General features: G+C 44.3%; 3 protein-coding genes across 10 annotated transcripts in view; 1 reads left to right on the forward strand and 2 right to left on the reverse strand.

Annotated features, from left to right (window-relative positions):
* The first annotated feature begins 15,950 nt into the window (after positions 1 to 15,950).
* On the forward strand, positions 15,951 to 33,711 carry LOC120060100 (enhancer of rudimentary homolog). Of its 7 annotated transcripts, none has more exons than XM_039009176.1 (5): positions 15,959 to 16,046; positions 19,743 to 19,833; positions 21,294 to 21,414; positions 30,517 to 30,579; positions 33,065 to 33,174. In XM_039009176.1, exons 1-4 carry the CDS (start codon positions 16,044 to 16,046, stop codon positions 30,554 to 30,556), a joined length of 255 nt encoding a protein of 84 aa, XP_038865104.1. In that variant the 5' UTR covers positions 15,959 to 16,043; the 3' UTR covers positions 30,557 to 30,579; positions 33,065 to 33,174. The 7 variants fall into 7 exon arrangements, with proteins under 7 accessions (XP_038865101.1, XP_038865104.1, XP_038865105.1 ...); XM_039009177.1 differs by lacking the exon at positions 33,065 to 33,174 and adding an exon at positions 32,608 to 32,650; XM_039009178.1 differs by lacking the exon at positions 33,065 to 33,174 and adding an exon at positions 32,478 to 32,497.
* A 4,566-nt stretch (positions 33,712 to 38,277) lies between these two features.
* On the reverse strand, positions 38,278 to 56,764 carry LOC120060101 (exonuclease 3'-5' domain-containing protein 2-like). The gene is made up of 11 exons (XM_039009179.1): positions 56,651 to 56,764; positions 52,117 to 52,631; positions 51,781 to 51,909; positions 51,523 to 51,650; positions 48,975 to 49,101; positions 46,632 to 46,936; positions 46,237 to 46,343; positions 43,082 to 43,217; positions 42,557 to 42,719; positions 40,257 to 40,453; positions 38,278 to 40,051 (listed from the first exon to the last, which is right to left on the reverse strand). The coding sequence occupies exons 2-11, from the start codon at positions 52,489 to 52,491 to the stop codon at positions 39,835 to 39,837; spliced, it is 1,884 nt and encodes a 627-aa protein (XP_038865107.1). The 5' UTR covers positions 52,492 to 52,631; positions 56,651 to 56,764; the 3' UTR covers positions 38,278 to 39,834.
* A 4,727-nt stretch (positions 56,765 to 61,491) lies between these two features.
* Positions 61,492 to 72,089, reverse strand: part of LOC120060102 (protein numb homolog) — a 103,149-nt gene continuing 92,551 nt past the window's right edge. Inside the window, exons 5-9 of one of the 2 annotated variants that reach the window (XM_039009181.1) lie at positions 69,154 to 69,355; positions 68,769 to 69,062; positions 67,418 to 67,576; positions 64,135 to 64,236; positions 61,492 to 63,616 (exon numbers count right to left, since the gene is read on the reverse strand). In XM_039009181.1, the coding sequence (XP_038865109.1) occupies positions 62,097 to 63,616; positions 64,135 to 64,236; positions 67,418 to 67,576; positions 68,769 to 69,062; positions 69,154 to 69,355 (2,277 nt within the window). In that variant the 3' untranslated portion in view covers positions 61,492 to 62,096. Of the gene's footprint in view, positions 63,617 to 64,134; positions 64,237 to 67,417; positions 67,577 to 68,768; positions 69,066 to 69,153; positions 69,356 to 72,089 lie in introns of both variants that reach the window. The other variant, XM_039009180.1, reaches the window with a different exon arrangement.

Genomic DNA, 72,089 nt, shown 5'->3' on the forward strand with positions numbered 1-72,089 from the left:
GAGGAGTGACCGGCCTTACGCAGCACTCTCCCATTGACTCCAGCCTGAGGAGTGACCGGCCTTACGCAGCACTCTCCCATTGACACCAGCCTGAGGAGTGACCGGCCTTACGCAGCACTCTCCCATTGACACCAGCCTGAGGAGTGACCGGCCTTACGCAGCACTCTCCCATTGACTCCAGCCTGAGGAGTGACCGGCCTTACGCAGCACTCTCCCATTGACACCAGCCTGAGGAGTGACCGGCCTTACGCAGCACTCTCCCATTGACACCAGCCTGAGGAGTGACCGGCCTTACGCAGCACTCTCCCATTGACTCCAGCCTGAGGAGTGACCGGCCTTACGCAGCACTCTCCCATTGACTCCAGCCTGAGGAGTGACCGGCCTTACGCAGCACTCTCCCATTGACACCAGCCTGAGGAGTGACCGGCCTTACGCAGCACTCTCCCATTGACAGACAACAATGCAGGACAACAATGCAGTACAAGCAACTGCTGTTATTACATGTTGGAGTGAGTGTTTTCATGTGGTTTAAGGGTCAGGAGAGATACAGCCTAGAAGGACTTTGCCTCCAGCCACACCCTTAAAGTCTTCAGGAGCAAAACTAATGACGTCATGAAAGAGTATATGAAATATATTCCCATAACATATGACTAATGATTTACTTTTTATTGCAAATGTCACCACCATGAATGTGACTTTACTATAGGTTACAATCTGCAAGTGACAAAAAACACATACAAGCATTATTTCCTTCTCATACTTCTGCTGTGATTTAGAAGTAACTCACCATGTTGTCCTCGATATCCTCCACATTGTTGGCCATGGTTGACAGAACAGCCTCGCCCTCACATACAAGCCAAGTCGTTCAGTTTTGCCTGATATAAGAACAGAATCACGGTTAATACACGGGATATAATAACAGAACCATACAATAACAGAACCATACAATAACAGAACCATACAATAACAGAACCATACAATAACAGAACCATACAATAACAGAACCATACAATAACAGAACCATATAATAAACAGAATCACAGCATATAATAACAGAACCATATAATAAACAGAACCATACAATAACAGAACCATATAATAAACAGAACCACAGCATATAATAACAGAACCATATAATAAACAGAACCATATAATAACAGAACCATATAATAACAGAACCATACAATAACAGAACCACAGCATATAATAACAGAACCATACAATAACAGAACCACAGCATATAATAACAGAACCATACAATAACAGAACCACAGCATATAATAACAGAACCATATAATAACAGAACCATACAATAAACAGAACCACAGCATATAATAACAGAACCACAGCATATAATAACAGAACCATATAATAACAGAACCACAGCATATAATAACAGAACCATATAATAACAGAACCACAGCATATAATAACAGAACCATATAATAACAGAACCATATAATAAACAGAACCACAGCATATAATAACAGAACCATATAATAAACAGAACCATATAATAACAGAACCATATAATAACAGAACCATACAATAACAGAACCACAGCATATAATAACAGAACCATATAATAACAGAACCATATAATAACAGAACCATACAATAACAGAACCACAGCATATAATAACAGAACCATACAATAACAGAACCACAGCATATAATAACAGAACCATACAATAACAGAACCACAGCATATAATAACAGAACCATATAATAACAGAACCATACAATAAACAGAACCACAGCATATAATAACAGAACCACAGCATATAATAACAGAACCATATAATAACAGAACCACAGCATATAATAACAGAACCATATAATAACAGAACCACAGCATATAATAACAGAACCATATAATAACAGAACCACAGCATATAATAACAGAACCATATAATAAACAGAACCATATAATAACAGAACCATATAATAACAGAACCATACAATAACAGAACCACAGCATATAATAACAGAACCATATAATAACAGAACCATACAATAAACAGAACCACAGCATATAATAACAGAACCACAGCATATAATAAACAGAACCACAGCATATAATAACAGAACCATATAATAACAGAACCATATAATAACAGAACCATATAATAAACAGAACCACAGCATATAATAACAGAACCACAGCATATAATAAACAGAACCACAGCATATAATAACAGAACCATATAATAACAGAACCACAGCATATAATAACAGAACCATACAATAAACAGAACCACAGCATATAATAACAGAACCATATAATAACAGAACCATATAATAACAGAACCACAGCATATAATAACAGAACCATACAATAAACAGAACCACAGCATATAATAACAGAACCACAGCATATAATAACAGAACCACAGCATATAATAACAGAACCATACAATAAACAGAACCACAGCATATAATAACAGAATCATATAATAACAGAATCATATAATGGTGGTTTTGGGGCGGCAGGTAGCCTAGTGGTTAGAGCGTTGGGCCAGTAACCGAAAGGTTGCTGGATCGAATCCCAGAGCTGGCGGTGGGACACTGTCGCATGGCGGTGGGACACTGCGTACAACCTCTTTCATTGTAGATAAAGGACTTAAAGGGATACTTCAGGATTTTGGCAATTAAGGTTTAGGGTAGGGATCTCCCAAACATACCGGATAGCTTCCGGAGAGGAAGAACGGCGCCGACCGGAGAGGAAGAACGGCGCCGACCGGAGAGGAAGCACGGCGCCGACAGGAGAGGAAGCACGGCGCCGACCGGAGAGGAAGCACGGCGCCGACCGGCGAGGAAGAACGGCGCCGACCGGAGAGGAAGAACGGCGCCGACCGGAGAGGAAGCACGGCGCCGACCGGAGAGGAAGCACGGCGCCGACCGGAGAGGAAGCACGGCGCCGACCGGAGAGGAAGCACGGCGCCGACCGGAGAGGAAGCACGGCGCCGACCGGAGAGGAAGAACGGCGCCGACCGGAGAGGAAGCACGGCGCCGACCGGAGAGAAAGAACGGCAGGGCGTCAAATAAAAAAGGCACTCGTTCGATTTAAAAAAGTTGTTTTTGACTAAAATTAAAAACGTGTCAATTTGTCAATTTCACGAGTTTGTAGTAATAACATGTTCAACTATTTAAGACATTGGCTCCAATCTAGGTTGAACCTGTAGATTGAGAAAAGTAACAACTAACATGCTGACTAGATCGGGCACGAGCATGATGATTTTGTCCATCCACACTAGGCGCGATCAGGACACGCAGGTGTAAATATCAAAACGAATTCTGAACCAACTATATTATTTTGGGGACCGGTCGAAACGCATGAAACATTTATGGCCATTTAGCTCGTTAGCTTGCTGTTGCTAGCTAATTTGTCCTGCGATAAACATTGGGTTGTTATTTTACCTGAAATAACCAAGCTCCTCTACTCCGTCAATTAATCCACAGATAAATGGGCAAACCGAGTTTGTTTCTAGTCATCTCTCCTCCTTCAGGCTTCTTCTTCGTTGGACTTTATATGGCGGTTGACAACCAACTTTAAGGTGTATTACCACCACCAACTGGACGGGAGTACGGACCTCAGTTCATCTTTCAATCACCCACGTGGGTATATGCTCCTAAAAACCAATGAGGAGATGGGAGAGGCGGGACTTGCAGGGCATCAAGCGTCACAAACAGAACTAGGGATGCACGATATATCAGAATCGGACGATATTAGTTAAAAATGCCAACATCGGCATCGGCCTGATGTCTCGTTTAACGCCGATGTGCAAAACTGATGTCAAAGCTGACGAGCATACCTATATAACGTAAGTAGATGACGTAATGACGCCACGGAAAATACAGCGCTACACAGAACAGAAAAATACTAAGCGCACACTTCCAACAACTAAACAAGTTCAGCCGTCATTTGAAAGAGTTAGAACATTTTTGGCGACAACGCAAAGGCGAAATCCATTAACTCCAAGATAATGGAATTCATTGCCCTTGACAATCAACCGTTCTCTGTCGTGGATGATGTTGGCTTTCGCCGACTGGACGAGCACCTCAAGCCCCCGTTACACACTACCAAGTAGACGCTATTTTTCAGATGTTACCCTACTGGAGTTACAAGGTATTGTTGAAACGCACATCCATGAGCTACTGGTATTAGCTTCACGACTGACATTTGGACCAGCGATGTCAGCCCAATGAGCATGCCGAGTCTGACAGCACAGTGGGTCGATGAGGATTTCCTACTGACGAAAGCCGTATTGCATGCCCTAGAATGTGCTGGTTCTCATACCGCTGCTGCCGTTTCAATGGCATTTGAGAACATGTTTGAAACTTGGACACACTCCTAGAGCCATTCGAACAACTGACTCGAGAAATAAGCTCATCAACTGTGTCTGTAGCAGACGTGATACCCCTCTGTCACGGCATTGAAACGCCTGCCCAACAAAACTCCACGGTCTGTTTCAGCAGTTAACTTGGAAAAGTACTCTACAAGAGGCTGTGAACAAGTGATTCTGTGGCATTCTCTCTGAGCCTCTTTACTGTGTCGCCACCATGCTTGATGCTAGGTACAAGGGCCGCTACTTCGATACAGACAATAAACAGGGTTTACATGAAATGTTACAAACAGCTGGACAAGATGGGAACGGACACAGTGACAGTGTGCACCGAGGAAGAGAGGCCACGAACAGACAGAGCTGAAACTTCACTGCTTGACATGTATGATGAAATCCTGGTTAAGAATGAACAACAGCACAGCGAGTAAGTGAAAGAAATAGGTTTTGATTATGTTTTACTGGTAACGAGGACATACTTAAATGCCAACAAAATAACGTTTTGGTCAGTGTGATGTGTTTCAACTATTTAACTGTACTAGAATGCTTAAAAGGCCGCTAAAATTGTAAATATCGGTTATAGTTTTTTTTGGGGGGGGGGGCAGGGAAAATATCGGATATCGGTATCAGCCAAAGATGTCATGTCGGTGCATCCCACCTGGCTACGCAGACGCTCGCGGCGCGAGCGGTGTTGTCAGCATGTAAGGAAGAATTTCTCTTCTCAAAAAACGCCAAACTCCGGTCTAGTCAATTTGGTCTGTTTTGCAAGTTGTTCCCAGAAGTCTCGTAATTATGCGCCTCTGGGTTTAGAAACTGTGCTGAAGGTGTCCACACGATTCCCATCCGACACAGTTTGGAATAGTTGATGCATATATCATGGACGACACTTTGGTTCGTTTTGGTCTTCGGCGGGGGTTCTTCCGGCTGTTCGTGCAGACGACATTTTGGAGCCGAAGTCTACGCCCGGTCATTGATCAACAGTAGGGATTTTTCAATTAGTGTTTGTTGTCATTCAACAATAGACCACTCGTTTTCGTGCACATTTTTTTGTTTCATTTGAGAAATACTGCACCAAACTTAATTAGATGTAGCATTGTGTGACTAAGCTCTCCTTGGCAAAAAAAACAAAAATTAAAGACAGATTACTTGAGTAATTTTAGATTATTTCTGACTATTTTGAGGAAGTGTATACTGGCTACGGCGTCTCAAGATGGACAAACAGAGCCATTGCCGCTTTCTCCTGTTTTTCAAGCGAAGGTATTTTCATGGCAGTATGTGCGCACACTCATTAGGTTCGCCTAGCCGAGTTAATGGCTGGCATCTACGGGGACCCAATGGTACAACCCAGAAATCTGTAGCTCTAAGTTTAAAGGGGTTAGAGGTAGGGCTGTGGCGGTCATGAAAATTTGTTAGCCAGTTATTGTCATGCAAAAGACAGCCGGTCTCACTGTAATTGACCATTAATTAACACATTTAGCATCTCCAGGTATCCACGCATCTTCATTTATTTTTATTTTTTATAAATCAATTGAATAGACACCATCACAATAAATCCATGATTTATTTTAGACAGATCTAAAGAAGCATGATATGAACAAAATGTATTTCAGAAGAACAGAGTAAGAGTTGGCCTCCTATGTTATCTGGCTATGCTTCATGCTATAGGCTTGTTCATTTAGCAGACAAGATATGCTTATAAGTCCCGTGCCATTATTTTATATTATATGATTTTATAGTAAAAAAATATATATAAAATCGAGCGTCGCTGAATAAAATAGAAATTATATTTTTCCCTTTCCGGAGCGAAATGGCTTATGTTGAGCATAAAAGTGATTCTTTGAAACAGGTCCTATATGCTAGATTTAGAGTTATTTGTCAACTTTAGTTGTCAATGATAAAAACCTTAGAAATGAAAACATATATGGGCTTCATGATGTGACTATAGGCTATTTGTGATGAGAAAGTTGGAAAACAGCTTGTTCCTTGCCTCAGGCAGCAAACACTCTCATCAAGTGATCATATTTTCACCCATCAGACTATTCTGAATGTTATCTTGTCTTTACTAATATATCAAATTCGTTTCAATTTAGAAATGGTCCATTATAAAAATGGGCAGGAACTGGGGCATGGGGGGGGATACGTAATCCGTATGCACTGGAATTTCATTTTTCACTCATGCGGGTAAGCTCCTCCGGTTATTTCACTCCACACCACAACTACTGTTTGAGAAGCATGCAGCCTCTTGCTGCTGCGTGACAGCTGATATTCCACACAAACTCTGTATGCCACGGGCTCTACGCCAACCCTGTTTCCTGCAGCTACCCACTGCTTAATTTGGGAAGCCAAGTTAAATCTGTTTCAGGAAACATCAATAGTAACATGTTCACAACAAAACATATATTTCATTAAACTGTTGACAGCCTGCGTGCTTGAGAAAGGAATGAAGAAGAGAGGTGACGAGATGGAAACGCTATTCTGTAGCTAGAGGTAACGTTGTAAGCCTATTAGGGAATGTTTCATATTTTCATAACTATTACGGGGAGCGGCAGGGTAGCCTAGTGGTTAGAGCGTTGGACTAGTAACCGAAAGGTTGCAAGTTCAAATCCCCGAGCTGACAAGGTACAAATCTGTCGTTCTGCCCCTGAACAGGCAGTTAACCCACTGTTCCTAGGCCGTCATTGAAAAATAAGAATTTGTTCTTTAACTGACTTGCCTAGTTAAATATTTTTTTAAAAAAAGGTACATTTGTAAGTCGCTCTGGATAAGAGCGTCTGCTAAATGACTTAAATGTAAATTACGAGGCTACTCAAAATCCAATACCAATTCACTAATAAATTGTAGGCCAACTGAATTTGTTTAATTTTGGAGTATAGACTAGAGCATCTGTACCATCTGACAGCCGGCCAGGGCGGCATCTTGCCAGGAACGAAACAGGGCACCCGCACAATTTTTTTTAAATAATCAGAGCGGTGACATTTTGCGCGATCGGATTTCTATCGCTCATTTGCACGTCACGTCAATGATATCATGTCACCGTGTGGGACTGTGGGTCAATTAACCTTGTCGGAGTGGGCGCCCTGATTCTAGTTTGTGAGCTAGGCAGGCTACTGCCTGGGAAGTGCTCCCACTCAGAAGTACGAGATGGGGAGGGGGCGGGGGTAGGTTGACCTCAGGTCTCCCCACTGGAAGCCCGGGGTAGGGGGAGCGGGGAAATCTCTCAAATAGCACACCTCTAACTTTGTACAGTACTAATGCAATTAGTAAAATCAATCACACTACGAAATGCTACCAAATAAACCACAATTCATTCATAATACTGTGAATATATAGTTTCACAGACTATTGTTGGATTTTTTTCTGGTTTGTGTGAAATGGTTAAGAATAATATAAAACCAGTCTGCACACCACCAAGGTGAACTGGTTTAGTCTCGACTCTTGGTTGACAGTGTTGGGGGATGGGTAATGTATTGATGCTCGAGTGCCAAATCAACACAAATTTGATTATATGTGTTACTTCTTTTGATATTATTATGAGTCTTGTTTTTGTATATATTTATATAGTTGTAAATGTTATGATTATATATTTGTGTTGTTCCAAATGTCTGAATAGAAATGACAGTTAGTGCAGAACCGAAGGCGGGGTTCGCCCAGGGAGGCATACAAGCTAGAACCGCCACTGGGATGGGGTGATGGGTTTTGGGGGGATAGTGTATAAGTGCAGGGTTAAATGGTACTGCCCCCCCCCCCCCCCCTTTATTTTGTTGTTTTGTCACAAGGTGGAATGCACATTCCGAACTGAGAAAGGCAGCAATACCCCAAAAAGCGTCTAGTCGGAAATTCACAAGTCGTCCCTCCTCCTGTCTAGCTAGCCAGCTAGTACTAGGCGTTAGCGAATTAGCTAGTAACTAGCATAATGCATGGTACAACGTACACTAGCTATATTAGCCCCAAAGCTAGATATGGGACAGTTAATACTAAAATCAGCATTGAATTCAAGAATTTCCTTTCCATAACAAACGCGTGGTCAGTAGCTAACGTTACTGTTAGCTAGATAAATCACTTTTCCTTTTCATCGCTATTTTAGCTTAGCTTGACTAACATCCGATCTGCTTTGTTTAGAGAAGGTCGAGTTTGCTGACAAGCACAATTTGCTGCTGTTTCTTACCTACTATCACAAGGCGGTACTTCCTTGCTTCAATGATTTAATTTCAAAGAAAAAGGTTGAATGTGTTGAAATTCTGCGTTGAAACCCGGCAATTGTCTTCCTTGTCGTTCCTTTCTATGTTCAAGACACCATTAGGCTGCTGTACTTTCCTCTATGGTCAGTGCTATCTGGGATGTTTGAGAAGTTCATATACAAAACCCGAACCCTTAATAAAGGGATACTTCGGGAATCGGGATTTTGGCAATTAAGCTTTTTTGTCCACTTCCCCAGAGTCAGACTCGTAGATACATTTGTTATGTCTCTGTGTGTAGTTTTAAGGAAGTTTCTAACTAGAGGAAATAACTTATCCCAGCCATGAAAGCTGCCAGAGCGCATGGGCACATTGCTTACATCCGCTATGACAGGCTCATTGTCCACCCTCCCTCCCAGAAGCCTGGATGGGATGAGAGAGCCAAGCCTGTGGGTTCGTAGCTTCAACCCCACAGCACAACACACACACACACACACACACACACACACACACACACACACACACACACACACACACACACACACACACACACACACCAACTGATTAATGGACTGCTGAATGTATATATTTGTTCTCTTGCTTTGTTTGCTCTTCTCCATATTATGTATCTGATCAGCTACCCAGGAAAGGGCTGAAAACATCCCATATTAATATATGGAGCCTTAGAAATAAGGTTCATGAATCAATAACTTGCTGACACCAGATAACATTAATATATTATCCATTTCTGAGAATCACTTAGATCATTAACATGATGATACATCAGTAGCAATACAAGGATATAACATCTATAGAGGAGACAGAAATGCTTATGGGGGAGGTGTTACTGTATATATTCAGAGCCATATCCCTGTAATGCTTATGGGGGAGGTGTTGCTGTATATATTCAGAGCCATATCCCTGTAATGCTTATGGGGGAGGTGTTACTGTATATATTCAGAGCCATATCCCTGTAATGTTTATGGGGGAGGTGTTGCTGTATATATTCAGAGCCATATCCCTGTAATGCTTATGGGGGAGGTGTTACTGTATATATTCAGAGCCATATCCCTGTAATGTTTATGGGGTAGGTATTACTGTATATATTCAGAGCCATATCCCTGTAATGTTTATGGGGTAGGTATTACTGTATATATTCAGAGCCATATCCCTGTAATGTTTATGGGGGAGGTATTACTGTATATATTCAGAGCCATATCCCTGTAATGCTTATGGGGGAGGTGTTACTGTATATATTCAGAGCCATATCCCTGTAATGCTTATGGGGGAGGTGTTGCTGTATATATTCAGAGCCATATCCCTGTAATGCTTATGGGGGAGGTGTTACTGTATATATTCAGAGCCATATCCCTGTAATGCTTATGGGGGAGGTGTTGCTGTATATATTCAGAGCCATATCCCTGTAATGCTGATGGGGAAGGTGTTGCTGTATATTTTAAGAGCCATATCCCTGTAATGCTTATGGGGGAGGTGTTACTGTATATATTCAGAGCCATATCCCTGTAATGCTTATGGGGGAGGTGTTGCTGTATATATTCAGAGCCATATCCCTGTAATGCTTATGGGGGAGGTGTTACTGTATATATTCAGAGCCATATCCCTGTAATGCTTATGGGGGAGGTGTTGCTGTATATATTCAGAGCCATTTCCCTGTAATGCTTATGGGGGAGGTGTTGCTGTATATATTCAGAGCCACATCCCTGTAATGCTTAGAGAAGATCTCATGTCAAGTGTTATTGAAGTGTTGTGGTCGCAGGTTCACTTGGCACATCTAAAGCCTTTTCTTTTGGAGTGTTGCTATAGGCCACCAAGTGCTAACAGTCAGTATCTAAATAATATGGGTGAAATGCTTGAAAGTGTATGTGTCACACCCTGATCAGTTTCACCTGTCCTTGTGATTGTCTCCACCCCCTCCAGGTGTCGCTTATTATCCCTGGTGTATATATCCCTGTGTTTCCTGACTCTCTGTGCCAGTTTGTCTTTTATGTTTTTCAAGTCAACCAGGGTTTTCCCCTTACTCCTGCTTCTATTCTCTTTTACTAGTCCTTCCGGTTTTTACCCTTGCCTGTTTTCTGGACTCTGTGCCTGCCTGCCTGATCATTCTGCCTGTAGCTCCTGGACTCTGAACTGGTTTTGACCTTTTGCCTGTCCACAACCATCCCTTTTGGATTGTTTAATAAATATCAAGACTCAAACCATCTGCCTCCCATGTCTGGGTCTCCCTTATAGTATGTGCTAGAAACAGAGAGGTCTTACTTATTGAGGACCTGAATATCAGTGGTGTAAAGTACTTAAGTAAAAATACTTTAAAGTACTACTTAAGTTGTTTTTTGAGGGTATCTGTTATTTACTTTACTATTTATGTTTTTGCCAACTTTTGCTTTTAGTTCACTACATTACCTAAATAAAAGTATGTATTTTTTACTCCATACATTTTCCTTGACACCCAAAAGTACTTTTTACATTTTGACAAAATGGTCCAATTCACACACTTATCAAGAGAACATCCCTGGTCATCCCCACTGCCTCTGATCTGGAGGACTCACTAAACAGAGAACATCCCTGGTCATCCCTACTGCCTCTGATCTGGAGGACTCACTAAACAGAGAACATCCCTGGTCATCCCTACTGCCTCTGATCTGGAGGACTCACTAAACAGAGAACATCCCTGGTCGTCCCTACTGCCTCTGATCTGGAGGACTCACTAAACACATGCTTCGTTTGTAAATGATGTCTGAGTGTTGGAGTGTGCCCCTGGCTCTCTGTAATGATGTCTGGGTGTTGGAGTGTGCCCCTGGCTCTCTGTAATGATGTCTGAGTGTTGGAGTGTGCCCCTGGCTCTCTGTAATGATGTCTGAGTGTTGGAGTGTGCCCCTGGCTCTCTGTAATGATGTCTGGGTGTTGGAGTGTGCCCCTGGCTCTCTGTAATGATGTCTGAGTGTTGGAGTGTGCCCCTGGCTCTCTGTAATGATGTCTGAGTGTTGGAGTGTGCCCCTGGCTCTCTGTAATGATGTCTGAGTGTTGGAGTGTGCCCCTGGCTCTCTGTAATGATGTCTGAGTGTTGGAGTGTGCCCCTGGCTCTCTGTAATGATGTCTGAGTGTTGGAGTGTGCCCCTGGCTCTCTGTAATGATGTCTGAGTGTTGGAGTGTGCCCCTGGCTCTCTGTAATGATGTCTGAGTGTTGGAGTGTGCCCCTGGCTCTCTGTAATGATGTCTGAGTGTTGGAGTGTGCCCCTGGCTCTCTGTAATGATGTCTGAGTGTTGGAGTGTGCCCCTGGCTCTCTGTAATGATGTCTGAGTGTTGGAGTGTGCCCCTGGCTCTCTGTAATGATGTCTGAGTGTTGGAGTGTGCCCCTGGCTCTCTGTAATGATGTCTGAGTGTTGGAGTGTGTCCCTGGCTCTCTGTAATGATGTCTGAGTGTTGGAGTGTGCCCCTGGCTATCTGTCAATACAAATAAAAACAAAATTGTGCCGTCTGGTTTGCTTAATTTAAGGAATTTGAAACGATTTATACGTTTACCTTTAATACTTAAGCATATTTTAAGCATACTTTTGATACAGGGTGTTTACAAACACTACAGGACCAAGATCATCCACATGTATTGATCACATCTTTACTAATACTGTAGAACACAGGTGTCAAACTCATTCCACGGGGGGCCGAGTGTCTGCGGGTTTTCGCTCCTCCCTTGTACTTGATTGATGAATTAACATCACTAATTAGTTAGGAACTCCCCACACCTGGTTGTCTAGGGCTTTATTGAAAGGAAAAACCAAAAACCTGCAGACACTAGGCCCTCCGTGGAATGAGTTTGACACCCCTGCTGTAGAACATTGTTCTCTAGCTGTATCCGTACCCACTGGATGCAGTGATCACAATAGTGGCTATTTCCAGGAGAGCCAAAGTTCCAAAAGCTGGGCCTAAAATAGTATATAAGAGATCACACAGAAGATTTTGCTGTGACTCTTATCTGGATGATGTTAAAAATATTTGTTGGTCTGATGTGATTAATGAGGAGCATCCAGACTCTGCACTTCATTCATTTATGAAATTGCTTCTTCCAATTATTGATAAACATGCACCTGTTAAGAAACTGACTGTTAGAACTGTTGAGGCTCCATGGATTGATGAGGAATTGAAAAACTGTATGGTTGAAAGAGATGGGGATAAAGGAGTGGCTAATAAGTCTGGCTGCACATCTGACAGGATGACTTACTGCAAATTGAGAAATTGTGTGTCTAAACTGAACAAAAAGAAGAAACTGTATTATGAAGCCAAGATCAATGACATAAAGAATGATGGGAAAAATGTTGGTGTACTTTAAATGCAGTGGCGATTTTAGCATGTAAATCTTGGTGGGGGGAAAGAAAAAGTAGAAAGCATGCCAGCAAAGCCACTACACAACACAACACTAAACAATACATGAATTGCACTGTAACGGTGACAAACGAGGCCGACGAACTGTTAGGGCCTACATAAAGCTGTCCCAACAGCAGAGTCCCAAAACCATACCACTGCTACACCTGGCTATCAGCAGGGCCTTGTCTGGCAGTGAAACAGTTCATTCAGCCTCATTTACTGCCTTTAAAAAAAACATAGCTGATATGGCTGACTTGCTTAAACAAATGTCGTTTCTACTTACAATTGAGATGTATAAACTATGGCATAAGGGGACGACAAGCGAATAAGAGGCAATCTGTAATTTTGATTAAGACATTAATGAGCGAGCATCAACGGACGTAGTCAATATAACTATTGGTTCAGCACTTTTGATATGTACAGCAACAGAATTCAGAACATGGGCCTTTCTTACAGTGTACTCCCTGTACAACAAGTCAGAACCGTAGGATAAATAAAGGGGGCATATAAACAGACAATGAAAGCTCTTACAATATTCGATGATTACATTTCTCTAAAACAGGTTATAGGCTGTATATGCACCACCAAGTTAGAACAGTAGGCTACAATAAGAGGTGAAAATAGACCAAATTATTAGGGTGAGGCACATTGAACGCCGTTTGGGTCTTTGCGTGTCAGAAAATATACACGTCATATAACACTATTTGACACGTTAAATAAGATGTTGACATGATTAGTCCAATCAAAGCTACTGTACATATAACGTGATTTGATGTCATTTTATCTGTGATCTTGAGCCTTCTTGGAAGGGCACTTGTAATGTAACTCTATTTCAGGACTCAACGTGCTGACATTTTGGATGTCTACCCTTACTAAGCATTTCAACTTGGCAATGACGTACTGTCCCCATGAGTTGTTTATTTAACCTTTATTTAACTAGGCAAGTCAGTTAAGAACAAATTCTTATTTAGAATGACGGCCTACCGGGGAACAGTGGGTTAACTGCCTTGTTCAGGGGCAGAACGACAGATTTGTACCTTGTCAGCTCGGGAATTTGAACTTGCAACCTTTCGCTCTAACCACTAGGCTACGCTGCCGCCGAGTGACAGAACACTGAGCCAATCACGGCGCAACGCTCCGTATTTTCTGCTGTCTCAACCCACCACCACATAAAGCACTGAGCTGGGCTGAAACACCTGCATGTTGGAGCTGCTTTACTCAAGAAAACAAAAGAGACCATGTTTGTATGCGGCTTTATTAACTCAATGGTATTATTATTATTATTTTTTTTTTTTTTTTACATTGTTTGCAAACTGATATGTGACATGTATTAATGCCAAAATAACATGTAAACAGGCAAGCCCCGCCAAAAAATATGAATATATATGAATATATATATATAATTAAAAAATTTTGTTGCTAAAAATGTGGGTCTCAAAACAGGTGGGGCTCAAATTCAACTCCATCTTTTATCGAATCAGATGGCTTATTCATCACAAAACTATTTGATGTTGGCAATTATTGTAATGATTACTTCATTGGCAAAGTGGGCAAACTTAGGCAGGAAATGCCAAAAACGAACAATGAGCCATCGTACTCAGACAAATTAATAATGAAAAAAGTTAGAATTTCGTGAAGTTTGTGTGGGAGAGGTGGAGAAATTGTTAACGATCAATAATGGCAAACCTCCTGGCATTGACAACTTAGATGGAAAGCTACTGAGGATGGTAGCTGACTCTATAGCCACTCCTATCTGTCATATCTTTAATCTGAGTCTAGAGGAAAGTATTTGTCCTCAGGCCTGGAGGGAAGCCAAAGTCATTCCACTACCCAAGAGTGGTAAAGCGGACTTTACTGGTTCTAACAGCAGACCTATACGCTTGCTGCCAGCTCTTAGCAAACTGTTGGAAGGATAGGGACGTCTTCCACAAACCCCTGGGGTGCCTTATTGCTATTATAAACTGGTTACCAACGTAATTAGAACAGTAAATAAGGTATGTTTTGTCATACCCGTGGTATATGGTCTGTTATAAACTGGGTGGTTCGAACCCTGAATGCTGATTGGCTGACAGCCGTAGTATATCAGACCGTATAACACGGGTGGGACAAAACATCTATTTTTACTGCTCTAATTACATTAGAGGGGATATATGGCCAATATACCACGGCTAAGGGCTGTATCCAGGCACTCCGCGTTGCGTCGAGTTTAAGAACAGACCTTAGCTGTGGTATATTGGCCATATATCACACCCCCCCTCGGGCCTTAATTCTTAAAATATACCACGGCTTTCAGCCAATCAGCATTCAAGGCTCGAACCAGGTTTATAATTGTAAATAAATCCCCTTTGCATATGTGCATAACTACAAATCTGACAGAAGAGTTTGAGTGATGAAAGTAGGTCAGTGGATCTCAATCTCTGAGCAAGAAACACTTGGACGAACACTTGGCAATTGTGCTGTTATTATGTGCCAGAAGACTAACAGCCGTTATAAATGGCCCATTTGCGAGATTGACTTGTAATTTTAATAGGCATAGGCTACAAACAAAAATCTGAGTTTATGATTGTCATTCAATTTTGCCATGGTTTGCTTAGATAAAAGCTAGGTAGCCTATTGCCCCTGATAGGTCTACATCTCATTTCAGATAGTCTACAGTAGACTTGACAAGATGTAGGCAAGATGTAAACTGAACGATATAGCAGATTTCTTAGTTAAAATGTAACAGACTAATTTATTCAACATGAATAGCGAGGCGATTTCGAGGTAAGAAGTGCTTGTGTTTTCCCAATGTCCTGCTGGAATAGGTTACTGAGGAACAACGTGCCTCTGCCTGATAGTCAGCAGCAGGTCACAGTGAAATATATATATTTTAAGAGAAATCCCATTGCGGCCGCGGTGCAAGTTAGAAATAGCCCAAATACATTTTCACCCGCGACATCGTTTTCAAAGCAACCAATTTAGCTAGAAAACCGGAAACATGGCAACACCATGTTAGGAACGTCCCAAGGATCGAGAATAGCACTAACCCTTCTCGCGTTCCTAAAGTAATTCTTCCGGTATCAAAAGTCATTTCCTCTCTCGTTGTGCCATCAAATCGTGTAGCGCAAGAAATCTTACTTACTTCAAGATCACGATTAAGGAAATATGGTTAGTTTAAAAAAAAATAACATCTATAGATTTGCATTCGAGTAGTTTACCTGGGAAAATATTGAGTAGATTGCTAGCTAGCCTTGTTTTAAAATTGTGCACGCATGTCGATGAACGTTAGCTAGCTAGTTTGCTAATGAAGTGAGTCGTTTTTAAACATATGACTGTCGTATACCAGCTTCTTATATTACAACGTGTTATAATAATGTTCAGCTATATATTTCAGTCTGCGTGTTAATTGACCAGCAATTGTCATCCTGTGTTGTATTCCGAGTTACGCTAGCTGTAGCCCTGTTGTCATCACTCTGATCCACATTACATTAGTCATTGGACAAAGGCGTCTCATGTAGGGGGGAGTTTAGTTAAAAGTCCCGAAACTCAATCTGAACATTAAAACGCGTCGCTTGCGGTACGGGGTTAGAGGCATAAGGACCTTCTCTTTCATATCAGCGAGAAATAATGAAAAGGTTAAATAGATACTCACCTTGGTTAGTGTTCCCACACGGCCATATATCCATGTTACAGCGCATGTTTATGGAAGACGGAGGCGGCCACCTGTGTAATGTAGCATGCGCTGAACACAAGCGTAATTCGGGAGAAATTGTGGTTCCTCAACTGGAGGCAGCTTGTGGATCTGTGTGAAACTGCTACAGTATATGTTGTATTTGAAGGATTGCTGATGAAAGATAAAAGGTCAAAGGTTTCCACAGCCAAATCGCAAACGATGATTATTGACGTTTCGGGAACCTTCAAACACCGTGTCTACGGTCTAAACTGGACGAGGAGGAAATGAGATGGGTCCTGGTATAGCCTACCGTCTAGACTGGACGAGGAGGAAATGAGATGGGTCCTGGTGTAGCCTACGGTCTAAACTGGACGAGGAGGAAATGAGATGGGTCCTGGTATAGCCTACCGTCTAGACTGGACGAGGAGGAAATGAGATGGGTCCTGGTGTAGCCTACGGTCTAAACTGGACGAGGAGGAAATGAGATGGGTCCTGGTATAGCCTACCGACTGGACGAGGAGGAAATGAGATGGGTCCTGGTGTGACCTACCGTCTAGACTGGACGAGGAGGAAATGAGATGGGTCCTGGTATAGCCTACCGTCTAGACTGGACGAGGAGGAAATGAGATGGGTCCTGGTATAGCCTACCGACTGGACGAGGAGGAAATGAGATGGGTCCTGGTGTGACCTACCGTCTAGACTGGACGAGGAGGAAATGAGATGGGTCCTGGTATAGCCTACCGTCTAGACTGGACGAGGAGGAAATGAGATGGGTCCTGGTATAGCCTACCGTCTAGACTGGACGAGGAGGAAATGAGATGGGTCCTGGTATAGCCTACCGACTGGACGAGGAGGAAGTGAGATGGGTCCTGGTGTGACCTACCGTCTAGACTGGACGAGGAGGAAATTAGATGGGTCCTGGTATAGCCTACCGTCTAGACTGGACGAGGAGGAAATGAGATGGGTCCTGGTATAGCCTACCGTCTAGACTGGACGAGGAGGAAATGAGATGGGTCCTGGTATAGCCTACCGTCTAGACTGGACGAGGAGAAAATGAGATGGGTCCTGGTATAGCCTACCGACTGGACGAGGAGGAAGTGAGATGGGTCCTGGTGTGACCTACCGTCTAGACTGGACGAGGAGGAAATTAGATGGGTCCTGGTATAGCCTACCGTCTAGACTGGACGAGGAGGAAATGAGATGGGTCCTGGTATAGCCTACCGTCTAGACTGGACGAGGAGCAAATGAGATGGGTCCTGGTATAGCCTACCGACTGGACGAGGAGGAGTTGAGATGGGTCCTGGTGTGACCTACCGTCTAGACTGGACGAGGAGGAAATTAGATGGGTCCTGGTGTAGCCTACCGTCTAGACTGGACGAGGAGGAAATTAGATGGGTCCTGGTAGTATCTACCGTCTAGACTGGACGAGGAGGAAATGAGATGGGTCCTGGTATAGCCTACCGTCTAGACTGGACGAGGAGCAAATGAGATGGGTCCTGGTGTAACCTACCGTCTAGACTGGACGAGGAGGAAATGAGATGGGTCCTGGTGTAACCTACCGACTAGACGAGGAGCAAATGAGATGGGTCCTGATGTAACCTACCGACTACACGAGGAGCAAATGAGATGGGTCCAGGTGTAGTCTACCGACTAGACTGGACGAGGAGGAAATGAGATGGGTCCTGGTGTAGCCTACCGACTAGACGAGGAGGAAATGAGATGGGTCCTGGTGTAGCCTACCGACTGGACGAGGAGGAAATGAGATGGGTCCTGGTGTAACCTACCGTCTAGACTGGACGAGGAGGAAATGAGATGGGTCCTGGTATAGCCTACTAATGGGAATACAATACGTTTTAAATCATTCAGACTTATGTGTTTATTCCGCGATTTAACTTTGACATATTGCATTACGCCTAGGGCTATTTTTCATACTTCTCACTGATAGCAGCAACTTGACAATCAGCTATTTAATATTTACCATATGCACAAATGGTATGTGCTTCTGATTTTACCATATGACTACAATATTATCCAATTAGATTCCAGGAACCTCCTACTGCATTTTCAACCCCTTCTGATTAGTCTGACAATACAGCCAATGAAATCAAGTTAATTTATTTTGTTTTTATTTTTCAGTATATTTTTAGCCAGTGTGATTGGCTGGCCCTGCGTTGGCTTCACCTCTGCTAGCATGATAATGCGGTACCTGTTTTAGCAGCACTTGTCCCGTGTTGGACGGTGTCTGTAATCGGTAGACGGTTCTGATGCAAACTTAGTTGTTTGCATCTCTGAGCAATGCCCCAAAAGTACAAAATCCAATTGTTTGATGCTACCACCCCCTCTAAATCAAAACCAAACATGGATTCAAAGTTGTCTCGCTTATTGTGCACCTGTTTGTCACCTGTTTGTCACCTGTTTGTCTAGCTAATCAGCCTTGCAATTAGGCAACATGCTGCTGCAGATGGGAAGTAGAATGTAGCGTGTACCTGCAAAGATTGACATCCATGCTCTCGCAAGGTGGCAGTGTGTTGTACTGCTTGACGGGGCTGTGTGTTGTACTGCTTGACGGGGCTGTGTGTTGTACTGCTTGACGGGGCTGTGTGTTGTACTGCTTGACGGGGCTGTGTGTTGTACTGCTTGACGGGGCTGTGTTGTACTGCTTGACGGGGCAGTGTGTTGTACTGCTTGACGGGGCGGTGTGTTGTACTGCTTGACGGGGCGGTGTGTTGTACTGCTTGACGGGGCGGTGTGTTGTACTGCTTGACGGGGCGGTGTGTTGTACTGCTTGACGGGGCGGTGTGTTGTACTGCTTGACGGGGCGGTGTGTTGTACTGCTTGACGGGGCGGTGTGTTGTACTGCTTGACGGGGCTGTGTGTTGTGCTGCTTGACGGGGCTGTGTGTTGTGCTGCTTGACGGGGCTGTGTTGTGCTGCTTGACGGGGCTGTGTGTTGTACTGCTTGACGGGGCTGTGTGTTGTGCTGCTTGACGGGGCTGTGTGTTGTACTGCTTGACGGGGCTGTGTGTTGTACTGCTTGACGGGGCTGTGTGTTGTACTGCTTGACGGGGCTGTGTGTTATACTGCTTGACGGTGATGCTGTAAAATACCACTAACCTGGTAGTTGATTTAATCTTACTGAAACTGAGAAGTTGATTTGAGAACTGACATGTCTACTTTGTTCTGTTATTGTTGCAGTCTCATACGATCCTGTTGGTCCAGCCCACCAAGAGGCCAGAGGGACGGACATATGCTGACTATGAATCAGTCAACGAGTGCATGGAAGGTAAATTGACAGCCCCCCCCCCCCCCCCAGGGCTCTACAACCCCTCCCCCCCCAGGGCTCTACAACCCCTCCCCCCCCCAGGGCTCTACAACCTTGTTCATTCCAACCCCTGTTGTAACAACCTATAGGGTGGTAGCTCTCTGGGAACAGGGTTGGAGTGAACCTATAGGGTGGTAGCTCTCTGGGAACAGGGTTGGAGTGAACCTATAGGGCGGTAGCTCTCTGGGAACAGGGTTGGAGTGAACCTATAGGGCGGTAGCTCTCTGGGAACAGGGTTGGAGTGAACCTATAGGGCGGTAGCTCTCTGGGAACAGGGTTGGAGTGAACCTATAGGGCGGTAGCTCTCTGGGAACAGGGTTGGAGTGAACCTATAGGGCGGTAGCTCTCTGGGAACAGGGTTGGAGTGAACCTATAGGGCGGTAGCTCTCCGGGAACAGGGTTGGAGTGAACCTATAGGACGAGAGCTCTCCGGGAACAGGGTTGGAGTGAACCTATAGGGCGGTAGCTCTCCGGGAACAGGGTTGGAGTGAACCTATAGGGCGGTAGCTCTCTGGGAACAGGGTTGGAGTGAACCTATAGGGCGGTAGCTCTCTGGGAACAGGGTTGGAGTGAACCTATAGGGCGGTAGCTCTCTGGGAACAGGGTTGGAGTGAACCTATAGGGCGGTAGCTCTCTGGGAACAGGGTTGGAGTGAACCTATAGGGCGGTAGCTCTCTGGGAACAGGGTTGGAGTGAACCTATAGGGCGGTAGCTCTCTGGGAACAGGGTTGGAGTGAACCTATAGGGCGGTAGCTCTCCGGGAACAGGGTTGGAGTGAACCTATAGGACGAGAGCTCTCCGGGAACAGGGTTGGAGTGAACCTATAGGGCGGTAGCTCTCTGGGAACAGGGTTGGAGTGAACCTATAGGGCGGTAGCTCTCTGGGAACAGGGTTGGAGTGAACCTATAGGACGAGAGCTCTCCGGGAACAGGGTTGGAGTGAACCTATAGGGCGGTAGCTCTCCGGGAACAGGGTTGGAGTGAACCTATAGGGCGGTAGCTCTCTGGGAACAGGGTTGGAGTGAACCTATAGGGCGGTAGCTCTCTGGGAACAGGGTTGGAGTGAACCTATAGGGCGGTAGCTCTCTGGGAACAGGGTTGGAGTGAACCTATAGGGCGGTAGCTCTCTGGGAACAGGGTTGAGAGCTCCGCCCCATAGGCTAAATACCCAGTCCTTGTCCCAATTGAATGCTTAGGGGGGGTTTCATCTTAAAGAAGCGGTTTACTATTTCAGCTGTAATAGACTTCCTTATTGTGCACCGTGGGGTAACCAAAAGGCTACCAATCCTCTTTTTAATGGCTCTGCATGCACGCTGTGCAATTCATAAAAGGACCTAATCATTTTCTCAATTATGCCTAGGCCTGTTTTGATGCCTGTGACAGATTGCAGCGAGTGACCTTAATGTATGACTCTCCTTCCAGGTGTGTGTAAGATGTACGAGGAACACCTGAAGAGAATGAACCCAAACACACCATCCATCACCTATGACATCAGTCAACTGTTTGACTTCATCCATGACCTGGCTGACCTCAGCTGCTTGGTGTAAGTCGAACCGCAGTACGTTTTTCACACGGATTTCGCCGTGTCTGGCTTTAACAACCTTTACCCTGAAGGAGACAATCCCTGTCAAAGATTTTAAAGCGTAAATTGGTGCACAGTGACATCAAGCTGTTGACTCTACAAACTTGTTGGATGCATTTGCAGTTTGTTTTGGTTGTTTCAGATTATTTTTACGCCCAATAGAAAGGGAAGGTAAATAATTTCATTTTTATTGGAAAGAGAAACACATCCACTACTATAACCAGTCACTACCACTACTATAACTATAACCAGTCACTACCACTACTATAACCAGTCACTACCACTACTATAACTATAACCAGTCACTACCACTACTATAACCAGTCACTACCACTACTATAACTATAACCAGTCACTACCACTACTATAACCAGTCACTACCACTACTATAACTATAACCAGTCACTACCACTACTATAACCAGTCACTACCACTACTATAACTATAACCAGCCACTACCACTACTATAACCAGTCACTACCACTACTATAACCAGTCACTACCACTACTATAACCAGTCACTACCACTACTATAACTATAACCAGTCACTACCACTACTATAACCAGTCACCACCACTACTATAACCAGTCACTACCACTACTATAACTATAACCAGTCACTACCACTACTATAACCAGTCACTACCACTACTATAACTATAACCAGTCACTACCACTACTATAACCAGTCACTACCACTACTATAACTATAACCAGTCACTACCACTACTATAACCAGTCACTACCACTACTATAACCAGTCACTACCACTACTATAACCAGTCACTACCACTACTATAACTATAACCAGTCACTACCACTACTATAACCAGTCACTACCACTACTATAACTATAACCAGCCACTACCACTACTATAACCAGTCACTACCACTACTATAACCAGTCACTACCACTACTATAACCAGTCACTACCACTACTATAACTATAACCAGTCACTACCACTACTATAACCAGTCACCACCACTACTATAACCAGTCACTACCACTACTATAACTATAACCAGTCACTACCACTACTATAACCAGTCACTACCACCACTATTATAACCAGTCACCACCACTACTATAACCAGTCACTACCACTACTATAACCAGTCACTACCACCACTATTATAACCAGTCACCACCACTACTATAACCAGTCACTACCACTACTATAACTATAACCAGTCACTACCACTACTATAACCAGTCACTACCACTATTACAACCAGTCACTACCACCACTATAACCAGTCACCACCACTATTATAACCAGTCACTACCACTACTATAACTATAACCAGTCACTACCACTACTATAACCAGTCACTACCACTACTATAACCAGTCACTACCACTACTATAACCAGTCACTACCACTACTATAACCAGTCACTACCACTACTATAACTATAACCAGTCACTACCACTACCACTACTATAACCAGTCACTACCACTACTATAACCAGTCACTACCACCACTACTATAACCAGTCACTACCACTACTATAACCAGTCACTACCACCACTATAACCAGTCACTACCACCACTATAACCAGTCACTACTACCACTACTATAACCAGTCACTACCACCACTACTATAACCAGTCACTACCACTACTATAACCAGTCACTACCACTACTATAACCAGTCACTACCACCACTATAACCAGTCACTACCACTACTATAACCAGTCACTACCACTACTATAACCAGTCACTACCGCCACTACTATAACCAGTCACTACCGCCACTACTATAACCAGTCACTACCGCCACTACTATAACCAGTCACTACCGCCACTACTATAACCAGTCACTACCGCCATTACTATAACCAGTCACTACCGCCACTACTATAACCAGTCACTACCGCCACTACTATAACCAGTCACTACCGCCACTACTATAACCAGTCACTACCGCCACTACTATAACCAGTCACTACCACTACTATAACCAGTCACTACCACTACTATAACTATAACCAGTCACTACCACTACTATAACTATAACCAGTCACTACCACTACTATAACTATAACCAGTCACTACCACTACTATAACTATAACCAGTCACTACCACTACTATAACCAGTCACTACCACTACTATAACCAGTCACTACCACTACTATAACCAGTCACTACCACTACTATAACCAGTCACTACCACTACTATAACCAGTCACTACCACTACTATAACCAGTCACTACCACTACTATAACCAGTCACTACCACTACTATAACCAGTCACTACCACTACTATAACCAGTCACTACCACTACTATAACCAGTCACTACCACTACTATAACCAGTCACTGCCACTACTATAACCAGTCACTGCCACTACTATAACCAGTCACTGCCACTACTATAACCAGTCACTGCCACTACTATAACCAGTCACTGCCACTACTATAACCAGTCACTACCACTACTATAACCAGTCACTACCACTACTATAACCAGTCACTACCACTACTATAACCAGTCACTACCACTACTATAACCAGTCACTACCACTACTATAACCAGTCACTACCACTACTATAACCAGTCACTACCACTACTATAACCAGTCACTACCACTACTATAACCAGTCACTGCCACTACTATAACCAGTCACTACCACTACCACTACTATAACCAGTCACTGCCACTACTATAACCAGTCACTACCACTACTATAACCAGTCACTACCACTACTATAACCAGTCACTACCACCACTATAACCAGTCACTACCACTACTATAACCAGTCACTACCACTACTATAACCAGTCACTACAACTATTATAACCAGTCACTACAACTATTATAACCAGTCACTACCACCACTATAACCAGTCACCACCACTACTATAACCAGTCACTACCACTACTATAACCAGTCACTACCACTACTATAACCAGTCACTACCACCACTACTATAACCAGTCACCACCACTACTATAACCAGTCACTATCACTACTATAACCAGTTACTACCACTACTATAACTATAACCAGTCACTACCACTACTATAACTATAACCAGTCACTACCACTACTATAACTATAACCAGTCACTACCACTACTATAACCAGTCACTACCACTACTATAACTATAACCAGTCACTACCACTACTATAACTATAACCAGTCACTACCACTACTATAACCAGTCACTACCACTACTATAACCAGTCACTACCACTACTATAACCAGTTACTACCACTACTATAACCAGTCACTACCACCACTATAACCAGTCACTACCACCACTACTATAACCAGTCACTACCACTACTATAACCAGTCACTACCACCACTATAACCAGTCACTACCACCACTATAACCAGTCACTACTACCACTACTATAACCAGTCACTACCACCACTACTATAACCAGTCACTACCACTACTATAACCAGTCACTACCACCACTATAACCAGTCACTACCACTACTATAACCAGTCACTACCACTACTATAACCAGTCACTACCGCCACTACTATAACCAGTCACTACCGCCACTACTATAACCAGTCACTACCGCCACTACTATAACCAGTCACTACCGCCACTACTATAACCAGTCACTACCGCCATTACTATAACCAGTCACTACCGCCACTACTATAACCAGTCACTACCGCCACTACTATAACCAGTCACTACCACTACTATAACCAGTCACTACCACTACTATAACCAGTCACTACCGCCAGTACTATAACCAGTCACTACCACTACTATAACTATAACCAGTCACTACCACTACTATAACTATAACCAGTCACTACCACTACTATAACTATAACCAGTCACTACCACTAATATAACCAGTCACTACCACTAATATAACCAGTCACTACCACTACTATAACCAGTCACTACCACTACTATAACCAGTCACTACCACTACTATAACCAGTCACTACCACTACTATAACCAGTCACTACCACTACTATAACCAGTCACTACCACTACTATAACCAGTCACTACCACTACTATAACCAGTCACTACCACTACTATAACCAGTCACTACCACTACTATAACCAGTCACTGCCACTACTATAACCAGTCACTGCCACTACTATAACCAGTCACTGCCACTACTATAACCAGTCACTGCCACTACTATAACCAGTCACTGCCACTACTATAACCAGTCACTGCCACTACTATAACCAGTCACTACCACTACTATAACCAGTCACTACCACTACTATAACCAGTCACTACCACTACTATAACCAGTCACTACCACTACTATAACCAGTCACTACCACTACTATAACCAGTCACTACCACTACTATAACCAGTCACTACCACTACTATAACCAGTCACTGCCACTACTATAACCAGTCACTGCCACTACTATAACCAGTCACTACCACTACCACTACTATAACCAGTCACTACCACTACTATAACCAGTCACTACCACTACTATAACCAGTCACTACCACTACTATAACCAGTCACTACCACCACTATAACCAGTCACTACCACTACTATAACCAGTCACTACCACTACTATAACCAGTCACTACAACTATTATAACCAGTCACTACAACTATTATAACCAGTCACTACCACCACTATAACCAGTCACCACCACTACTATAACCAGTCACTACCACTACTATAACCAGTCACTACCACTACTATAACCAGTCACTACCACCACTACTATAACCAGTCACCACCACTACTATAACCAGTCACTATCACTACTATAACCAGTTACTACCACTACTATAACTATAACCAGTCACTACCACTACTATAACTATAACCAGTCACTACCACTACTATAACTATAACCAGTTACTACCACTATTATAACCAGTCACTACCACTACTATAACCAGTCACTACCACTACTATAACCAGTCACTACCACTACTATAACCAGTCACTACCACTACTATAACCAGTCACTGCCACTACTATAACCAGTCACTGCCACTACTATAACCAGTCACTGCCACTACTATAACCAGTCACTGCCACTACTATAACCAGTCACTGCCACTACTATAACCAGTCACTGCCACTACTATAACCAGTCACTACCACTACTATAACCAGTCACTACCACTACTATAACCAGTCACTACCACTACTATAACCAGTCACTACCACTACTATAACCAGTCACTACCACTACTATAACCAGTCACCACCACTACTATAACCAGTTACTACCACTACTATAACTATAACCAGTTACTACCACTACTATAACTATAACCAGTCACTACCACTACTATAACTATAACCAGTCACTACCACTATTATAACCAGTCACTACCACTACTATAACTATAACCAGTCACTACCACTACTATAACTATAACCAGTCACTACCACTATTATAACCAGTCACTACCACTATTATAACCAGTCACTACCACTACTATAACTATAACCAGTCACTACCACTACTATAACCAGTCACTACCACTACTATAACCAGTCACTACCACTACTATAACCAGTCACTACCACTACTATAACCAGTCACTACCGCCAGTACTATAACCAGTCACTACCACTACTATAACTATAACCAGTCACTACCACTACTATAACCAGTCACTACCACTACAACCAGTCACTACCACTAATATAACCAGTCACTACCACTACTATAACCAGTCACTACCACTACTATAACCAGTCACTACCACTACTATAACCAGTCACTACCACTACTATAACCAGTCACTACCACTACTATAACCAGTCACTACCACTACTATAACCAGTCACTACCACTACTATAACCAGTCACTACCACTACTATAACCAGTCACTGCCACTACTATAACCAGTCACTACCACTACCACTACTATAACCAGTCACTGCCACTACTATAACCAGTCACTACCACTACTATAACCAGTCACTACCACTACTATAACCAGTCACTACCACCACTATAACCAGTCACTACCACTACTATAACCAGTCACTACCACTACTATAACCAGTCACTACAACTATTATAACCAGTCACTACAACTATTATAACCAGTCACTACCACCACTATAACCAGTCACCACCACTACTATAACCAGTCACTACCACTACTATAACCAGTCACTACCACTACTATAACCAGTCACTACCACCACTACTATAACCAGTCACTACCACCACTACTATAACCAGTCACCACCACTACTATAACCAGTCACCACCACTACTATAACCAGTCACCACCACTACTATAACCAGTCACCATCACTACTATAACCAGTTACTATCACTACTATAACTATAACCAGTCACTACCACTACTATAACTATAACCAGTCACTACCACTACTATAACTATAACCAGTCACTACCACTACTATAACTATAACCAGTCACTACCACTATTATAACCAGTCACTACCACTACTATAACTATAACCAGTCACTACCACTACTTTAACTATAACCAGTCACTACCACTACTATAACCAGTCACTACCACTACTATAACCAGTCACCACCACTACTATAACCAGTTACTACCACTACTATAACTATAACCAGTTACTACCACTACTATAACTATAACCAGTCACTACCACTACTATAACTATAACCAGTCACTACCACTACTATAACTATAACCAGTCACTACCACTATTATAACCAGTCACTACCACTACTACAACTATAACCAGTCACTACCACTACTATAACTATAACCAGTCACTACCACTATTATAACCAGTCACTACCACTATTATAACCAGTCACTACCACTACTATAACTATAACCAGTCACTACCACTACTATAACCAGTCACTACCACTACTATAACCAGTCACTACCACTACTATAACCAGTCACTACCACTACTATAACCAGTCACTACCACTACTATAACCAGTCACTACCACTACTATAACCAGTCACTACCACTACTATAACCAGTCACTACCACTACTATCACTACTATAACCAGTCACTACCACTACTATAACCAGTCACTACCACTACTATAACTATAACCAGTCACTACCACTACTATAACCAGTCACTACCGCTACTATAACCAGTCACTACCGCTACTATAACCAGTCACTACCGCTACTATAACCAGTCACTACCGCTACTATAACCAGTCACTACCGCTACTATAACCAGTCACTACCGCTACTATAACCAGTCACTACCGCTACTATAACCAGTCACTACCGCTACTATAACCAGTCACTACCGCTACTATAACCAGTCACTACCGCTACTATAACCAGTCACTACCGCTACTATAACCAGTCACTACCGCTACTATAACCAGTCACTACCGCTACTATAACCAGTCACTACCGCTACTATAACCAGTCACTACCGCTACTATAACCAGTCACTACCGCTACTATAACCAGTCACTACCGCTACTATAACCAGTCACTACCACTACTATAACCAGTCACTACCACTACTATCACTACCACTACTATCACTACTATAACCAGTCACTACCACTACTATAACCAGTCACTACCACTACTATAACCAGTCACTACCACTACTATAACCAGTCACTACCACTACTATAACCAGTCACTACCACTACTATAACCAGTCACTACCACTACTATAACCAGTCACTACCACTACTATAACCAGTCACTACCACTACTATAACCAGTCACTACCACTACTATAACCAGTCACTACCACTACTATAACCAGTCACTACCACTACTATCACTACTATAACCAGTCACTACCACTACTATCACTACTATAACCAGTCACTACCACTACTATAACCAGTCACTACCACTACTATCACTACTATAACCAGTCACTACCACTACTATAACCAGTCACTACCACTACTATAACCAGTCACTACCACTACTATAACCAGACACTACCACTACTATAACCAGACACTACCACTACTATAACTATAACCAGTCACTACCACTATTATAACCAGTCACTGCCACTACTATAACCAGTCACTACCACCACTACTATAACCAGTCACTACCACCACTACTATAACCAGTCACTACCACCACTATTATAACCAGTCACTACCACTATTATAACCAGTCACTACCACTATTATAACCAGTCACTACCACTACTATAACCAGTCACTACCACTACTATAACTATAACCAGTCACTACCACTATTATAACCAGTCACTACCACTATTATAACCAGTCACTACCACTATTATAACCAGTCACTACCACTACTATAACCAGTCACTACCACTACTATAGACACTACCACTACTATAACCAGTCACTACCACTACTATAACCAGTCACTACTAGAGCTGTTACGTGACCGCAATCCCGCCACACCAGCGGTCACAAATCATGATGGCAGTCAAATTCTACTATTTAAGCTAAACGTTCTCATCTGTTGCGTCAGGCTCATTGGTTAAAGCAGGGTTTTTGATGCTAGTGGTTGTATTATTTTGGGGATCTATCACATCCCACAACTGTCCCAGACTATGTTTGGAATATTTATTTCTCGCACAGAATAGATCAACTTTTGTACTATGGGGGATAGTAGATTGACATAGGCTAGTGCTTTCTCCTCTAGGTACCGTGCGGACACACAGACGTACCAGCCCATGTTTTAATATATCTTTCCGTCTGTCTCCTCCTAGGTACTGTGCGGACTCCCAGACGTACCAGCCCATGTTTTAATATATATTTCCGTCTGTCTCCTCTAGGTACCGTGCGGACTCACAGACGTACCAGCCCATGTTTTAATATATCTTTCCGTCTGTCTCCTCCTAGGTACCGTGCGGACTCACAGACGTACCAGCCCATGTTTTAATATATCTTTCCGTCTGTCTCCTCTAGGTACCGTGCGGACACACAGACGTACCAGCCCATGTTTTAATATATCTTTCCGTCGGTCTCCTCTAGGTACCGTGCGGACTCCCAGACGTACCAGCCCATGTTTTAATATATCTTTCCGTCTGTCTCCTCCTAGGTACCGTGCAGACTCCCAGACGTACCAGCCCATGTTTTAATATATCTTTCCGTCTGTCTCCTCTAGGTACCGTGCGGACTCACAGACGTACCAGCCCATGTTTTAACCTCTTATGGCTGCAAGCCCGAGGTCGGTACACCTATGACAACATCCCCCACCCCCCCCACACTGATTAGCATCGCTAGCATAGCGTCACAATTAAATAGTAGCATCTAAATATCATTAAATCACAAGTCCAAGACACCAAATGAAAGATACAGATCTTGTGAATAAAGCCACCATTTCAGATTTTTAAAATGTTTTACAGGGAAGACAAAATATGTAAATCTATTAGCTAACCACGTTAGCAAAAGACAACATTTTTCTTTGTCCACCATTTTTTCTCTCCACCAGTAGCTATCACCAATTCGGCCAAATAAAGATATTGATAGCCACTAACCAAGAAAAAACCTCATCAGATGACAGTCTGATAACATATTTATTGTATAGGATAGGTTTTGTTAGAAAAATGTGCATATTTCAGGTATAAATCATAGTTTACAATTGCACCCACCATCACAACTCGACTAGAATAAATACACAGAGCAACGTGTATTACCTAATTACTAATCATAAAACATTTCTTAAAAATACACAGCTCACAGCAATGGAAAGACACAGATCTTGTGAATTCAGACAATATTTCAGATGTTCTAAGTGTTTTACAGCGAAAACACAATAAATCGTTATATTAGCATACCACATGTGCAAACGTTACCAGAGCATTGATTCTAGCCAAAGAGAGCGATAACGTAATCATCGCCAAAATATATTAATTTTTTCACTAACCTTCTCAGAATTCTTCCGATGACACTCCTGTAACATCATATTACAACATACATATAGAGTTTGTTCGAAAATGTGCATATTTAGCCACAAAAAAACGTGGTTATACAATGACAAAACTAGCAAAACTAGCCTGAAAATGTCGGGCGCCATATTTGACAGTGATCTTGTCTCATGATTAACTATTCATAAACTTGACTAAAAAAATATGTTGGACAGCTATCGAAAGACAAATTAGTTCTTAATGCAATCGCTGAATTACATTTCTAAAATTATCCTTACTGTGCAATACAGGGTTCGCCAAGCGAAGCTATACCAAAGAAAATGGCGGAATATGCGTTTAAAATTTTTCGACAGAACAACGATTTATCATCTTAAATATTTCTTACTATGAGGTGATCTTCCATCAGAATCTTGGGCAATGTATCCTTTCTTGGGTCTAATCTTCTTTTGGTCGAAAGATGTCCTCTTGTCCGTCGAAATGCCCACTAACGTTCGACCGGTACTGGAAACGTGCCCAAAGCTTCAAAGTGCATCACTAAGAATTGCCTCAAAATCGCACTAAACGGATATAAATTGCTATAAAACGGTTTAAATTAACTACCTTATGATGTCTTTAACACCTATAACGAGTAAAAACATGACCGGCGAAATATTACTGGCTAAACCCAAGCTTGGAAAGAGAGCAGGTCCAACGTCCATCGTGCGTCAGGCGCAGCAGGAAAAGAACGGTACATCCGGTCTTTGGCGTTTTATACAGGCCCTGATTGCGCAATCGACTCCATTCAAATTGTCACCTCTTACTGACATCTAGAGGAAGGCGTGGGCAGTGTTTGTATCCTCATAGGATTTACAGGGACTTTAAAACTGACCTGGGACCAGAGGCCAACATTTCTGAAATCTCACTCCATATCAGGAAAAGTGCTGTAGAATGAGTTCTGTTCCACTCAGAGACATAATTCAAACGGCTATAGAAACTAGAGAGTGTTTTCTATCCAATAATAACAATAATATGCATATTGTACGAGCAAGAATTGAGTACGAGGCCGTTTGAAATGGGCACCTTAAACAGAGCTACTCAATACTGCCCCTGCAGCCATAAAAAGTTAATATATCTTTCCGTCTGTCTCCTCTAGGTACCGTGCGGACACACAGACGTACCAGCCCATGTTTTAATATATCTTTCCGTCTGTCTCCTCTAGGTACCGTGCGGACTCAGACGTACCAGCCCATGTTTTAATATATCTTTTCATCTGTCTCCTCTAGGTACCGTGCGGACACACAGACGTACCAGCCCATGTTTTAATATATCTTTCCGTCGGTCTCCTCTAGGTACCGTGCGGACTCACAGACGTACCAGCCCATGTTTTAATATATCTTTCCGTCTGTCTCCTCTAGGTACCGTGCGGACTCACAGACGTACCAGCCCATGTTTTAATATATCTTTCCGTCTGTCTCCTCTAGGTACCGTGCGGACTCAGACGTACCAGCCCATGTTTTAATATATCTTTCCGTCTGTCTCCTCTAGGTACCGTGCGGACTCAGACGTACCAGCCCATGTTTTAATATATCTTTCCGTCTGTCTCCTCTAGGTACCGTGCGGACTCCCAGACGTACCAGCCCATGTTTTAATATATCTTTCCGTCTCTCTCCTAGGTACCGTGCGGACTCACAGACGTACCAGCCCATGTTTTAATATATCTTTCCGTCTGTCTCCTCTAGGTACCGTGCAGACTCCCAGACGTACCAGCCCATGTTTTAATATATCTTTCCGTCTCTCTCCTCCTAGGTACCGTGCGGACTCACAGACGTACCAGCCGTACAACAAGGACTGGATCAAGGAGAAGATTTACGTCCTGCTGCGACGTCAGGCCCAACAGGCTGGGAAATGAGACTTACAGCCCTTAGTTCCAGAATGACTACACTGCAGACGCCTGATCTCACAACAACCTGGATAGGTGTTTTAACATGTCTGCTAAGCACATCTTATGATATAGCAATCCGTTGCCCAACCATTGGTGGATGCAACATCTGCAATGTAGGCTGCCTGGAACGTGGCCAATCTATGACATCAGAGGTTATTGCGGTGGGGTCAGAGGGGGGGTGGAGTGTTGTGTAGGGTGAATGCCCCTAGATGCTTGGGTCAGTTTAGCATTTTTTTTTCTACTAATGGTTTATATTTGGAGTGGGGAAGCTGATCTTAGATCTGTACACAGGGGAACCTTCACTCCGGAGCATTTGGAAAGGAAGGGTTGGATGATGCTATGAATCCAGGATATTTTATCTTTCGGTTTTAACGGAGAAGTTTTCTAGGGGGAAGGGGGTAAGGCAGCTTACATTTTGTTGAAATGTTTGTATTTAAAGAAAAATTCCCCCTTTTTTTTATGAAGTCTTTGTCTTTTACTTTAAAATAAAAAATGATTATTTGTTACTGTTTATGGTTGTGTTCTACACGGAGTGAACAAAACTTTAAGAACACCTGCTCTTTCAATGCTATAGACTGACCAGGTCTAGAGTCATATCACTTGTTAAATCCACTTCATTCAGTGTAGATGAAGGGGAGGAGACGGGTTAAAGAGGGATTTTTAAGCCTTGAGACATGAATTGAGTGTGTTCCATTCAGAGGGTGAAAGGGCAAGACAAAATATTTAAGTGCCTTTGAACGGGGTATGGTAGTAGGTGCCAGGCGCACCGGTTTGTGTCAAGAACTGCAACGCTGCTGGGTTTTTCATGCTCAACAGTTTCCTATGTGTATCAAGAATGGTCCACCACCCAAAACACATCCAGCCAACTGGACACAACTGTGGGAAGCATTGGAGTCAACATGGGCCAGCATCCCTGTGGAACGCTTTCGACACCTTGTAGAGTCCATGCCCTGACGAATTGAGGCTGTTCTGAGGGTAAAATGGGGTGCAACTCAATATTAGGAAGGTGTTCCTAATGTTTTGTTCACTGTGTCCATTCCTAACGCACTGCCCCTTTTTATTTAGTGTATATATATATATATATATATATACACTGTCTGAACCTCATATTGATGGATGGCTGCAATACGGTTTGGTGAGTTTAACCTATACAGTTTGATTTACCATGATGGATCATGGGAGAAGTTCATTAATGCCCCCCAATTACCACCTTTTACTGACAACCATTCAATCCCAAAGATCCCAAAGTTAGTGAATAACTTCCGTACCAAATGAAGGGCATCTACTGACGCCGTAGAAGTAAAACAAATAATAATTTGACAGATTATAGCATTCAATTTAAGAGGACGGAATGGAGGAGCCTTCAGATACATTATGATATTCTGAGAAGACATCTGACTGTATACACACTATATATACAAAAGTATATGGACACTCCTTCAAAATAGTGGATTCGACTATTTCAGCCACACCCGTTACTGACAAGTGTATAAAATCGAGCACACAGCCATGCAATCTCCATCGACAAACATTGACAGTAGAATGGCCTTACTGAAGAGCTCAGTGACTTTCAACGTGGCACCGTCATAGGATGCCACCTTTCCAACAAGTCAGTTCGTCAAATTTCCTGCCCTGCTAGAGCTCTCCTGGTCAACACTAAGTGGTGTTATTGTGAAGTGGAAACTTCTAGGAGCAACAACGGCTCAGCCGCGAAGTGGTAGGCCACACAAGCTCACAGAACGGCGAGTGCTGAAGTGCGTAGCCCGTTTAAATGATCTGTCATCGGTTACAAACTGCCTCTGGAATCAACATCAGGAATAATGGTCTGGGCCCTTAGTTCCAGTGAAGGGAAATCTTAACGCTACAGAATACAATGACATTCTAGATGATTCTGTGCTTTCAACTTAGTGGCAACAGTTTGGGGAAGGCCCTTTCCTGTTTCAGCATGACAATGCCCCCGTGCACAAAGCGAGGTCCATACAGAAATGGTTTGTCGAGATCGGTGTGGAAGAACTTGACTTGCCTGCACAGAGAACTGACCTGAACCCCATCGAACACCTTTGAGATGAATTAGAACAGACTGCGAGCCAGGCCTAATCGCCCAACATCAGTGCCTGACCTCACTAATGCTATTTTAGCTGAAAGGAAGCAAGTCCCTGCAGCAATGTTCCAACATCTAGTGGAAAGTCTTCCCAGAAGAGTGGAGGCTGTTATAGCAGCAATGTTCCAACATCTAGTGGAAAGTCTTCCCAGAAGAGTGGAGGCTGTTATAGCAGCAATGTTCCATCATCTAGTGGAAAGCCTTCCCAGAAGAGTGGAGGCTGTTATAGCAGCAAAGAGGAGGACCAACTCCATATTAATGCCCATGATTTTGGAATGAGATGTTGGACGAGCAGGTGTCCACATACATTTGGTCATGTAGCGTATATTATGGAATATGAGATTAAACTAACCCAGGAATTAATTGTATTGGCAATCAATTTGAAATAGCTGTTCAATTAAAATCATAACCATTCATATATTATACAGGATCATATTTGACAATAGATTATATACATCTTTATAAAAATCCAGTCATGGATTAATTTATCAGAATATTATTTTAATCAGATCTTTTTTATAAAGTGCTTAGATGTTTCTTTGCTGCTAGACTGTATTTCTGATCTATTTCATGACATCACAGTTATGTAGAATTTCAATCACTGTAGAGAATCTAATTGATCTACCACCTGGGAGGGTCTAATTGATCTACCACCTGGGAGGGTCTAATTGATCTACCACCTGGGAGGGTCTAATTGATCTACCACCTGGGAGGGTCTAATTGATCTACCACCTGGGAGGGTCTAATTGATCTACCACCTGGGAGGGTCTAATTGATCTACCACCTGGGAGGGTCTAATTGATCTACCACCTGGGAGGGTCTAATTGATCTACCACCTGGGAGGGTCTAATTGATCTACCACCTGGGAGGGTCTAATTGATCTACCACCTGGGAGGGTCTAATTGATCTACCACCTGGGAGGGTCTAATTGATCTACCACCTGGGAGGGTCTAATTGATCTACCACCTGGGAGGGTCTAATTGATCTACCACCTGGGAGGGTCTAATTGATCTACCACCTGGGAGGGTCTAATTGATCTACCACCTGGGAGGGTCTAATTGATCTACCACCTGGGAGGGTCTAATTGATCTACCACCTGGGAGGGTCTAATTGATCTACCACCTGGGAGGGTCTAATTGATCTACCACCTGGGAGGGTCTAATTGATCTACCACCTGGGAGGGTCTAATTGATCTACCACCTGGGAGGGTCTAATTGATCTACCACCTGGGAGGGTCTAATTGATCTACCACCTGGGAGGGTCTAATTGATCTACCACCTGGGAGGGTCTAATTGATCTACCACCTGGGAGGGTCTAATTGATCTACCACCTGGGAGGGTCTAATTGATCTACCACCTGGGAGGGTCTAATTGATCTACCACCTGGGAGGGTCTAATTGATCTACCACCTGGGAGGGTCTAATTGATCTACCACCTGGGAGGGTCTAATTGATCTACCACCTGGGAGGGTCTAATTGATCTACCACCTGGGAGGGTCTAATTGATCTACCACCTGGGAGGGTCTAATTGATCTACCACCTGGGAGGGTCTAATTGATCTACCACCTGGGAGGGTCTAATTGATCTACCACCTGGGAGGGTCTAATTGATCTACCACCTGGGAGGGTCTAATTGATCTACCACCTGGGAGGGTCTAATTGATCTACCACCTGGGAGGGTCTAATTGATCTACCACCTGGGAGGGTCTAATTGATCTACCACCTGGGAGGGTCTAATTGATCTACCACCTGGGAGGGTCTAATTGATCTACCACCTGGGAGGGTCTAATTGATCTACCACCTGGGAGGGTCTAATTGATCTACCACCTGGGAGGGTCTAATTGATCTACCACCTGGGAGGGTCTAATTGATCTACCACCTGGGAGGGTCTAATTGATCTACCACCTGGGAGGGTCTAATTGATCTACCACCTGGGAGGGTCTAATTGATCTACCACCTGGGAGGGTCTAATTGATCTACCACCTGGGAGGGTCTAATTGATCCGTGCCCATATAATTTAGATACTGACTGTTAGCACTTGGTGGCCTATAGCAACACCCCAAAAGAAAAGGCTTTAGATGTGCCAAGTGAACCTGCAACCACAACACTTCAATAACACTTGACATGAGATCATCTCTAAGCATTACAGGGATATGGCTCTGGATTTATACAGCAACACCTCCCCCATAAGCATTACAGGGATATGGCTCTGAATATATACAGTAACACCTCCCCCATAAGCATTACAGGGATATGGCTCTGAATATATACAGTAACACCTCCCCCATAAGCATTACAGGGATATGGCTCTGAATATATACAGCAACACCTCCCCCATAAGCATTACAGGGATATGGCTCTGAATATATACAGCAACACCTCCCTCATAAGCATTACAGGGATATGGCTCTGAATATATACAACACCTCCCCCATAAGCATTACAGGGATATGGCTCTGAATATATACAGCAACACCTCCCCCATAAGCATTACAGGGATATGGCTCTGAATATATACAGCAACACCTCCCCCATAAGCATTACAGGGATATGGCTCTGAATATATACAGCAACACCTCCCCCATAAGCATTACAGGGATATGGCTCTGAATATATACAGTAACACCTCCCCCATAAGCATTACAGGGATATGGCTCTGAATATATACAGCAACACCTCCCCCATAAGCATTGAATCTGTGTTTGAAATTCACTGCTCGAGTGAAGGACTTTACAGATAATTGTATGTGTGGGGTACAGAGATGAGGTAGTCATTTAAAAAATCATGTTAAACACTATTATTGTACACAGAGTGAGTCCATGCAACTTATGTGACTTAAGCACATTCTTACTCCTGAACTTTAGGCATCGCCACAACAAAGGGATTGAATAATTGACTCAAGACATTTCAGCTTTTCATTTTTAATTCAATTCATTTGTATTTTTTTTTTTTAAAGAATTCCACTTTGACATTGTGCGTAGGTCAGTGACAAAATAAAAAAAATCTAAAAACGTAATCATTTTTAAAAATCAGGCCGTAACAGAATGTGGAAACAGGGGTGTGAATACTCTGAAGGCAACGTAGAGCCATTTCAGACACATTCAATGGCTGGTCGTCATTTGGCATCAATTCATAACGGCTGATCAGTTATTGAATATATAGCTTGGTCTGATCCATTTAAAGAAGACAAAGATGAGGTGCTCTGTCGTGTTAAAAAAAAAAAAAATGTAAGCTACCTTTGCCAAGCAAACTTGATTTCTGCACGCTCACAAATGCCCATCTTTAGGACTGAAAACCTGCAGGGGAAATTATGACTCATATTTAATGATAACTAAAAGCAGGTTTCAGCCTAGTCTAAAATACATGATTTTCTGAAACTGGAAAGTATTCAGACCCCTTGACTTTGTCCACATTTTGTTACGTTACAGCCTTATTCTAAAATGGATTAGTTAGTGGGGGGAGAGATACCTAGTCAGTTGTACAACTGAATCAGATGTGCGAGGTGCTTCCTAAATCGATGTCAACATCATATGGCTATTGTGTAGATTGATGAGAAGAAAAAGAAAACATTTAATCCATTTTTAGAATAAGGCTGTAACGTAACAAAATGTGGTAAAAATCAAGGGGTCTGAATACGTTCCCAAATGCCCTGTATAGGGCCTGTTTCTTGGCCCTAGATGAAGTCTAGTCTCCTATGGTATTCCTGGCTAGGACTAGTTTAAAAAAAAATAAAAAAAAAATAAAATAAAATAAAAATCAGGGAAACCAAACCATAGCAGGGTCGTCACGAAAACCTGGTTTTCCATGGCAACAAGGAAAACACAAAGCAGACTGAACTCTTTCGGTCATTAAAATCTACTGGAAGTAAAATATTGTCTGTTGTAGGAAAATAAACACGTGATTCTGGTTGACAACATTAGGACTGTTTCCCCCCCATCAGGAAATTCAGCTTCATGTTTCGTTTCCTTGCCACGATATCTCAGTGTATCGGGATACTGGTATCGTGAAGATCCTATATTCAATAGGATTTCATCATGAATTCTGCACCACCATCTTCAGACAGTGTTCTTGACACTGAATTATTTTCCCTCGGTCAGAAAAAACAAGGCCAGTCTCTCTCAGGATCTCAAAATGGCACCTTCTGGGTCCTGGTCAAAATGTCCGACACTATTTAAAAGAGCAGGGTGCCAATGTGTCAGTAAAGGGGTCCAATACATCCTGCTGGGCCCACTAGCACAGGCTCTGTCTGGCATTTAACATGTAAGGCACCACAATCAGAGCAACAGATGTCCTCGTCCAGCCAACAGTAGACTGAGGAGGATCGCAGGCACTGAACACACAGAATCCAACCCTTCACCTGTAGGCATTAGTCTGATCTCTGGGCTACTGTGTAATCCCCAGGTAGAGGCTGGACCCCAGGTAGAGGCTGGCTGGACCCCAGGTAGAGGCTGGCTGGACCCCAGGTAGAGGCTGGCTGGACCCCAGGTAGAGGCTGCTGCAACAGCTGATGGGGAACCAGACAGTGGTGACTGTAGGTCAGTTAAGCTGGATGAGAAGGTCATCTCCGTACTTGCGTAGTAACTTGTCGTGGTTGTGGCTGACAGACCAGTGAGGAGGAAGGTAGCGAGGTGTCATGGTAGACAGGAAGTGTTGTCTCCAGCGGCTCTCCAGCACCATTAATCCCTTCAGGCCCTGCTCGGCCTTCACCTTCACCACCTTCAGCCCGTGGGGAACGTAGCTCTCATTGAAGATCCTGGGAAAGGGCAGGGTAATACAATCAACTTCATTATTAAAACAGCTTGAGCAAGAGCAAAGCAGAAGCAGGACAAACGTCCAAGAAGGAAACACCTAGATAGGAACCGGCCCATGCTCGTCTGGCTGTACTGGGGGGGGGGGGGGGGGGGGGGGGGGGGGTCAGGTTAACAGTACATGATGACCAAGGCTAAGCAGACCCTCACCTCGTCTCCAGGTCTGCAGCCCTCTGAAGTGTCTCGGGACTCAGCTCCATGTCGTTGAAGAAGCACTTTATGACCTTCTGCAGCTCATCTCTCCTGACCTCTGGAAGCCCCTCCCCCACGGTGAGCAGGGCTCGGGCTGCAGAACGAACCCTCCTGCGGTCAGAGTCCTCCAGGAGGCGCACGCCCTCCTCACACCCCTGGGGGTAGGGAAAAAATAAATATCCAGTTGAATATCGCAAATATATTGATTAGAGGTCGACCGATTAATCAGGGCCGATTTCAAGTTTTCATAACAATAGGAAATCTGTATTTTTGGACACCGGTTTGTTGTTTATTTACCTTTATTTAACTAGGCAAGTCAGTTAAGAACAAATTCTTATTTTCAATGACGGCCTAGGAACAGTGGGTTAACTGCCTTGTTCAGGGGCAGAACGACAGATTTGTACCTTGTCAGCTCGGGGATTTGAACTTGCAACCTTACGGTTAACTAGTCCAACGCTCTAACCACCTGCCTCACGAGGAGACTGCCTGTCACGCGAATGCAGTAAGAAGCCAAGGTAAGTTGCTAGCTAGCATTGAACTTATCTTATAAAAAACAATCATAATCACTAGTTATAACTACACATGGTTGATGATATTACTAGTTTATCGAGCGTGTCCTGCGTTGCATATAAATCAATGCGGTGCGCATTGGCGAAAAAGGACTGTCGTTGCTCCAACGTGTACCTAACCATAAACATCAATGCCTTTCTTAAAATCAATACACAGAAGTATGTATTTTTAAACCTGCATATTTAGCTAAAAGAAATCCAGGTTAGCAGGCAATATTAACCAGGTGAAATTGTGTCACTTCTCTTGCGTTCATTGCACGCAGAGTCAGTGTATATTCAACAGTTTGGGCCGCCTAATTTGCCAGAATTGTACGTAATTATGACATAACATTGAAGGTTGTGCAATGTAACAGGAATATTTAGACTGATGGATGCCACCGGTTACATAAAATACGGAACGGTTCCATATTTCACTGAAATGTTTTGTTTTAGAAATGAGTTTCCCGGATTTGACCATATTTATGACCAAAGGCTCGTATTTCTGTGTGTTATTATAATTAAGTCTATGATTTGATATTTGGTAGAGCAGTCTGACAGTGATGGTAGGCACCAGCAGGCTCGTAAGCGTTCATTCAAACAGGACTTTCGTGTGTTTTGCCAGCAGCTCTTCGCTGTGCTTCAAGCATTGAGCGGTTTATGACTTCAAGCCTTTCAACTCCCGAAATGAGGCTGGTGTAACCGATGTGAAATGGCTAGCTAGTTAGCGGGGTGCGTGCTAATAGCATTTCAAACGTGACTCGCTCTGAGACTTGGAGTAGTTGTTCCCCTTGCTCTGCATGAGTAACGCTGCTTTGAGGGTGGCTGTTGTCGATGTGTTCCTGGTTCGAGCCCAGGTAGCGGCGAGGAGAGGGATGGAAGCTATACTGTTACACTGGCAATACTAACGTGCCTATATGAACATTCAATAGTCAAAGGTATATGAAATACAAATGGTAGAGAGAGAAATAGTCCTTTAATTCCTATAATAACTACAACCTAAAACTTCTTACCTGGGAATATTGAAGACTCATGTTAAAATGAACCACCAGCTTTCATATGTTCTCATGTTCTGAGCAAGGAACTTAAACGTTAGCTTTTTTACATGGCACATATTGCACTTTTACTTTCTCCAACACTTTGTTTTTGCATTATTTAAACCAAATTGAACACGTTTCATTATTTATTTGAGGCTAAATTGATTTTTATTGATGTATTATATAAGTTAAAATAAGTGTTCATTCAGTATTGTTGTAATTGTCATTAATAATAAATACAAATCTGCTGATAAATCGGTATCGGCGTTGAAAAATCATAATCGGTCGACCTCTAATATTGATCCTCTGAGCAAATATGGTTTCACCACTGTTATTTCCATGACTGATTAAAAGTATTTTCTCATCTTCTCTTGTCCTTCTGCAGCAGACAAGGTGAGCAATGTTTGGAACATTAAATCAATATATCAAATCAAAACCACAATAAAATGACTATAAATATAGAATAGTGTAAATTCACAATTCATTCAGAATACATGAGAACACCTCAGTATGGTGATAATATCCTATTCCCAGCCCCTACCCCAACACTCCCCCGGGCCCTACCCCAACACTCCCCCGGGCCCTACCCCAACACTCCCCCGGGCCCTACCCCAACACTCCCCCGGGCCCTACCCCAACACTCCCCCGGGCCCTACCCAACACTCCCCGGCCCTACCTGGGGCGCGCCATGCTCATCAGCCAGCTGCTGCTTCAGGAAGCCGTCGTGCACGGTGGAGGCTGCGTGACAGGAAGTGCACAGCAGCAAGACGTCATGGGAGTTGTGGTCCTTCATCTCCATGGGGAAGTGTTGTCTGTACTCGTGAGGAACGATGTTCTTCCTGTAGAGGTAAGACGAGACGGGAACTAGTTCACACTATAGGCCCTCACGTCCGCTTCCTACCCCACTAGGATGGACTGTCATGGCTGAAACGTGAGAAAGGTCTTCTCTGCCAGAGGTCCGATTCTCCACCCTTCTCACAAGGGTGGGTACTCCTTCAGCCAATGCTTAACACCAATCCTATCCTCGCAAATTCACTACGGGGAGTGTGCAAGTACACACTGAGAAAAGGGTGGTGAATCGGGACACAAACCTGTTATTAGTTATACTAACAGTGTAGCATCTGGGCAGCCTGGTACGAGGCCCGTCCCGGCCGGCCTGGTACGAGGCCCGTCCCGTCCACACCACACCGGTTCTCCTCACCTGATATAAGACTCGTTCTTGCCACACACCACACACATGTTCTTCTTGGCAGTCAGGTAGTAGTCCTGCTGGGACTCTGGACGTCCCGACGGCTCAAACAACAGACGCACGATGAAGGGCTCGTCACTCTGCAACACTAGAGGAAGACAGGAGAGCAGTCAACTTACACGGAACTGGGTCTTCGATAACACGAGTGGGAATGGGCCTGTAGGGACAGGGGCCTAAATGGGCCTGTAGGGACAGGGGCCTAAATTGAAATGTTTCTTACAGAATAAATATGAAAAGTTATGAACATAATGGTAAAAATTGAAAGGGAACAGTTGAGATTATGGGACAATTATAAGACCAAAAAGGTGAGAACAGTTCACCTGACAAGACTGAATTTAAAATCATTACATTTGATTTCGTGTGCATTTTTCAACCGCATTTGTTGATAATTAAATCTTAAAACGCACACTTGTAGTCGTTTCATCTGGAACACACCCCCGTCAGTCCAAACCCATTCAGCGCTGTGAGGCACAGAACCAGACCTCTGACCTGACGTATAACGTGTTACCGGACAGCCCGACCTGACGTATAACGTGTTACCGGACAGCCCGACCTGACGTATAACGTGTTACCGGACAGCCCGACCTGACGTATAACGTGTTACCGGACAGCCCGACCTGACGTATAACGTGTTACCGGACAGCCCGACCTGACGTATAACGTGTTACCGGACAGCCCGACCTGACGTATAACGTGTTACCGGACAGCCCGACCTGACGTATAACGTGTTACCGGACAGCCCGACCTGACGTATAACGTGTTACCGGACAGCCCGACCTGACGTATAACGTGTTACCGGACAGCCCGACCTGACGTATAACGTGCTACCGGACAGCCCGACCTGACGTATAACGTGCTACCGGACAGCCCGACCTGACGTATAACGTGCTACCGGACAGCCCGACCTGACGTATAACGTGTTACCGGACAGCCTGACCTGACGTATAACGTGTTACCGGACAGCCTGACCTGACGTATAACGTGTTACCGGACAGCCTGACCTGACGTATAACGTGTTACCGGACAGCCTGACCTGACGTATAACGTGTTACCGGACAGCCTGACCTGACGTATAACGTGTTACCGGACAGCCTGACCTGACGTATAACGTGTTACCGGACAGCCTGACCTGACGTATAACGTGTTACCGGACAGCCTGACCTGACGTATAACGTGTTACCGGACAGCCCGACCTGACGTATAACGTGTTACCGGACAGCCCGACCTGACGTATAACGTGTTACCGGACAGCCCGACCTGACGTATAACGTGTTACCGGACAGCCCGACCTGACGTATAACGTGTTACCGGACAGCCCGACCTGACGTATAGCGTGTTACCGGACAGCCCGACCTGATGTATAGCGTGTTACCGGACAGCCCGACCTGATGTATAACACGTTACTGGACAGCCCGACCTGATGTATAACACGTTACTGGACAGCCTGACCTGATGTATAACATGTTAGTGGACAGCCTGACCTGATGTATAACATGTTAGTGGACAGCCTGACCTGATGTATAACATGTTACCGGACAGCCTGACCTGATGTATAACATGTTACCGGACAGCCTGACCTGATGTATAACATGTTACCGGACAGCCTGACCTGATGTATAACATGTTACTGGACAGCCTGACCTGATGTATAACATGTTACTGGACAGCCTGACCTGATGTATAACATGTTACTGGACAGCCTGACCTGATGTATAACATGTTACTGGACAGCCTGACCTGATGTATAACATGTTACTGGACAGCCTGACCTGATGTATAACATGTTACTGGACAGCCTGACCTGATGTATAACATGTTACTGGACAGCCTGACCTGATGTATAACATGTTACTGGACAGCCTGACCTGATGTATAACATGTTACTGGACAGCCTGACCTGATGTATAACATGTTACTGGACAGCCTGACCTGATGTATAACATGTTACTGGACAGCCTGACCTGATGTATAACATGTTACTGGACAGCCTGACCTGATGTATAACATGTTACTGGACAGCCTGACCTGATGTATAACATGTTACTGGACAGCCTGACCTGATGTATAACATGTTACTGGACAGCCTGACCTGATGTTTAACATGTTACTGGACAGCCTGACCTGATGTATAACATGTTACTGGACAGCCCGACCTGATGTATAACATGTTACTGGACAGCCCGACCTGATGTATAACATGTTACTGGACAGCCCGACCTGATGTATAACATGTTACTGGACAGCCCGACCTGATGTATAACATGTTACTGGACAGCCCGACCTGATGTATAACATGTTACTGGACAGCCCGACCTGATGTATCAGCCCGACCTGATGTATAACATGTTACTGGACAGCCCGACCTGATGTATAACATGTTACTGGACAGCCTGACCTGATGTATAACATGTTACTGGACAGCCTGACCTGATGTATAACATGTTACTGGACAGCCTGACCTGATGTATAACATGTTACTGGACAGCCTGACCTGATGTATAACATGTTACGGGACAGCCCGACCTGATGTATAACATGTTACTGGACAGCCTGACCTGATGTATAACATGTTACTGGACAGCCTGACCTGATGTAAAACATGTTACTGGACAGCCTGACCTGATGTTTAACATGTTACTGGACAGCCTGACCTGATGTATAACATGTTACTGGACAGCCTGACCTGATGTATAACATGTTACTGGACAGCCTGACCTGATGTATAACATGTTACTGGACAGCCTGACCTGATGTATAACATGTTACTGGACAGCCTGACATGATGTATAGCATGTTACTGGACAGCCTGACCTGATGTATAGCATGTTACTGGACAGCCTGACCTGATGTATAACATGTTACTGGACAGCCTGACCTGATGTATAACATGTTACTGGACAGACACTACGTTCCAACTTAGGTGCTTATTAGTGCCTAAACTAGCCATTTTCAACCCGTATACAAGTGTAAAAGGCTACCTGCTCATTTCTACACCACATTTTACAGTATGAACCCAACAATAATAAAATGTTCCAATTGACTGTTCATTGGAATGAAAACAGTCAGTGTTGGCACTGCCAGTCGGGTATAAGGCGGTGTTTGTCTACCTCCTAGTTCTTTATCCAGGTACCACTGGGCCTTCCTCTTGTCGCAGGTACAGAGGGGTTGTCCGTCCGGGGCATGGAGGAAGCAGTTGTCGTAAAGAGGGGACTTCCTGTAAACATGCAGAGCGAACAGAACCTCAGGGGATCTGTGTATCAGACTAGTGACACGAAGGAAAACGTATAAAACCATCCAAATGCTGCCCAGAACCACACTACTCAAATCTTTAACACAAAATGTTTCCCAAAATGTGGGTGATGATTTTTACTATGAAAGGTCAGGCAAATTGTTCTGTATTATGACCCTGACAACTAGCAATATCCAGAGGTCAGTAGCAAACATCTGCTTCATGGGCTTTGTGCTGTGAAAGAGATCCCCGGACAGACAAACCACCACTGACCTAGCAGAGTAACCCACACCAAGCGGTTTCCTCTTGTTGTTCTTTCTGGGGTCTGGTACTTGCTGGTCACCAATCTCTGAGCTTTCCAAAGTAGGCTGCCGGAGCTTCTTACTCTTCCGTCTCCTCTCACCATCCTCCCCCTCACCCCTCTCCCTGAAGGGTGTGTCTATCAGGCCCTGGCAGCGATTGGCCAGCTGGGTATAGCCACTCCCACTGTCAGGTGAGGGCGTGGTGTCTGAGTAGAGGCCCAGCAGGTGGAAGAACAGGGCGATGGATACCTGGGCATCCAGGGCTGCGTAAGTCATCTAGGGGTCACAAGACAGAGAGATGTGGGAGTTAAATCAGAGATGATGTGTTTGAGAGGGATCCCTGAGCAAAATAAGGTAGGGCAGAGGATCGCACATCTTCACAACATAATGGGTAGTTCGTTATATTTGGGATGCAAGGAGATTTGTCGATCAGTTATTCTTCGCAGTCCAGCTGCACTGTAGTTGATCTCAAACAGTAACAATCTTTCCATACCACAGGATCCCATCCTGTATTAATTAGCACCAGCTAGTGTAGTTTACCTGTTCTAGGGTCAGCCACAGGATCCCATCCTGTATTAACACCAGCTAGTGTAGTTTACCTGTTCTAGGGTCAGCCACAGCATCCCGTCCTGTATTAACACCAGCTAGTGTAGTTTACCTGTTCTAGGGTCAGCCACAGCATCCCGTCCTGTATTAACACCAGCTAGTGTAGTTTACCTGTTCTAGGGTCAGCCACAGCATCCCATCCTGTATTAACACCAGCTAGTGTAGTTTACCTGTTCTAGGGTCAGCCACAGCATCCCATCCTGTATTAACACCAGCTAGTGTAGTTTACCTGTTCTAGGGTCAGCCACAGCATCCCGTCCTGTATTAACACCAGCTAGTGTAGTTTACCTGTTCTAGGGTCAGCCACAGCATCCCATCCTGTATTAACACCAGCTAGTGTAGTTTACCTGTTCTAGGGTCAGCCACAGCATCCCATCCTGTATTAACACCAGCTAGTGTAGTTTACCTGTTCTAGGGTCAGCCACAGCATCCCATCCTGTATTAACACCAGCTAGTGTAGTTTACCTGTTCTAGGGTCAGCCACAGCATCCCATCCTGTATTAACACCAGCTAGTGTAGTTTACCTGTTCTAGGGTCAGCCACAGCATCCCATCCTGTATTAACACCAGCTAGTGTAGTTTACCTGTTCTAGGGTCAGCCACAGCATCCCATCCTGTATTAACACCAGCTAGTGTAGTTTACCTGTTCTAGGGTCAGCCACAGGATCCCATCCTGTATTAACACCAGCTAGTGTAGTTTACCTGTTCTAGGGTCAGCCACAGCATCCCATCCTGTATTAACACCAGCTAGTGTAGTTTACCTGTTCTAGGGTCAGCCACAGCATCCCATCCTGTATTAATTAGCACCAGCTAGTGTAGTTTACCTGTTCTAGGGTCAGCCACAGCATCCCGTCCTGTATTAACACCAGCTAGTGTAGTTTACCTGTTCTAGGGTCAGCCACAGCATCCCATCCTGTATTAACACCAGCTAGTGTAGTTCACCTGTTCTAGGGTCAGCCACAGGATCCCATCCTGTATTAACACCAGCTAGTGTAGTTTACCTGTTCTAGGGTCAGCCACAGGATCCCATCCTGTATTAACACCAGCTAGTGTAGTTTACCTGTTCTAGGGTCAGCCACAGCATCCCATCCTGTATTAACACCAGCTAGTGTAGTTTACCTGTTCTAGGGTCAGCCACAGCATCCCATCCTGTATTAACACCAGCTAGTGTAGTTTACCTGTTCTAGGGTCAGCCACAGCATCCCATCCTGTATTAACACCAGCTAGTGTAGTTTACCTGTTCTAGGGTCAGCCACAGCATCCCATCCTGTATTAACACCAGCTAGTGTAGTTTACCTGTTCTAGGGTCAGCCACAGCATCCCATCCTGTATTAACACCAGCTAGTGTAGTTTACCTGTTCTAGGGTCAGCCACAGCATCCCATCCTGTATTAACACCAGCTAGTGTAGTTTACCTGTTCTAGGGTCAGCCACAGCATCCCATCCTGTATTAACACCAGCTAGTGTAGTTTACCTGTTCTAGGGTCAGCCACAGCATCCCATCCTGTATTAACACCAGCTAGTGTAGTTTACCTGTTCTAGGGTCAGCCACAGCATCCCATCCTGTATTAACACCAGCTAGTGTAGTTTACCTGTTCTAGGGTCAGCCACAGCATCCCATCCTGTATTAACACCAGCTAGTGTAGTTTACCTGTTCTAGGGTCAGCCACAGCATCCCGTCCTGTATTAACACCAGCTAGTGTAGTTTACCTGTTCTAGGGTCAGCTGGTCAGCCTCCCAGTTACTGCATCGAAGCGCCATGGATTTATCCAGAGACACATTGAGCAGGTCGGCAGCCAGAGACTTGAGGCTCAAACCATTGTTCAACACTACCTTCCTGCACAGAAACACACTGGTTCAGAACCACACCGCCTGGGAAATACAGTTGAAGTCAGAAGTTTACATAAACGAGTTAATGACTCCAACCTAAGGGTTTCAACCACTCCACACATTTCTTGTTAACAAACTATAGTTTTGGCAAGTCGGTTAGGACATCTGTGTGCATGACAAGTACATTTTTCAAACAATTGTTTACAGACAGATTATTTCACTGTATCACAATTCCAGTGGGTCAGAAGTTTACATACACTGTGCCTTCAAACAGCTTGGAAAATTACAGAAAATGATGCCATGGCTTTAGAAGCTTCTGATAGGCAATTTAAAAACCTTTATTTAACAAGGCAAGTCAGTTAAGAACACATTCTTATTTACAATGACGGCCTAAGAACAGTGGGTTCACTGCCTTGTTCAGTTCTTCGGCTTGCAAGTCCCCCCCCCCCTTTTTCCTCCAAACATAACGATGGTCATTATGGCCAAATAGTTATAATTTTGTTTCATCAGACCAGAAGACATTTCTCCAAAAAGTACGATCTTTGTCCCCATGTGCAGTTGCAAACCGTAGTCTGGCTTTTTTATGGCGGTGTTGGAGCAGTGGCTTCTTCCTTGCTGAGCGGCCTTTCAGGTTATGTCGATATAGGACTCGTTTTACTGTGAATGTAGATACTTTTGTACCCGTTTCCTCCAGCATCTTCACAAGGTCCTTTGCTGTTGTTCTGGGATTGATGTGCACTTTTCGCACCAAAGTACGTTCATCTCTAGGAGACAGAACGCGTCTCCTTGCTGGACGGTATGACTGCGTAGTCCCATGGTGTTTATACTTGTGTACTATTGTTTGTACAGATGAACATGGTACCTTCAGGCATTTGGAAATTGCTCCCAAGGATGAACCGGACTTGTGGAGGTCTACAATTTTCTTTTGGAGGTCTTGGCTGATTTCTTTTGATTTTCCCATGATGTCAAGCAAAGAGGCACTGAGTTTGAAGGTAGGCCTTGAAATACATCCACAGGTACACCTCCAATTGACTCAAATTATGTCAATTAGCCTATCAGTAGCTTGTAAAGCCATGACATCATTTTCTGGAATTTTCCAAGCTGTTTAAAGGCACAGTCAACTTAGTGTATGTAAACTTCTGACCCACTGGAATTGTGATACAGTGAATTATATGTGAAATAATCTGTCTGTAAACAATTGTTTGAAAAATTACTTAGGACATTAATTTGTGCATGACACAGACTTGCCAAAACTATAGTTTGTTAACTAGAAATGTGGAGTGGTTGAAAAATGAATTTAACTCCAACCTCAGTGTATGTAAACTTCTGACTTCCACTACAGATCTTCTGTCAGACCAATTACGGAAAGCTTTGACTGTGTACAGACTGAACATAGCCTTGCTATTGAGAAAGGCCACCGTAGGCAGACCTGGCTCTCAAGAGAAGGCAGGCTATGTGCACACTGCCCACAAAATAAGGTGGAAACTGAGCTGCACTTCCTAAACTCCTGCATAATGTATGACCATAATAGAGACACATATTTCCCTCAGATTACACAGTCCCCACAAAGAATTTGAAAAACAAATCCAATTTTGATAAACTCCCATATCTATTGAGTGAAATACCAGTGTGCCATGTTAATTGTTCATTTGTTTTGTTATTATCAGAATTTCACTTGCTTTGGCAATGTTTCCCATGCCAATAAAGCCCCTTAAATTGAGACAGATACTTTGAGGGTAAACGGTTGATTAAAACAGATAACCTAGTGATTTGTTTCTGTTCTTTAGGGGGTAGATTATCTTTAATATTACAGATATTGTTCTGTTCTTTAGGGGGTAGATTATCTTTAATATTACAGATATTGTTCTGTTCTTTAACATCTTTAATATTACAGATATGGTTCGGTTCTTTAGGGGGTAGATCTTTAATATTACAGATATTGTTCTGTTCTTTAACATCTTTAATATTACAGATATTGTTCTGTTCTTTAGGGGGTAGATCATCTTTAATATTACAGATTATTGTAATTGTCTGCATCATTTCCAATCCCCCATATATTTTTTTAAATATACATTTATTATTGTCCCCCTAACCCCACCACCCCTCCCCTAATTGAAGTAAACTAATGGACAACAGTTAGACTTCTACATGTCACAGACACGGTATATTCCACATTAGTTATCCATGTTTATTTTGTATTTAGTCCCAACCTTCAGCTCCACTCAGACCCTCCCATCCATCTCTGAAAATGTATGTCTTTTTGTCATACATTTTAACTGTGCTGTAATGTTTAACACTTCTAAACCTTTACATTCTCATAGTTTCTACAGATTGTAAATTAAAAAGATGAGCATTTGTACTAGAGAGTATTATGTTATTACTGATTGACTGTCAACCTAGTGCTACCAAAGCCCATCTCTAGTAGTACCTTTGTCGTAGTGCGAGATATCGCAGGTCCACGGTACAACCCAGAGCCAGGCCGTAGTCTCGGGTCAGACGTGTCCCGTCTTCATAACAGCCCACGCCCACCTTCAGGACATGGGGGTCCCTGAGGACCTATATAATAACAGAATATATGCCATCTATCCATAAATGTAATATTGGTGGCCTCAGCGGGAATCGAACCCACTAAACCGGCGTTAAAAAGCATCGTTCTCTACCAACTGAGCCACAGAGGACCATGTACCTCCTTCAAGCTGAGGGGAAGGTCCTGCTGGCTACCTCGGAACAGCTGTAGCCTCACCAACACACACAGGCCAGAGTAGGAACTCATCTGGAGGAGGGAGACCGCCGACGCCTTACCCTTCACTGACACCTGGGGAGGGAGAGGAAGGACAGGAGGGAGGATGAGGAAGGAGGGAGGAAAGGAATAAGCAGAGGGGGAGCAGGAGGGAGGGAGGAATAAGGCAAGGAATAAGGAGAGGGAGGAGGGAAACTACATCAGGAAATAAGACTTGAGGACCAATGGAATCATATATAATTTTTTTACATGCAAAACGAACTCATACGCCAAGGCCCTTACCCATTCGCAGTCCAGGCCGAGGACGGGGTAGACAGATAGCTCCTTTTGCAGCGACGGCCACAGCTGCTCCCAACCCTCCTCAGAGCTCACCATCACAGGCTGCACTGCCAAGACCTGGTCAGCAGGGGGCAGTGAAACAGACAGGAGGCCCAGGCTCTGACCAAGGGTTAGCTGGGTCTGGACTGGCTCCACAACCACAGGACCCAGCTGTTCCACTGGTACGGGACCAGTGCTGACCCCTATCTGACCCTGAGCTAGACATTGCTTCTTCTTCTGTGTCCTCAGGGTTGGTTGTCGCCATAATAACAGGCCTCCCAAGGTGGCGCCCAACAGGGTGACCACTGCAACCATCAGGGCTTTTTGTCTAGTAGCCATCTTGGGTTTGAGGTGTAGATTTGGGCTGGTTGGTTGAGTAGTGTGTAGAGGGGCGTAGGTAGACCTTTACAGACCGAATTGAAGTTTGTTCAGAGAGACTGGGGATATCATGTCAGCATTGGGGAACAGCTAGATTTGTCCTGTCCAATGAAGAAAAGAGGCTATTGGTTAGTAGGCTCTGCTCCTGCACTCAGAGAAGACATTATCCTGCACGCCAACTCAATGTGCAATAGTCACATGTCAACATTAAAAGGGGCATAGCAGTAGATTCATTTTTTACATTCACAAAATAAGTAATTCACTTGTCTTGCCAAACAATTCCAATTTGAAAAAGGTGCTTGCTGCACTTTTGATAGCTTTGTCCTGCAACTAGCCATTTAAATGAACAATTTGACTAACTTTTAAATGTTACCCACGGCTAGCTGCGAAAAGATCCCTAACTTGGAGTTGATTAACCAACCTAAAATATTTGGATTCAACCATTTGTTTAAGCCAACAGAGGCATTTCCACTATAGACGAGACGATAGTCAGGTCTGTTACAGGCACCGGTTGACGCTGTGTTAAATTCAAAAGTCCCTACCATCATATCTAAAAGGGTCGGTGAACAGTGTAGGAGTAGAGAAACCTCACGGTAGGACAAGGGATGAAAAATATGGCGGAAGCTGACACTGATGTGGGCGTGAATATAAATGGCGGGCGAGTCAAGGGCAATATTGTCCAAAAGAATAGAAAACCAGATGAAAATAGCATACAGCGACGAGAATGTCCCTCCTTATCTTGAAGGAGTATGTTTCGCTAAATGAGGAGGAGCTGATTGGATTACCGATCTTGAAGAATCCATTTGAGACATGGTGGAGAGTGTGCTGGGTAAAGTGAAGGCTGTGAGGATCACGAGGCTCGTTTTGATTATTTATTTTGTTCTTCTGAGGATCAGAAGCAGCTTGTGTTGAGTCTCTTCAGAACAGGGCCCCCTCACGGGGGGGGGGGGGGGGGGGGGGGGGGGTAATATCTGGCGTCTTCGTAAGAAGTCGATGTTGCAGAGATTTAAAAACAATATTCCTGGAGTGATCGATGCTCGTCGGATGAATCATGCGGCGATTGATGAAAAAGTCCAGAGTATCTGTTCTTTTGAAATGGAGTCTCTCCCTACTCAAGTGCAGCTGGGATATATCAACTACAAAGTCAGAGCATTTGTTCCAAGACCAAAGCAGTGTGATCAAGGGAAGGAGAAGACTCCATATAGAAGGGAGAAGACTCCATATAGAAGGGAGAAGACTCCATATAGAAGGGAGAAGCAGAGATGTCCAAGTTGTAGAAAAGATGTGATGCATTTTTTTTTTTTTTAAGTTAAGAAAATGTGACATGTTCCAACTGCGGTGGGAACCACGAAGCCACGTCTTTGGAATTGCCCAACAAGGGTGAAAGAGAACGAGATGGCCAAAGTCAGGGCTGTCCAGAGCATTTCATATGCAACTGCTGTTAAAAAGTGTTGAGGGTTTGAATGGTGGTCCTAAAGCACCATTTGCCAAGATTAGGCCACTGCCACTCGAATTCAATCTACTAAAAAGAGCCAGAAGATGGTGTTTCAACATTTCATTACTACAAAATCCTACATTCTGTGATTAATTTGAAGTTTAACTAATTAATTTCATATGATCAATAAATTTAAAAAATGATGACCCCAGGATTCTATGGGATGCCACCAAAGCTTTTATTTAAAAAAATTAACAGCATTTGAATCTTGGTTAAAAAAATATATGTATTTTTAAATCACAATAACATGTCAGAATCAGAAATGTTAACTTCATTAGAGAGTTTAACAAAACTCTTCAGACCAGGTAACTATTATTTTTTCTAAAGTCAAGACAGACATTCCTCCTGAGGTTTATTTAACATGTTGGAATCAATTAGGTTCACTATTGCTCAAACTGATTAACACAACCGTTCACAAGGTTCATTTGGGAGAGATGTGGCTACAGCACAAATGTAGCTTTTATTTAAAAAAAGGTAAGGATGCCACCCAGCGCCCTCGCCACCCAGCGCCCTCAGCCTCGCCACCCAGCGCCCTCAGCCTCGCCACCCAGCGCCCTCAGCCTCGCCACCCAGCGCCCTCAGCCTCGCCACCCAGCGCCCTCAGCCACCATAATTTGTCACATGTAGCACGACATCTCCTTCCCATAGAGTTGATCAGGCTGTTGATTGTGGCCTGGGGAATGTTGTCTCACTCCTCTTCAATGGCTGTGCGAAGTTCCTGGATATTGGCGGGAACTGGAACATGCTGTCGTACATGTCAATCCAGAGCATCCCAAACATGCTCAATGGGTGGTGACAGGTCTGGTGACTTTGCAGTCCATGGAAGAGCTGGGACAGATCCTTCTGACATGGGGCCGTGCATTATCATGCGGAAACATGAGGTGATGCCGGCGGATGAATGGCACGACAACGGGCCACAGGAATCTCATCACGCTATCTCTGTTCATTCAAATTGCCATCGGGTTAAAAGCAATCGTGTTTGTTGTCCGTAACTTATGCCTGCCCCATACCATAACCCCACCACGGGGCACTGTTCCCAACACCGTCTTCCATCTGCACGGTACAGTTGGATTTCACCAACTGGGAAACACGTCACACCACTTCCATACCAAAATGACGTAGCAGGTTAGGATAGGAGAATTAAAGTTGCAGACTAGGAGACAGAGGTTAAATGCTCAGGTCAGGACAAGGAAAGCTTGTTGGAGTTGGAGCAAAGCGCTGTCAAGAGTTAGTCCGCCTCAGGTCAAAACTCACGGTATGGTCCTTGATATCTGGCATCCTTGGGACATCAACTCTGATGTTACACCATTGAAGTTGACATGTTGTTCTGGTGAACGTAAGGTTTATGGTTAACAGTCCTAAGGATCCTTAATTGCACAAACCTCAATACTAATCGTTGGAAAGGAACACCCTGCAGCCCGTAATTCGGGGGCATCCCATTGGTTCCTTCATGAACATCTTCATGCTTGTGACACTTAAAATACGGGTCACACCTGCACTCAACATCGTTAACAGAACTGCTGCGGAAAAAAAGTGCCTGACAGGCGGGGGGACGAAGGACTCGTCTACGGTCTCCACCGCCTCCTGCTAGTACAGCAGGCTGGGGCGAAACCGTGTTAGTTAACTAGGTAGTTACAGACACCGTATGATAGTTATTAACAAGTACATGGTGTCGCCCCCTGTGTACCAGACTAGCTGGCTAAGATAGCATACAAATGTCCTTCGCTCCTGCCCTCGTTGAGGGAAACCAGTGCCCGACAGACGGGGGACGAAGGACACGGTGTACGGCAAGCTAGATGCCGTTGTTGCCCCCGACCCTCATGTGGGGTTTATCAGTGGCTTTCATCCAACTTCCTTGTGCAATAACACCACATACTGTACTGGAGCGCCCACCCACCTCCCCTAGCTTAAACATTGTATAAAGTGGGGTTCCTGCAGATGTATGGACGCCCTGAATTTCAGGCCGCAATTACAGCCTTCTCTGTTTTTAATGCTTATTTGATAGTAAATGACACATTCAACCCAGCGACTGGTTAGTGTTTCTAGAAATGATGAAAATTCCTCTGTTCACAAACGCTTTTTGGTGAATCTGACACTTGAGTGCAAACAGCACCGCATATAACAGCGGAGAAAGCTTTGTGCAATTCACTGTCATTGTTTACAAGTGCAGCTGGTACAAACTAACTAGGTCGCTTGACATGTTTGATTAACAGCTACTGATAACAGCTACTGCTAAGATAAATCCTGATGTTTCTGAGTACTGGATGACTGATGTCGCTAGATAGTGAAGTGTGTCGACAATAGTGATGAGAGTCAGTCAGCTAACGTATTAGCTAATGTGGTTTCCACAAGTCTAAACGAGTTAGCCAGAGACCTAAACTAAATGTAAAATAGCAATGAGTTTGTTTGTCATGTTGCGGTGGTTGTCACCAACTAACAGGAGTGTGTTTTCCATGCGAGAGCTTTTCGTAGTTAAACTTAGCTTGGTAACGTTAAGCTAATTTACTAGCTAACTAGCACAGACAACGTTAACTTATCTAGTAGACCTGGCTAGCTACGTCGGTAAACAACTTTAATGTCCTTCTCTGGACTGACATTTGCAATTACTTATTTCAATTGACCTACCTCGGTGTTTCACGTCCACACCATAACGCACCGCCGGCTTCCTGCACATGTCCACTGGTTTCTAGTGATGTTGCTTCCGGCTCCATTTATCATGACGGACACAGCTGATCAATGACATTTGGGAGGAGGCAAAGGTCAGGTGGAACCATTCTAGCCAATCAGAGGGCAGATACGCCTGTGAACAACAGGCACAACTAGTTAATAACTAGTTACCACAGCCACAAAGACGATAGTCTATATCGTAGAAATTCATGAAAACGAAAATTCGCTTTGTGGTTTTCATTTAAGGTTAGGCATAAGTTTAGCACTGTGGTTAAGGTTTCAAATCACATTTTAAGAAGATAAATTGTAGAAATTGGTGGGGTTTATGACTTTGTGGCTGTGCGAACAAAGTGACGACCAACTCCAATATATCATACTTATATCAGTAACAAAACATAATAATTACAAAAACTCTATTCGATCAAAAGAGCCACACGTAGAAAATAAGCCATACATAAAAAATCTAAATCGACACTCTCATGGACCTCCATGCGAAAAAACGGCACCTGCTGGAGAAGCCAGATTTTGGGCCCAGTTATCCCTCTCGCTTCACCTCTTCCTCTATGTGATGAACAAGGGGACGTTGTCATGGCAGCGCCCCCACGCAGTCAGAGGAGGTGAGATAATGAATATTATATCTTAGAGAATTTCCAGTAGTTCTGAAAGTAGCATTCAAGTGCCCAAACGGGGGTCTGAAAATGGTGTACTACGTCATATGTGTGCAGAACATCATTGCTCTCTCTCTCTCTGCGAGTCTTGCTAATGCTAGCTGTCAATCAAATGGCTAGGGGCCGAAGCCCATTGGCTGGACCTCAAATTGCTAGGTGGGTGCTGGCCAATGGGTCAAAAATGTACGAAAATGACACTTCACAGCTTCCAGAAAATTGTCGATTTCAAGGCTAATTTAGGTAAAACAGTCATTCTGCTCTTGGAATTATGTATGAACTATATATTGACACATCCAGCCCACAGCGGGAGGTTTAAGATAAAAAATCATACACAATTACCTACATTGCATAAAATTGACTTGGAAGTCAGAAAAATATAAACTCATGGCAATTTCCAATTGATTACTTCCAGTATTTGACATGTTTCATGAAGACGTTGAATTAATAACTGTCGTCTGGAGAAAAAAAACCTCCTCTTACGAATACCTGTTAAATCTGATTTAACATTGCAGTGTGCAGAGGAAGTTTTAGCAGGTAAAGTTACTTTTTAAAATATATGTAAATCACTAGTAGCAGAGTCAAAGAAAGGCATCGTGAATACAGTGAACACGGAACACATGGAACTCACTGAACACACGGAACTCACGGAACACACTGAACACACGGAACACACTGAACTCACTGAACACACTGAACACACTGAACACACTGAACTCACGGAACACACTGAACACACTGAACTCACGGAACACACTGAACACACGGAACACACTGAACTCACGGAACACACTGAACTCACGGAACTCACGGAACACACTGAACACATAAAGAACCAGAACCAGAAGCTTGTTTTTCCTCTTCCACCATCAATTTATTACATATTTTTAGCTTCAATTGTTCTGGAAAGAAGTGGATTAAAGTAATGAAATCAGAGAACAGATCAGATTCACTAAATCAGAGAACACTTGATCAGAGAACAGATCAGATTCACTAGATCAGATACCAGATCAGATTCACTAGAATCTGATCAATTCAGAGAACTGATCAGAGAACTGATCTTATTCACAGGCCTGATAAAACAAGTATGTCAGACCAGAGTGAGAGACAGAGGGTCTATCCCAAATGGCTCCCTATTCCCTATATAGTGCACTACTTTAGACCAGAGCCCTATGGCACCCTATTCCCTATATAGTGCACTACTTTAGACCAGAGCCCTATGGCACCCTATTCCCTATATAGTGCACTACTTTAGACCAGAGCCCTATGGCACCCTATTCCCTATATAGTGCACTACTTTAGACCAGAGCCCTATGGCACCCTCCCTATTCCCTATATAGTGCACTACTCCTGGTCAAAAGTAGTGCACTATATACAGCGCCTTCGGAAAGTATTCAGACCCCTTGACTTTTTCCATATTTTGTTACGTTACAGCCTTATTCTAAAATGTATTAAATACAAAAAAAATCCGCATCAATCTACACACAATACCCCATAATGACAAAGCGAAAAAACTGAAATACCTTATTTACATAAGTATTCAGACCTTTTGCTATGAGACTCAACATTGAGCTCAGGTGCATCCTGTTTCCATTGATCCTCCTTGAGATGTTTCTACAACTTGATTGGAGTCCACCTGTGGTCAATTCAATTGATTGGACATGATTTGGAAAGGCACACACCTGTCTATATAAGGTCCCACAGTTGACAGTTCATGTCAGAGCTTAAACCAAGCCATGAGGTCGAAGGAATTGTCCGTAGAGCTCCGAGACAGGATTGTGTCGAGACACAGATCTGGGGAAAAGGTACCAAAACATTTCTGCATCATTGAAGGTCCCCAAGAACACAGTGGCCTCCATCATTCTTAAATGGAAGAAGTTTGGAACCACCAAGACTCTTCCTAGAGCTGGTCGCCCGGCCAAACTTAGCAATCTTGATTCAATTCTACAATTGAATCAATTGTAGAATAAGGCTGAAACGTAACAACATGGGGGAAAAGTTAAGGGGTCTGAATACTTTTCAAATGCACTGTACACACACTATCGCTCCATACTCCTGGTCAAAAGTAGTGCACTATGTAGGGAATAGTGTTCCATTTAGGACTCAACCCAGAGAAAGAGACAAACAGATTCTCTGTCTCTTTCCACTGCAAACAGCTGGACTCACTGTCAGGACCACCGTCAAATTAAAGAGGTCAGGCCCACCGTCAGATTAAAGAGGTCAGGACCACCGTCAGATTAAAAAGGTCAAGCCCACCGTCAGATTAGAGGTCAGGCCCACCATCAGATTAAAGAGGTCAGGCCCACCGTCAGATTAAAGACGTCAGGACCACCGTCAGATTAAAGAGGTCAGGACACCCTGTCCTTCTGACACCGATAGGGTTGCACGTTTCCGCTAACTCTACCAAAATTCCCAGGTTTTTAATCCTGGGATTTTTTTTAAAAAAGTTACTGGAATTTTGCAACCCTAGCCACAGATTTCAGTTACGTTAAGACGTTAACGTAGTTACGTTAAGCAAAAACATACATTACCCACAGCCATGAACTGATAACCATCGTTCACTAAAGTCATCAAATGATAAACTACTGTACTATAGTGCTTGTGCAAATAATATGGGAAATCAATCATTTTTATTTAAAAAATAATATCATTGAAGGATAAATAAAATTCGGAGATGACACTGTCCATAGTGTTAAAATACAGCAACAAAAAAATACAAACATTACCACAAAAAATTAAAGAATGACAATGAAGATGGAAATCAAATGTAGTTAAGTTCTAACGAATAGTACTATCGAGTACTAGATGAGTACTAATTACTAGTACTATCGAGTACTAGATGAGTACTAATTACTAGTACTATCGAGTACTAGATGAGTACTAATTACTAGTACTATCGAGTACTAGATGAGTACTAATTACTAGTACTATCGAGTACTAGATGAGTACTAATTACTAGTACTATCGAGTACTAGATGAGTACTAATTACTAGTACTATCGAGTACTAGATGAGTACTAATTACTAGTACTATCGAGTACTAGATGAGTACTATCATAGTAAGGAGACTTGAGAGAGCAGATCAGTGGTAGCAGAGGCAGCCTGGGGTGTATTCATTAGTCGCACACCGTAGCAAAACGTTATGCAATGGAAACAAGAGTTTCTATTGGAAAATTCAAGTAGGTCCCTCCCCGTTTGGTTCTTAATGAATACACCCCGGGGTACCCCATACTACCGTCACACCGCTGGATCCACATTGATTGTTGCTGCAATGATGATTTACTATTTACAGTGAGATGCTCATCCAATCACAGGATGAAAATAACGAACGGCAAAATAAGACAGAATTCATTAAAAAATACAAAATAAAACAGCTGTCCCTTCAACACACGTATTCTCTCTTTACGTCATCATAGAAACCAGTTGCCGTGAGCTGTGTACACTAATATATTCTTAATAGATATATATTTATAATATATGATCATTTCTTGTATACACGTTGCATATCCACTCATTCTCATTGTAGCTAGCTATCCTCTGTGCCCTTGGCAAAGATTACATACAACTTTCCTGTTAGATTTCCAAAGCTATTTTAAAATATACCTTAATGCATAAAAATAAAGATTTTGGCATTCTCTCACTTTTTTTTTTTTTTTAGATGAGAACCTCTGGTCTGGAAGCTCAGTTGTCTTTCAGTGCTGCAGTCTTTCTGCCTGCCAGGTGGTCGGGAGAGCAAATCATACTCCAGCCACCTGGGGGCGCTGTGAGCTGGACCAGGAGATGGAGGAAGGGGTAGCAACCCCTGGTAAAGTTGTTTGAGTGTGTCTCGAGAGCTGGGAGGGCTCGGGTTGGGGCTGGGGCTCGGGTCGGGGCTCGGGTTGGGGCTCGGGTCGGGGGGCTGGGGTTGGGACTAGGGTTGGGGCTCGGGGCTGGGGCTCGGGTCGGGGCTGGGGTTGGGGTTGGGGCTGGGGTTGGGGCTCGGGGCTGGGGCTCGGGTTGGGGCTGGGGCTCGGGTCGGGGCTGGTGTTGGGGCTGGGGCTCGGGTCGGGGCTGGGGTTGGGGTTGGGGTTGGGGCTCGGGGCGGGGCTGGGCTGGGGTTGGGGGTTGGGGCTCGGGGCGGGGCTGGGCTGGGGTTGGGGCTCGGGTTGGGGCTCGGGTTGGGGCTCGGGTTGGGGCTCGGGTTGGGGCTCGGGGCTGGGGGTCGGGGCTGGGGTTGGGGCTGTGTGGTCTCAGATCTACCACTCCACAGGGTCATCATGTCCACTTCCATGTCATCCAAAGCAACAACACAACTAAACCCACAATACAAATTAAATGTCTGGTAAGCAGCAGCACCTCCATGTCTCCTTCCTGTTTCCATCCTTCATCCCTGCTGATAGCTCCACCCATCCATTTCTCCTTCCCGTCCCACTGTTTCCATCCTTCATCCCTGCTGATAGCTCCACCCATCCATTTCTCCTTCCCGTCCCACTGTTTCCATCCTTCATCCCTGCTGATAGCTCCACCCATCCATCTCCTCCACTCAGGTCCTCCACTAAGCCAATCCAGGCGGATGTAGAGACTGAGAGAAAGGCTAGTCTGCTCCTCTTCCGTCTCTCACCAACCTGCAAATTCATTAAAAAAGTATCCTCTCCCCTTCACCTCCTCCTCCTCAGTCCCAGTCCACCTCCTCCTCCTCCTCAGTCCCAGTCCACCTCCTCCTCAGTCCCAGTCCACCTCCTCCTCCTAGCTTCTCAGGCTCTAGAGTTGGATCTCAAAGGTCTTGTGCAGCTCGGAGGAGAAGGGGTTAGTGGGCGACGGCGTGGTGCGCTGGCGGGAGCGGCTCTCCAGGGCGGCCCACTTGGCCTCGAAGGGATCGGCCGTCGCCAGGGGTTGCGGGGGCAGGGGAGGGGCCGGGGAGGACGGCGGGGGCAGGGAGGGAGGGGCCCAGCTGTCGGCCCCACCCCCGTTGAAGGCTACACTCCCATTGGGTGCCTGGAAGGGAAGGGGCTGCTGGTGGGGGTTACTGAAGGGGATACACACAGTGTGCTGAACAGGGTCATACTGGGGGGTGGGGTACGCCTGGGGCTGGGGGGTGGGGTACGCCTGGGGCTGGGGGGTGGGGTACGCCTGGGGCTGAGTGGCTGAACCAAACACATTGGCCACCATCTGAGAGGGTGTGATGCCCATCACGGGCACACTGGGATGGGCATAGGGCAGCCCGTTGGACATGGGGTAGGAGGCTGGGGCCTGGGTGTGGTAGGCAGGCTGGCGAGGGGGCAGCATGGGAATCGCAGGGGGCAGGGAGGACATGAAGGCCACAGGGGCAACTTCCTGGGTTGGGGGGGTGGGTACAGCAAACGCCTGGGAAGGGGGTGTGGAGAAGGCCTGGGAAGGGGGTGTGGAGAAGGCCTGGGAAGGGGGTGTGGAGAAGGGCTGGGAAGGGGGTGTGGAGAAGGCCTGGGAAGGGGGTGTGGAGAAGGCCTGGGAAGGGGGTGTGGAGAAGGCCTGGGAAGGGGGTGTGGAGAAGGGCTGGTTAGGGGGTAGTGTGGCAGGGAAGGCCTGGTTAGGGGTTAGTGTAGCAGGGAAGGGCTGGTTAGGGGGTAGTGTGGCAGGGAAGGCCTGGTTAGGGGGTAGTGTGGCAGGGAAGGCCTGGTTAGGGGGTAGTGTGGCAGGGAAGGCCTGGTTAGGGGGTAGTGTGGCAGGGAAGGCCTGGTTAGGGGGTAGTGTGGCAGGGAAGGCCTGGTTAGGGGGTAGTGTGGCAGGGAAGGCCTGGTTAGGGGGTAGTGTGGCAGGGAAGGCCTGGTTAGAGGGTAGTGTGGCAGGGAAGGCCTGGTTAGGGGGTAGTGTGGCAGGGAAGGCCTGGTTAGGGGGTAGTGTGGCAGGGAAGGCCTGGTTAGAGGGTAGTGTGGCAGGGAAGGCCTGGTTAGGGGGTAGTGTGGCAGGGAAGGCCTGGTTAGGGGGTAGTGTGGCAGGGAAGGCCTGGTTAGGGGGTAGTGTGGCAGGGAAGGCCTGGTTAGGGGGTAGTGTGGCAGGGAAGGGCTGGGTGGAAGGCATGGGGACAATGAAAGCCTGGGTTGGGGGGATGGAGAAGGCTGGGGGGTTGGGGGTGAGGAACGGTTGGGAGGGGGGTGTGGACCCGAGTTGCGGAGTGCGGACAGACTTGGTGACCTCCTCGAGCCAGCGGTCAGCCTCCGACGGCGTACGGCGGTGGGAGTGGTGAGAAGGAGACGATGTGGCGGAGGGAGGAGCTACAATCACTGGGGTCGTCCAATCACCTCCTGGTAGAGAAAACATCATGGATTGTTTAATAGACGTTTCGGAGTAATTACTAATAATTGAACCTGAAAACATCTTAAAATTGTACAATAACACCGACAACAGATGGTGTAGAAAGAGCATTATCAATAGATTTGATTGATTGATGACAATCATGACGTTGCTAACTTGCTAAGCCCTCATCCCACGTCAGACTTGCTGTGGAATCAGTTTAGTTGAATCCAGTCTGTCTGTGTTCTGGTCTGGTGTCTCAGTCCATAGAAACAGAACCAGTCTGTGTTCTGGTCTGGTGTCTCAGTCCATAGAAACAGAACCAGTCTGTGTTCTGGTCTGGTGTCTCAGTCCATAGAAACAGAACCAGTCTGTGTTCTGGTCTGGTGTCTCAGTCCATAGAAACAGAACCAGTCTGTGTTCTGGTCTGGTGTCTCAGTCCATAGAAACAGAACCAGTCTGTGTTCTGGTCTGGTGTCTCAGTCCATAGAAACAGAACCACCACAGTAACCAAACACCAAGTCCTTACCTGGGTGTGCTGAGGACGAGGTCGGGGGTGTATGATGCCCTGCGTGGCCAGGAGTCTTGGCCCAGGGGTTAGTGTCTCGGGCAGGAAGTGGAGGGGGCAGTGCTGGAGAGTTAGATAAAGCAGGAGAAGGAGAGAAGACATGACCGTTCACAACAACAGACAGAGAGAGAGGAACTACTAGTAGTTCAGACACCATGTTGTATATAGACATGGTAATATTAGATGAGACATACAGACACCATGTTGTATATAGACATGGTAATATTAGATGATACATACAGACACCATGTTGTATATAGACATGGTAATATTAGATGAGACATACAGACACCATGTTGTATATAGACATGGTAATATTAGATGAGACATACAGACACCATGTTGTATATAGACATGGTAATATTAGATGATACATACAGACACCATGTTGTATATAGACATGGTAATATTAGATGATACATACAGACACCATGTTGTATATAGACATGGTAATATTAGATGAGACATACAGACACCATGTTGTATATAGACATGGTAATATTAGATGATACATACAGACACCATGTTGTATATAGACATGGTAATATTAGATGATACATACAGACACCATGTTGTATATAGACATGGTAATATTAGATGATACATACAGACACCATGTTGTATATAGACATGGTAATATTAGATGATACATACAGACACCATGTTGTATATAGACATGGTAATATTAGATGATACATACAGACACCATGTTGTATATAGACATGGTAATATTAGATGATACATACAGACACCATGTTGTATATAGACATGGTAATATTAGATGATACATACAGACACCATGTTGTATATAGACATGGTAATATTAGATGAGACATACAGACACCATGTTGTATATAGACATGGTAATATTAGATGATACATACAGACACCATGTTGTATATAGACATGGTAATATTAGATGATACATACAGACACCATGTTGTATATAGACATGGTAATATTAGATGATACATACAGACACCATGTTGTATATAGACATGGTAATATTAGATGATACATACAGACACCATGTTGTATATAGACATGGTAATATTAGATGATACATACAGACACCATGTTGTATATAGACATGGTAATATTAGATGATACATACAGACACCATGTTGTATATAGACATGGTAATATTAGATGAGACATACAGACACCATGTTGTATATAGACATGGTAATATTAGATGATACATACAGACACCATGTTGTATATAGACATGGTAATATTAGATGATACATACAGACACCATGTTGTATATAGACATGGTAATATTAGATGATACATACAGACACCATGTTGTATATAGACATGGTAATATTAGATGATACATACAGACACCATGTTGTATATAGACATGGTAATATTAGATGATACATACAGACACCATGTTGTATATAGACATGGTAATATTAGATGATACATACAGACACCATGTTGTATATAGACATGGTAATATTAGATGAGACATACAGACACCATGTTGTATATAGACATGGTAATATTAGATGATACATACAGACACCATGTTGTATATAGACATGGTAATATTAGATGAGACATACAGACACCATGTTGTATATAGACATGGTAATATTAGATGAGACATACAGACACCATGTTGTATATAGACATGGTAATATTAGATGATACATACAGACACCATGTTGTATATAGACATGGTAATATTAGATGATACATACAGACACCATGTTGTATATAGACATGGTAATATTAGATGAGACATACAGACACCATGTTGTATATAGACATGGTAATATTAGATGAGACATACAGACACCATGTTGTATATAGACATGGTAATATTAGATGAGACATACAGACACCATGTTGTATATAGACATGGTAATATTAGATGATACATACAGACACCATGTTGTATATAGACATGGTAATATTAGATGATACATACAGACACCATGTTGTATATAGACATGGTAATATTAGATGATACATACAGACACCATGTTGTATATAGACATGGTAATATTAGATGAGACATACAGACACCATGTTGTATATAGACATGGTAATATTAGATGAGACATACAGACACCATGTTGTATATAGACATGGTAATATTAGATGATACATACAGACACCATGTTGTATATAGACATGGTAATATTAGATGATACATACAGACACCATGTTGTATATAGACATGGTAATATTAGATGAGACATACAGACACCATGTTGTATATAGACATGGTAATATTAGATGAGACATACAGACACCATGTTGTATATAGACATGGTAATATTAGATGAGACATACAGACACCATGTTGTATATAGACATGGTAATATTAGATGAGACATACAGACACCATGTTGTATATAGACATGGTAATATTAGATGATACATACAGACACCATGTTGTATATAGACATGGTAATATTAGATGAGACATACAGACACCATGTTGTATATAGACATGGTAATATTAGATGATACATACAGACACCATGTTGTATATAGACATGGTAATATTAGATGATACATACAGACACCATGTTGTATATAGACATGGTAATATTAGATGATACATACAGACACCATGTTGTATATAGACATGGTAATATTAGATGATACATACAGACACCATGTTGTATATAGACATGGTAATATTAGATGAGACATACAGACACCATGTTGTATATAGACATGGTAATATTAGATGAGACATACAGACACCATGTTGTATATAGACATGGTAATATTAGATGAGACATACAGACACCATGTTGTATATAGACATGGTAATATTAGATGATACATACAGACACCATGTTGTATATAGACATGGTAATATTAGATGAGACATACAGACACCATGTTGTATATAGACATGGTAATATTAGATGATACATACAGACACCATGTTGTATATAGACATGGTAATATTAGATGATACATTCAGACACCATGTTGTATATAGACATGGTAATATTAGATGATACATACAGACACCATGTTGTATATAGACATGGTAATATTAGATGATACATACAGACACCATGTTGTATATAGACATGGTAATATTAGATAATGAATTAATATGCAAGAAATTATCAACTGAAGTGTCATAAACACTTAATAATGTGTTCCTCAAAATGCAGGGAGACAAGGTCCAGAAAAATGCATGTGAACTTGTGTTATTGTGTGTGTGTCGGCTGTCTAGGTTTGTGTTGCAGTGAAGTGTAGTTACCTGGCTGAGCCCCCGGGGGCGCTACAGGTGACTGTGGGGAGGAGGTTGGTCGGGGCATGGGGGCCTGGGAGAAGGGGTCTTCAGGAGGCCCACTGAAGGCTGAGGCGATCTGGGTACACAACGAGCTGATGCTGTCCCCCTCTCCCTCCATCTCTGGGACTGGAGGAATGGGGAAAGGACATTCAGCCATGAGGTACCCTCACAAAAAACACTGTTGTATTGGACAGATACATTATGGACAATACTGTTGTATTGGACAGATACATTATGGACAATACTGTTGTATTGGACAGATACATTATGGACAAAAACATTCTGAAAACCAAAGTTCACATAGCAAGCCACTGATGCCTAATATTGTTTCATACATGGTTACAAAGTGATGGCTGCTATTGTAGGTGAATGAGACAAGAGTGTTCCTGGAGAAGTCAGACTAGTTATAGACTGACCTGTGTTCTTCCTGGGGAAGTCAGACTAGTTACAGACTGACCTGTGTTCTTCCTGGAGAAGTCAGACTAGTTATAGACTGACCTGTGTTCTTCCTGGGGAAGTCAGACTAGTTACAGACTGACCTGTGTTCTTCCTGGAGAAGTCAGACTAGTTATAGACTGACCTGTGTTCTTCCTGGGGAAGTCAGACTAGTTACAGACTGACCTGTGTTCTTCCTGGAGAAGTCAGACTAGCTACAGACTGACCTGTGTTCTTCCTGTAGAAGTCAGACTAGTTACAGCCTGACCTGTGTTCTTCCTGGGGAAGTCAGACTAGTTACAGACTGACCTGTGTTGTTCATGGGGAAGTCAGACTAGCTACAGACTGACCTGTGTTCTTCATGGGGAAGTCAGACTAGTTACAGACTGACCTGTGTTCTTCCTGGGGAAGTCAGACTAGTTACAGACTGACCTGTGTTCTTCCTGGAGAAGTCAGACTAGCTACAGACTGACCTGTGTTCTTCATGGGGAAGTCAGACTAGTTACAGACTGACCTGTGTTCTTCCTGGGGAAGTCAGACTAGCTACAGACTGACCTGTGTTCTTCATGGGGAAGTCAGACTAGTTACAGACTGACCTGTGTTGTTCCTGGAGAAGTCAGACTAGTTACAGACTGACCTGTGTTCTTCCTGGAGAAGTCAGACTAGTTACAGACTGACCTGTGTTGTTCCTGGGGAAGTCAGACTAGTTACAGACTGACCTGTGTTCTTCCTGGAGAAGTCAGACTAGTTACAGACTGACCTGTGTTCTTCATGGGGAAGTCAGACTAGTTACAGACTGACCTGTGTTCTTCATGGGGAAGTCAGACTAGTTACAGACTGACCTGTGTTCTTCCTGGAGAAGTCAGACTAGTTACAGACTGACCTGTGTTCTTCATGGAGAAGTCAGAACTCCTCTGCATGGTAGAGGGCAGATCGTTCATCCTGAGGGACAGCTGCCGTTTGAAGGGAGAAGAGTTGTTGTTGAGGGCAGGGAACCCTCTGAAGGAACCCTGTCTGGCCAGGACCTCCACTGGGGCGTGTCTGCGGGGGATAACCTGGGGGCCCTGGGGAGGAGAGGAGGAGGGGGACGGTGGCCCTGGTAGAGGGGCCACAGCCTGGTTCACCACACCCTCGCTGGGGCCTGAGGAGAGAGCGATGGAGGGCCTGACATCGCCCTCTGCTGTAGGAAAGGGAAAACATCAGGGGATGGTAGACGACAAGATAGATACATCATGTGAAGAACGGGTCACAAGAACACACACACACACCTTTCTTGTCCTGTAACTGCCTCATGACCTCCTCTCGCTCAGCGGCTTCCGTCGCCGTGGTAACTCGGAACGAGCCCTCCCTGGTGAATGTGGTTCTGTTGGAGTCGAAGGTTGCCGTGACACCACACTCCTTCTCTCTCCTCTGTTTCCTCTCCAGACAGGCAGCGAAGGCACAGCCCACCGAGTGGCTCAGACGCTCTCCCTTAATACCACATCAATAACATGTTAATAACACAGCCCACTGAGTGGCTCAGACTCTCTCCCTTAATAACACAGCCCCCCGAGTGGCTCAGACTCTCTCCCTTAATAACACAGCCCCCCGAGTGGCTCAGACTCTCTCCCTTAATAACACGTTAATAACATGTTAATAACACAGCCCACTGAGTGGCTCAGACGCTCTCCCTTAATAACACGTTAATAACATGTTAATAACACAGCCCCCCGAGTGGCTCAGACTCTCTCCCTTAATAACACAGCCCACTGAGTGGCTCAGACTCTCTCCCTTAATAACACAGCCCCCCGAGTGGCTCAGACTCTCTCCCTTAATAACACAGCCCACCGAGTGGCTCAGACTCTCTCCCTTAATAACACAGCCCCCCGAGTGGCTCAGACTCTCTCCCTTAATAACACAGCCCACCGAGTGGCTCAGACGCTCTCCCTTAATAACACAGCCCACTGAGTGGCTCAGACTCTCTCCCTTAATAACACAGCCCCCCGAGTGGCTCAGACTCTCTCCCTTAATAACACAGCCCACCGAGTGGCTCAGACGCTCTCCCTTAATAACACAGCCGACCGAGTGGCTCAGACTCTCTCCCTTAATAACACGTTAATAACATGTTAATAACACAGCCGACCGAGTGGCTCAGACGCTCTCCCTTAATAACACAGCCCACCGAGTGGCTCAGACTCTCTCCCTTAATAACACAGCCCCCCGAGTGGCTCAGACTCTCTCCCTTAATAACACAGCCCACTGAGTGGCTCAGACTCTCTCCCTTAATAACACGTTAATAACATGTTAATTAATAACACAGCCCACCGAGTTGGCTCAGACTCTCCTCTCCCTTAATAACACAGCCCACCGAGTGGCTCAGACTCTCTCCCTTAATAACACAGCCCCCCGAGTGGCTCAGACTCTCTCCCTTAATAACACAGCCCCCCGAGTGGCTCAGACTCTCTCCCTTAATAACACAGCCCACCGAGTGGCTCAGACTCTCTCCCTTAATAACACAGCCCACTGAGTGGCTCAGACTCTCTCCTTAATAACACAGCCACCCGAGTGCTCAGACTCTCTCCCTTAATAACACAGCCCCCGAGTGGCTCAGACTCTCTCCCTTAATAACACAGCCCACCGAGTGGCTCAGACTCTCTCCCTTAATAACACAGCCCACTGAGTGGCTCAGACTCTCTCCCTTAATAACACAGCCCCCCCGAGTGGCTCAGACTCTCTCCCTTAATAACACAGCCCCCCGAGTGGCTCAGACTCTCTCCCTTAATAAACTAATACATGTTAATAACACAGCCCACTGAGTGGCTCAGACTCTCTCCCTTAATAACACAGCCCACCGAGTGGCTCAACTCTCTCCCTTAATAACACAGCCCCCCGAGTGGCTCAGACTCTCTCCCTTAATAACACGTTAATAACATGTTAATAACAACGCCCCTGAGTGGCTCAGACTCTCTCCCTTAATACACAGCCCCCCGAGTGGCTCAGACTCTCTCCTTAATAACACAGCCCCCCGAGTGGCTCAGACTCTCTCCCTTAATAACACGTTAATAACATGTTAATAACACAGCCCACTGAGTGGCTCAACTCTCTCCCTTAATAACACAGCCCCCCGAGTGGCTCAGACTCTCTCCCTTAATAACACACCCACCGAGTGGCTCAGACTCTCTCCCTTAATAACACAGCCCCGAGTGGCTCAGACTCTCTCCTTAATAACACAACCCACCGAGTGGCTCAGACTCTCTCCCTTAATAACACAGCCCACCGAGTGGCTCAGACTCTCTCCCTTAATAACACAGCCCCCGAGTGGCTCAGACTCTCTCCCTTATAACACAGCCCACTGAGTGGCTCACGCTCTCCCTTAATAACCAGCCCACCGAGTGGCTCAGACTCTCTCCCTTAATAACACAGACACCGAGTGGCTCAGACTCTCTCCCCTTAATAACACAGCCACCGAGTGGCTCAGACTCTCTCCCTTAATAACACAGCCCACCGAGTGGCTCAGACTCTCTCCCTTAATAACACAGCCCCCGAGTGGTCAGACTCTCTCCCTTAATAACACAGCCCCCGAGTGGTCAGACTCTCTCCCTTAATACCACAGCCCCCCGAGTGGCTCAGACTCTCTCCTTAATAACACAGCCCCCCGAGTGGCTCAGACTCTCTCCCTTAATAACACAGCCCCCGAGTGGCTCAGACTCTCTCCCTTAATAACACGTTAATAACATGTTAATAACACAGCCCACTGAGTGGCTCAGACTCTCTCCCTTAATAACACAGCCCCCCGAGTGGCTCAGACTCTCTCCCTTAATAACACGTTAATAACATGTTAATAACACAGCCCCCCCGAGTGGCTCAGACTCTCTCCCTTAATAACACAGCCCACGAGTGGCTCAGACTCTCTCTCCTTAATAACACAGCCCACCGAGTGGCTCAGACTCTCTCCCTTAATACCACGTTAATAACATGTTAATAACACAGCCCACTGAGTGCTCAGACTCTCTCCTTAATAACACAGCCCACTGAGTGGCTCAGACTCTCTCCCTTAATAACACAGCCCCCCGAGTGGCTCAGACTCTCTCCCTTAATAACACGTTAATAACATGTTAATAACACAGCCTGTTACGCACGCCTCTGAGAAGAGGGAACGCAACTCCCTGCTGCAACTCAACTCCCTGTGAAGTGTAAGAGGTATGGACTGTAGGCGTGAGTAAGG

This window comes from Salvelinus namaycush, chromosome 15, assembly GCF_016432855.1.
Source record: "Salvelinus namaycush isolate Seneca chromosome 15, SaNama_1.0, whole genome shotgun sequence".
NCBI classification, from domain to species: Eukaryota; Metazoa; Chordata; class Actinopteri; order Salmoniformes; family Salmonidae; genus Salvelinus; species Salvelinus namaycush.

What these genes read in the sequence shown, in the direction of transcription:
- LOC120060100 (XM_039009171.1), top strand. An exon ending in AGTCAACGAGTGCATGGAAG is followed by an intron (nt 19,834 to 21,293) that starts GTAAATTGACAG and finishes CTCTCCTTCCAG; the next exon opens with GTGTGTGTAAGATGTACGAG. An exon ending in GCTGACCTCAGCTGCTTGGT is followed by an intron (nt 21,415 to 33,064) that starts GTAAGTCGAACC and finishes CTCTCCTCCTAG; the next exon opens with GTACCGTGCGGACTCACAGA.
- LOC120060101 (XM_039009179.1), bottom strand. Translation starts at nt 52,491, where the DNA reads ATGGCTACTAGACAAAAAGCCCTGATGGTTGCAGTGGTCACCCTGTTG. An exon ending in TATCTCGCACTACGACAAAG is followed by an intron (nt 49,102 to 51,522) that starts GTACTACTAGAG and finishes GTTTCTGTGCAG; the next exon opens with GAAGGTAGTGTTGAACAATG. An exon ending in GCTGCAGACCTGGAGACGAG is followed by an intron (nt 40,052 to 40,256) that starts GTGAGGGTCTGC and finishes GCCCTTTCCCAG; the next exon opens with GATCTTCAATGAGAGCTACG.